Source organism: Lipophrys pholis, assembly GCF_963383615.2.
Source record: "Lipophrys pholis genome assembly, chromosome: 6".
NCBI classification, from domain to species: domain Eukaryota; kingdom Metazoa; phylum Chordata; class Actinopteri; order Blenniiformes; family Blenniidae; genus Lipophrys; species Lipophrys pholis.
This window is the reverse complement of record NC_137629.1, coordinates 10,858,476-10,930,564: the sequence shown is the minus strand read 5'-3', so window position 1 is coordinate 10,930,564 and position 72,089 is coordinate 10,858,476. Positions and strand designations below refer to the sequence as shown.

Genomic DNA, 72,089 nt, shown 5'->3' with positions numbered 1-72,089 from the left:
CTGCTCCGTCTCTTCTAGTCCTGATACTGATGATAACTGCACCGTGTTTATGAGCTAGATTCTGTCCTGAAGTATCTTTTCATCACTTCATTAAATCACCTGATATGCATTTTGAGGAAGCAGTCACACGCGCTGGCATGTGGATGGATGGACTTTTTTTTCCACCGTGAAAAAAAAAAATCTCGACTTTGATTTTCGACTTTTTCTGAGGCCACAAAGGTTTTTTTTTTTTTTTTTTAGCCTCCGAATTTTTTTTTTTCTTCAGTGTACCTAAAACTCTTCCGCACTTGATGACCTATTGACTTTGAGGAGAAAATGTTGACGTGCTGATCACTGTGGTTATAATGTTCTGGCTGTAGGATTAGAGACTTTGGTCAGTTTAAGCCATCAGAACCAACTGGCTTAGGGAACGACGATGGTTTGTCTTATCGCCCCTTGGAAATGAATTTAAATGGATTTCACTTCTATTTCCAGCACTCACATGGTGCTTTACATTATTAGTCACATTCACACATGCTTCTGCCCTTTGAGGTACTCAACATCCATTGGGAGTGATTAGGCTTCTTGCTCAGTTTAGAATATGGACAGAATGAGGGACTGAACCTGCTTTTTCCAGGTCGGGAGGCTGCATGATGTCAGATGTAGACGCAGTAATGTGTTCAGTTTTGTAATGACGAGTCTTCACTTTTCACCTGCAGCATTTCAGAGGTGGAACACTTTGTTGACGTTGTTTTTTATCACTTTTCATGAACGTTTGTGCTTCTGATTACAGCTATGAAATAATTGCAGCTGCCATTCCATTATTTTATTTTTATTTAGTTAATCGCACTTTTTTGTGAATTACTTGTGCAGAGGACCTGCTCCACCAAACGAACCACAACCACCAATAAAATAGAGATGAAAATACTCAAACCTCTGCTCTCTCTATGATCCATCCACTAATTCTAAATAACTCGTAACAGACATGCTTCTTGCAGATTGTTTCTTTCACGCTTCTTTGTTTCAACAATTAGAATTTCATTATGTGTGGACAGTTTTTAAGAATGATGTGGTAGAAGAGGAGCGTGATGAGGCTGTTTTTGGCTCCGGCTTTTGCAGAATCCTGCTATAAAATGCAAACATGACCTCCTGTTCAGCCGCTGATTGCCTGACTCTGTGAAATGTTGCATCCAGCCATCTGAAACTGACATGGCATTTAAGTGAGAATCAATGGGATTATGTATTTATTTTTGATGCCGAGTGCTCGCTCTTTACAGCCGTCCGCCGCTTTATTTTCCAGCAAAGCGCTGCGGTCAGCAGCAGTGTTTATTTCTGGGATGTTGAGTCTGACTTGAGGTTTTTATGGATGGCTGTCTTCTTTCTGTCTGTTCATTCAACTGTGGTCGCCATCACTTCTTATTCTAACCAACCACTTACTCCTCTCTTTGTTCCAAACAAACCCGAAATGTGAAACGCATCACTTCCACTTCTCATCATAGTGGTGGGAATACTTTCACCCACAGAAACACTTTTTTTTTATTCTTTTCCCTCCGTCCCCCTCCTCTCTGTTTCTCTGTGGTGAACATGAGGCGGATCTGTATAAAGTGAGGAGGATGAAGCTGAGCTGAGCCCACCATGCCAGCCGGTGTACAATATAACGGTCCAGGTAAGTCACGGTGGCTGTGCAGTTATAATAATAGAAGTGGAATCACATTGTGGATTAGCTGCACTTGTGCTTTGTGCTTTAAAGTAATCTTGCAGCTTTCAAGTTGAATCTGAGCCTGCGGCTCCTGATGTAAAGTCGAGAGTAAAGGCCACAAGCAGCTGTTGCTGTTTGCTCATGGTAAATATATTACCACTAATGCACTAATGATTTATTGATGTTGACGTGCATCATTATTAAAAGGCAGGTCGAACTGCTACCTGTGATAGGTGAAGTGGCCCCCGCTGATTTATCACATTTCAGGGCTCATCGATCCTTCCGTGTGTGTGTGTGTGTGTGTGTGTGTGTGTGTGTGTGTGTGTGTGTGTGTGTGTGTGTGTGTGTGTGTGTGTGTGTGTGTGTGTGTGTGTGTGTGTGTGTGTGTGTGTGTGTGTGTGTGTGGATCAGAGCATTCAGACTGAGCAGCTCTTCTTTCTACATCATCAGAATAAAAGTAAGCTGAGGCCCTGTTAACACCACAACGCTTTCAAGTGATAACACTTATCTTTTGGAGCGTTTTGGGTTTGTGTTTACGCGGCGCTCTGGGCCACTGAAAACATTGCAGTCTCGGTGGAAATGGGATAAACATTCTGGAAAATATTCAGGCTCCATCTTCGTGTAGAAGGCAGAAACGCTGCTTCTGTGCATAAATAGTTGTTCTGCACATGCTCAGTAGATGGACAATAAGACAATGTTTCCTACAGAGTGTTATGACTCCCAGTCCCGATTCTCCTGGGACTTGGTAGTTTTATAGTCGACAGTCACTGTAAAAACAATCAAACATGGTCGTCTGTCCATACGATGTCTGTGCACTCCCATTGTTAATGTTTATAGCGTATTGTTATCTGTATGCATGTTCGTGTTTTCAGTAACAAAAACAATCAACATCAACAACCAGTGGCCCAACATGCTGACTATATAATTTTCAGAGTTTCATGTAAATGGACATAGTTTTCAAAACGTTTCTGAAACCCTGATGAAAGCATTCTACTAGAATTACTTAAAAATAATAAAGCAACTTTTTGCATCATTTATTTATGTTTGATCAAGCAAGATTTTTTTTTAATTTAAACTTATCTTTTACCATGAAAAATTAAATCCAAGTGAAGTAAACTTCATTTTGTCTTTTGTCTTCCTTTTGTCTGTCTCTGATGCTTGAAAACACTGATGACTTATGTGTATTGTAGTATTTGGTGTTTTGAAATACCATCTGAAACAGTAAAGATTGTTTTTGTTGAATTTTGTTGAAAAGATTGGCTCACATTACTTATGTCTTATGACTTCATGTCCAGAAAAAAAATCAGTGTCTTGTAATTTGAAGAAGTATTTTTCACTTCAATGCTAGATATATTTGTGTAATGATACAAACTTGAAATTTGTTGTCGTTGATTTCACAGATTCAATCAAGTTGATTTGACTTCTTCGCGTTTCCATTTGAAACACTGTGTAAACCTGATCTAAACTCAAGCTTACAGATCTCTTGTGATGGTTCATAACAGTCAACATAACACAAATACAAACATATTTAGCATATTTACGGGTTCAGATGCAGCTGTTTGTTTTCCAATCCAGAGGTTGGTAATTTGATTCCCATCTCCACCTGTTCATGTGTCAAAAGTGTCAAGAATCCTCCTAATGACCGGACGCCGTTACAGTTACGTTCATGTTGTTTTTATTAGAAGGAGCTCAGAAACCTATATGGGGTTGATACAGAATGCTGTTCTTCAAAAAAAAAAAAAAAAAAGTTGTTAATCTTTGATATTCTGGTTATTTTGTATGTTCTTCTACATAAGACACGAACAATGGCCTGTACTATGAACTGGGATCAACAAATCCAGGGTCTCTCTCTGTTTCCTGGGTTGACTTATCGAGATGTGTCCTGATCACTGTTACTATTCGTGTTGTTGCGATACCAATTTTGTGTCCCGATACCGATACCGATACCGACACCGATACCGATACTGATACCCGGTTGCATAGTATCGGCCGATACCGATACTTGCTGATACCAATAGTTGCCTATACCGCAGTGTTTAAAAAAGATATGGCCTGTTTTTCTTCCAAATCTTAAGAACTGCATACTTGGTTGTATAAATTATTGCTATTATGGCTTCATCTGGCACTGCTTAAACATCTGTGAAACAGGAAAAAAACATCAACACAGTAAATGTAGGACAACTTTTTTATTATCCTACCTGGTATGGGTGAAACTGAAAAACGAATAAACTTTTCTTATACGTGAGTTTGAGCTCACAAATGCCAAAAAATAGTGCAATATCCATGTACCGGTAAATACATGTAAAACAGTAGTGTAACGCAGTTCAATTTAAATTAAAATAACAAATAATATAGATATGGGGCTTTCCTTGGCATGCACTGAATACGTCACCATACTTGGATCAGGAGTCAGGGCAGCAGTGAGTGAGAGTTGGGAGAGAGAAAAACACGTGGCGCTGCGTATCGGCGAGTTAATAGTTCGTACCTGCCGATACCAGCTTTTAATGTGGTATTGCCCCCCCCCTCCCGATACTGGTATCGGGATCGGCACAACACTAGTTACATTGAAGCAGGTCATCAACTCGCTGGTTCAACCCAGACCTACGTGTGCGCGTTCACGTGAAAGGGGCGGAGTTTGTAGCATCTGACCAATCACACACGGAGAAATCCTGCAGCGCTGAAGTAGCGATTATTATCAAAGAATATGAAGAATTAAAACACATCCAGCAGCTAAAAGCAGCACTGCTGCTGCAGCAAAAGCAAGAACATTCTTGACTTGTTAATGCTGACTTAGTGAGATTATACGATATTAATTTATCTTTATTTATTATAAACGGACAGCACGTCTGCTGATCAATCAATTTCACTTAATTACAGCAGAAATGTGTTGGGATGAACTTCCTCACTGCTCTTCTTTTAGTTTAGATTTTCCATCCAGTTGTTTAGAGGCTGAGTTTCTGTCGTGAGAGTGTTTTGTGTTGGAATATTATTTCATCACTGCGACGACATGAGTAGTTAATGTTTCCATAAATTCATGTTTCTGCAGTTCTGTCAGGTGTGATCATTAACCTCATTATTACAGATAAACCCTCGTGGAGATAAACAAACTTGGAACATGTCAAGAATAAAAACATCCTTCAAAGCCTCAGTGACGAGGATTGATCTTTTTATGTCAACAGATCGCTCTCAATTACTTTCTCATCTCCGATTTCCTGCAGTTCAGTCCTGAACCTGCCCACCAATCACCATCATTTAAGAATAGGCAGGGCATTTTCAAAGAGATCTGATTGGTCAGGAGGCGGAGCTCTGACCTCTTATTGAGAACATAACCTGCTCCGGAGCAGGTTAGACTTTCAGCGTCAGTTACCACGGTGAATTATCCCGGTGAGAAGTGAGCGAGCGTCGTAGTACAGAAAACCCAGGGTTAATCCTTGAAGTTATCTCGATAAGAGAAAATCCAGCCTCGTAGTACTGGCCTCTGATGTTTTCAATCTATATTAGCATGTTGTGGCAGAGAGGTGATTAAGCCCCTAATAGGAATCAGGTGTGCTGCCTCACCTCTCTGCCCATAAAGGAGGAGCCACCCAGAGACACAGGGTACGTCTGAATTGTCCCTCCTATCTCCTTAACTATCGACTTTTCCTTAACTCCGGAAGTGTTTTGTGTGGCGGCCATGATAAGGACTGTCCGAATTCTCAATAAGCAAAGGAAAGGAGGCTCGTTGCTTCCTTTAGCACCTCCTTTAGCTTAGGAACCACTGATGCATCCTTTATCAAAGGAGGCGAGCTCATGCTGTCCCACAATTCCTTGCGGTGACAACATTTAAAGGGACCTGCTCATCTGAGTGTTCAGGTAAACTCATGATGTCAGAAAAAGGGAGAAGACCATGTAAGTTACCAAAGCAATAATCTGCCTTGAACAACTTTAAATCATCTAAAACCCAAATGAACTTTTTGTAGTACATTTTTAGAAACTTGTAGTTCTTTCCCCACCATGGTGGACGGCACTAACTTGCGTTGCCGTTGCATTATTATGACGTCACTCAGTGAAAGTGCTGTCTGACTGCCACACTAACGTGATCGCCTTTCACTAACTACTTTAGGAAGCCTCCTAACACCTTTCCTTAACCCCGTGACGTCATCCACCGGGTTATGGTAAAGTCGATAGTTAAGGAGTTAGGAGGGACTTTTCGGACATACCCTCAGAGTGACAGGCGGGAGCACAGAGACACATGGAGGAGCCTGAGAGAGGCTGTGGCTCTGTGTGTGTTTTCAGTTTAGTTTTGTGGTTTTTCATTTAATAAATTAAGGCAAACTCTTGACTCCATGTCCCTGTGGGGGAACCCGATGGTGGCATGCTCTACTGCCATACTGGCTCCTCATCGGACCCACAGAGCGCGGAGGAGCGCGGAGGAGCGCCCCGGGAGCAGCGGCCCCAGTGAGGATGGCGGAGGAGGCGTGCACTCAGCTGCAGGACTTCACCCGGCTGCAGCAGGAGCAGGCTGCTCATGATCAGCAGCTAATCGAGGCTATCCTGCTGCAGAAGGACAAGCAAGCAGACCTCCTCGGTGCGCTGCTGTCACTGTGGGGGAATGCGCCGGAGGATGTTGGTTGGGCCGTGGGCCTAAATTTGGCGATGGGGGTATGTGGCAGAGAGGTGACTAAGCCCTGATAGGAATCAGGTGTGCTGCCTCACCTCTCGGCCCATAAAGGTTGAGCCGCCCAGAGACAGAGTGACAAGCGGGAGCACAGAGACACATGGAAGAGCCTGAGAGAGGCTGTGGCTCTGTGTATGTTTTGGTTTGTGGTTTTTTATTTAAGGAATTATGGCAAACCGGAACTCTGACTCCGTGCCTCTGTGGGGGAACCTGACGGTGGCATGCTCAACTGCAGCAGGGTAGAACCCTTCTGTTTGGACTTTAATAGAATGAACTTCTGGCTGAGAAGACAGTTGTTTGGTCATTTTGTCAGGTTAGGAAAAGGACACACAGTAAGGTTTGATTGGATTAGTTCTTCTGCTTTTAAAGCAGTTAGCAATTCGCGCTACGTTATTGTCTACTCAGACTAAATTAGTCACCCAACAAAATTCAAATAGATTCCACTGATGTCTTCAAACAGAAAAACATGTAGGAAGGACACCTTGCTTCAGCATTGAGGATGTTGCTTTGGGATTTATTCACAACAGGTTTAACTGTTCTCACACTGAACGATGCTGAAACACGTCAGAGAAGCTCAATGAGACGAACCAAACCACACACACGTTCTCTGCCAGACACATCCTGCGCACATAAACTACTGTAATTTCCGGACTATAAGCTGTTACTTTTTTCACATGCTTTGAACCCTGTGGCGTATAAAAATTACGTGGCTAATTTATGGATTTTTACAGATTAACGGGCCACCATATTCTACTTCTGCATGTAGATACAAGCAGTTTTGAGCCTCTGCTTCTCCAAAACTTGCGCTTAAAGTGATATTTCTGCTCTTTGTGACCTCATCTTTTGCTGCTTTCCGTGGTCAGGAAGTCCGGCAGCTGACAGCCATGAGTGATGCGTTCAGGTGCATCACGTAAAGCCGCCCTGCTGGACTCCGTTGCTGAGAAATCTTCCTCCTGAGAATCACAATTAGCAAATAACCGATAAAATAATTTATCAACAGAGAGAAAACCCTGTGATTATGTATTTTTCTCTCTTTCTCTCTCTCTGTGGGCTTCTCCGCAGCAGGTGGATGATGCGCACACACACACACACACACACACACACACACACACACCCACACACACACACACACACACACACACACACACACACACACACACACACACACACACACACACACACACACACACGCAGCACTGTGTGCAGGAATTTCCAGCACTATGAAAGACAGATTTGCGGAAATTGATGAAAACATGAGAAATCCCCTATTCCCACAGTGAAATCTCTGCCTTGGACACCCGCAGCTTATAGTCAAGTACAGCCTATATATATATATATATATATATATATATATATATATATATATATATATATATATATATATACTTTTTTTATTCTGTTAAAATGCGGGTGCGGCTTATATCCAGGTGCACTCAATAGTCATAGTAATATGGTACACACTGCATTTTTCACTTTACGACAGAGAATTTTTACACTTCCTCTACTACTTCCTGTTGGCTCACATTTGAATCTCACCTCAAACTTTCACGTTACTGAGTAAAACCCTTAACGCCTCTGTACACTTCTGATGCACTAGCAAGGTTCACCTGGACGGTTTATTAACAGACACGTGTCCCTCCAGAGGTTTCTGAAGCATCTGCAGTATTTAAAGAGACAGCCTGAGCGGAGCGTGTTGGCAGTGATCATCAGAGTTCGGTTTGGAGGAGGAACCTCCTCCTTAGTATCACCGCCAGCAGAACAAGGGAACTCTGATCTCGACAAGACGTTCGACAAAATGAGAGCAAATTGTGTATGCAGACATGATGTATTCAGTTAGGATGAGTGAAAACAGGCTGGATCTACAACACTCTACAGAAACAACCTGCATCAACACCAGCAGCCAGTTTCAAAGACAGGAATGTTTCTCTCTCTGTTAGATCGGATGTGCTTCTCTATTGATTGCATCTACTATATTCTGTTTTCATTAGCGAAGCCACTTCTTTAAAGGACGAGTACATGAGTAATAACCTTCAGCAACTTGCTGATGCCGAGTACCAAAAGGGTACTTTGTAAAGACCATGAAACCTATTTCATACTCCTCAAAGGCTGTTCCTGCGAACCACGTCTGCACAACCTCTGAATAGTAGGTAGGCACCACCAACAGCCTTACAGTCTACAGTACACTTAGTGAAACGTGTAGTATTTATCTACATACTGAGTCATGTGTACTGTTGAAACCAAGGGACCAAGCTAGCTGTGTGCGGCCACAAGCTCCACCTCGCTGTGGATAAGTGTATCATGTGTCATTTTTAATCATGTTTAGCATGTAGCATCACGAGTGTGTGAGCCCCAAACTCTAGCATGTAGCATGTAGCATGTAGCACCAGCTACTGGTGTTGTACAAACTATCTTTCTCCTTCTCTTGATATTTTGCTGAACATAATTTACTGTCTGTCTTACATTTGTCATTTCGTTTGGCGGACATTGGTCATGCTCTTTTGCGTACATGTGGGCAATGTTGCAGATGCACAATATCATGTAATACTTGCTTGGTTGGAGCAAGGATCTTTCACAAGTAATGGAGTACTCCGTGCAGTATCGATACTTCATACCTGATACCTGGTACTGGTATCCATATCAATGCATCCGTAGTTCTCATTCATTACAAGAAACACACAACTAACTTCATGACGTGGAGCATTGATGTGTGTTAAATAATCATCAACATTTCCAAAAGTGCAGCTCTTACATACTTTTTCCATTTATTTCAGCTTTTGTTTTTTTAATTTTTTATTTGCCTCCACATTCACAAAGGTACCAGAGCTCTTTCTAGTCATCTGAGACGTTGCTTTATGAAAGGAAATCGGACTCGGCAGATACCATGACAGTATGCCAACCAAATAAAATACTTTAAAATCCAAAAAGAGTACCAGTATCACACAATTTTCACAAGATTTGTATGACTTGTAGGATTCTAAAGCCCCATTTACAAGACAATGTTTAAGGGGAAAATTTTTGCATTTTCATTTCAGAAAATGTTCATGGTCACAGAACAACATTTTGAAAACAATGTGTTTAGCATGTTGGGCCACAAGTTGGTGCGGTTGGTTGTCTTTATAATGAAACCACACACATGCCATAGAACACAATATCAACTTTAACACTGGGAGTACACTTTTTTTTATCTACCTTTTATTGGTATTGTTATGATAAAATTACATTTTGATACTTATTGATGTGCTTATATTCTGTCATAATGGATTTGATGTTCTCTTATGCCACGTAACGCAGTAGAAAATTACTGAGACAAACAGCCTTTTTGAAACTTCTTTATATCCTGAAGTATGCACAAATGTTTTCTCACCCTGGCTTCAATAAACTAGCGGATACTCTTCCCAGAGAGGTCTTATCTAGTTGGAACGGAATGCCGGTTTGTGCGAATGTGAAGGTCAACCAGCTGTTGTTGTTCATTAGAAAACTCAGAAGTCCAACTGTGAGTGTATCCAGCCCCTCCCTTCTCTGCTCTCTTGCTTCGCAAAGTAGATAAGAGTCGCGGGTGCAACTTTGTGGACGCACTCTCCTGCAGACAGCTTACTGTTCTCTGTATGATTTGTGCCTTGAAGCTTCAATAATAATAAAACACTCCAAAGACCAAAGATATGATAAGCTCTTTATTCTAAGACAGCAGAAGAAAATATTCCATAACAGTATTCATATTGATGGATAAATATAACTTTGCAATAATAATAACTTTCCTTTTCTTTCGTATGACTTTTGATGCAGAACTGTAGCTGTATTGAAGAACTTCTACTGTGTTTGATTGGGCACAAAGAGGATCAGTGGACGAGGAGCTCAGCTTCCTGTCCTGTGGGTTTGTGGTTCGACCCCTCTTCTGACCCCGTGCAATCAGACTACTTGAATAAAACGATTTCCAAGTGAAGGATTGTGATTGGGTGAATGTGACAGATCATGTAACAAGTGTTAACTGTTTATCTGGCATGTGATCGCTTCTTCCTGTTTCCTCCAGACTGACTATGATGAGTAAACGTTGATCACTGTGATATATCACATTCTCATTGGACCTCCTTGTTGAGAATTTTTATAATTTACATTAAAAAAGTAGGTATTTCTGCTTTACATTTTCATATACCCACATAAAGTTCACTGTGAAACTATATTTAATCACAGGGATATCAGATGCCTTATGGATCTGTTCAGTGACCTTTTTGTAAATAACTAATCTCATTGCAAAACTGAATGAGAGTTAAAAACCCTTTACAGAGAAATATTTCCCTTTTAGACACAAATTTAAGCTGTAAACCAAGAAGTATGTGGGACTTTATTCAGTTTTACACTTTAACCCCATCATTTATTCAAATTAAATGTCACATAGACTATGTGACATAGTGTCAGTCAGAATTGTGACCCTTAACAGAATATTCAGGTTTATTCCTCGTACATGGTTACAAATGGGAGGAAGTGTTTGAATCAGTCTGAAGGTCAGAAGTTCACCCTGATGTGATGTGGGACAGGCTGTGGCTTCTAAGGGTGAGCTGGCAGGCAGCGAGCCAACAGCGCCTCTGTGATGATGATGATGAAGATATGACAGGCTCACTGAGAAAAAATGAAGCAAAATGAGTTGATGAGGGTTTGTTGTTGGCAGCATCCCCGGGTCAGGCTCAATGGGGAGAGGAGGAGGACGAGAGGAGGAGAAGGAGGAGGAAGAGGAGAGGATTTGGATGAGAAGAGTTGAAGGAGGAGTAGGAGGAGGTGGAATAGGAGGAGGAGGAGGCGAGGAGGAGAAGGAGGAGGAGGAGGAAGAGGAAGAGGAAGTGGAAGGTGAGAAGTGGAGAAAGGAACAGGAGGAGGGGAAGGAAGAGGAGAAAGAGGAAGGGGAGGAGAAGGGTTAGAAGAGGAGAATGAGGATGAGGGGGAGGAGGATCAGGAGGAGGAAGAGGAGGAGGCTGAGGAAGACGAGAGTGAGAAAATGAGACAGGAAGAGAAGGGGGAGAAAGGGAGGAGGATGAGACAGAGGAGGAAGAAGATGTGAGGAGGGCAGACAGCTGCCACCGAGTGGAGATAAAGTTGCCACTATATTCAACCTTAATGTTGCTCCTAACATGACGTCAGCTGACTGTTGAAGAGTTTCTCCCTCGGGGATGATAGAGATGATGATCTATCTCCACGCAGCTTCACTTAAAGAATGGATGCGACTTATATCGGCCCTAAAATATATTCTGTGGCCATCAATCCACTGCTCACTGACCTCCGCTCTCAGGCCAGTAAATCTGTGTTGATGGGGGCTCGTGCTAAAACATGCACTCCTCCGGTGTGGCTCATAAAAAAATGAAGAGTGACTTTGTGAGTGTGGAGCGAGCGTCTGACTGAAGCAGACTCTCCAGACTCTGTGCTGGTGTGCAGCAGATGGCGTGCAGGGTGTTCGTTGTTTTCAATGGGAAAACAATCACCAAGTCCAAGCAGCCCTGATGGAGAGCGCTGCCTGCAGACAAAGTGTGGCTTCGAAAGTTTAATCCTCTCCTTCTGCCGTCTGCCCATGACAAAACTACGACCACAATGGAGACACGTCTGTTTATTTATCAAATTGTGCTTTCTGTTCTCTTCCTCTGATAAAGTCTGCTGCCTGAGAGCGGACACTCGTTCAGGGTGAGAGCAGTTAGCTCACAGTTTGTCTGTCAGCCTGGCGTCTCTCCACTGGCACCGTATGAAGGTCTGGACTTTCTGTGGGAACAGGAAACTCCTGCATTTCAATGGGCTTTACTTTGGCCCATTGAGGGCCGGGACAGTTAGCACTGCATGCAAAGCAGGCAGGATCCAAGTCTTTCTTCTGAAAGTGAACGTGAAACATGAACAGTCTCCCCCAAGAAGAGGAAATACACAAGAGCATTAGTAAAAAACTATGTAAAAAACCAAAAAGAGCTATTTGAGCGTGCTCAGGGGGACCCTGTGTGGTCTTTTCTGTACGTCTGGGAAAAAATAGAGATGTCTTGATAGAATGACAGCGATGGGACTGAAGGCTGTTTCTACTTATTTTCACCTGGAAAATGTCCCCAAAGTCCTCAGCAACAGATCCACAGTAACCAAAATGAACCTGCTTGGGCTTTGTGGAGTAGAGCTTGTAACACATCAACAGATCATCAAAAGATCTGGAAAAAACAAACATTGTCTTCAATCTGTCACTGGTTACGACACGTTTCATGTCATATTGGACCCTTTTGTTTCCATTTGAATTGAATGATACCTTTTTCCTTGGATCCATCTATATTCATATAAAAGTCAGAGCATCTGTAATAATTCTGGCCCGGCTATCACTGGACGCTGTGGAGGGTTTTTGTCCACTTTAAAAACTGGTGTTCCCCATTTACAGTATGTTTTCTGTGCCAAACACTCCACCGGCTCCAAATTCAAATCCTCCATGGAGGATAAAGCACTTTTTTCTGAAATGCTACTCCTGGTCCTGCACACCACAGCCATACACTGTAAGAAAGAAATCTGTTGAATAACGGACAATGTATTGGCAATTTCCTGCCAGTACATTGTCCATTATTCTACAGACAATAACGGATATTTCCGTAGATTTACAGAATATTCTCTGTAGAATTTACAGTTACTTCCATCAACCCTAAAACAGATTATTATTCATTTCACAGCATATCCTTTGTACAATTCACAGGCAAGTCCGTCGATTATTCTGAGCACACTTTAATATAAACACGTTGAAAAATGTTTTTTTTTCCTTCAAGAACCAACTTTTTTTTTAAATGACACACAAAACATGTCATTGTTCCTTAAATAATTTAACAAAGACCAATTTCTACTGAACAACAATTTCAAAGCAGAATTAAAGATAGAGCAATCACATGCTTTTTTCAGACGAACATCTGTAACATGAGCTGGACTAGACCAACCTGTCATCAAGCTTTTTATTGAGTTTTTCAATCCCAACCAAAGCAGCAAGGAGTTTTCTTACCAGCAGGTATCTTGTTAAATGTCTACACTTTAGTCTCATTTGGAAATTAACTAAAATATTTTTTACGACTGCTAATTTACACTGCTATCAAATTGATGACTTCTCGTCTCTGGAGGTGATCACAGACGTATTGTACAAAACATAGTTTATAAAATGACATACAACAAAGAGTGGATATTGGCCAGTGCTTGACTGCCAATTGTTCCTCTATGGATTTTCAAAATTGTTCAGGTCAGTCAGGAATTTGAGCCGTCAAGGAGGAATGCGTTCCTGTTTTGCTCCCTTCTTCTTTGTCTGACAGGTGGCCCACTTTGTAAAGCACTGCTTTATGCACAACACTTCAAAACAATCAGTAGTTTACCTTGTATAAATTCCAGGGTAAGTGACATCCCCTTTGGGTATCTTATGTTGCAGACATAAAACAAGGAGAAGGCGTAGCTGAGGACCACAATGATGTGGTGATGTGATCGTTGACGATCTCCTGATCAACAGCTATCTTGAATTGCCGATCACCTTAAACATATATATCACAAAAAGAAAACATATTTTTTCTAAACTTACATGCACACTCCAAAAATGACGTTTTGCTAACGAGACGTAAAACAATTTAAGATGTCGTTTACAATCTACATAGTTATGAGCCCCATTAAAAAAACTCCTATACCTTTTTAAAATGCACCACATATTGTCTTTCCAAGTGAAAACAAGCAAAGAACAAGCCTGCTGGTATGCACAACTGATGTGACGGATTACAAACCTGTGATTAGGATGCATGGGGTACTTGGGAGGGCCATGGTGCCATCAACTGAGTCCTACTTTGGGAAAATAAAGCAACACGGATACACAATGAATAGGATGTCTTTACATCAAACCTCTTACAACATCCATCAACAGCACAAGTTCCAGTCAGCCCCTCTCCTATGTGGCCACTCAAGTGAGACACAAGTCCTTTACCATCAGCAAATTCACAACTGCAACAATTAAAAGAACACTTCAACAGCACAGACTCTCTGCAGTTCTGTTTGTCTGGATCTTGAATATGACTCTCAAAGCTACTAAAAGAAGAAAAAGTCCTTCCACACTCTTTAAAACCACATGAAAATGACAATATTAACATGTCTGTGTGATCTGCAGTGGTGCAGGTTCTCACTCTTGGGAGGCACAGTGAAATCCACAAATACTGCAAGTCAGCATAATGTAGTTAAAACAGCCTTTCCTTCCCCCCTTTAATTTAAACTGATCAATGTCAGTCAGTTAGCAGTTTGTGCCTGTGTGGCTAATCGAGGCAAGCTAGCCCTGCTTTCTCTATCACACACACACACACACACACACACACACACACACACACACACACACACACACACACACACACACACACACACACACACACACACACACACACACACACACACACACACACACACACACACACACAAACTCGCGCTCAAAACTGCTTTGTTTTTAACGTCCCACTGCATCTGCGCATGAACACACACACAGTGAATCTGAACATGCACTCGCGTGAATTATGCTTATATATCACTTTAGCATCGTTTGCACTTTTTTTGGGGGGGGGGGGGACTTTTAGCAGTTTTTAGACTTTTAGACTGTCATTTACCACTCAGTGAGACATTTTTTACATAAATGCCCTTTAAACATATAAATGCACCTATTTTAGTGATAGTGGAGCTAGCATCAGCCTATAAGCCTAACGCTAACGTCACCTTGCTCGCCTTACCTTGCAGCTACTATCGCAAATCTATTTTAGATTTTTATAGATTTAGTTTTTACCACAGAGGGTTGAGGCTGTTTTTCCAGGGCCAAGAGAGACAGAAAATCCACACACCATGCAGTGTTGCTGACTGTTGGCGCTTTCTAAATTTGCGCAATTTCTGCACATGCGCAGTAGATGGACAATGACAACAATGTGTCCATCCAAAGTGTCATAACTCCCAGTTCATATTCTCCTGGAACTTGGTAGTTTTATAGTTGATGGTCACCGTAATAACAATTCAACTTGGTCGTCTGTCCGTACACATGTCAGTGTTCCCCCATTGTAAGTGTTTATAATGCATTGTACCCTGTACACATGTGGCCTCGCATGCAAACTACATTGTTTTTAACATTTCTGTCTTTGAATGTGAAACTTTTCTGAAACAAAAATGCTAAAATGATGGGTTTTCCCCTGAAACATTGTGATGTACATGCCTACATATCTGTATTATTTTAGAAATACAAATATGTATATATTTCTTTCACCCTTTCAAAAACTGGTGTTTTTCAAATGGATAGAATTTCCTATTATCAAAATAACCTTTCTGATGTAGCTTCAGTTACAAAATGGCTTTTTACAAAATCATCATCCCAATAAAAGCTGTGCATGATAAAAAAAAACTAACAACAGCACCGTAGATCCTCTTCTGAACTGAAATGATCACAAAATGAACATTATTGCTGATCTGAAAGGCTGATTAGGCTTGAAAATGAAGCTTTAATGAGGCCAAAGCGCTCAATGTGGGACTGAATGTAATCTGCCTAATATGGCCTGGTTGAGTGCTTGTCTTGGCATCAGAATTAAAAAGAGTTGTTTGAAGCCCTCCAAAAAAAACCTCTCAACTTCAACACGAGCAGCTTTGATGAAGCAGAAATGAATCACAAGCAGCGGCAGTGATACCACAGAGGTTGAGTTCTGGTAATTTACTTCCCGACTGAAGGTCATTCAGCTCTGAGTACGATACTGTTGGACTACAAGCATAACAACTTTGACAAAAACTTTTGCACATGCCCTTAAGAATTAATTTTTTTTGACTGAGGAGGGAAGTTTGTACACAGTTGGACACAAATGGCTCCAAAAACCGACTGACTGATGACTTCCATGTTGACCGAAGTAACACACATCACATGTGTCAAAACAAGAAGAAAAACCAGATGTTCCACCAGTTTTCCACATTATGTTTCACTGTTTGAGCCCCGGTTGATTGAGCGGGTTTTGTTATCTCAGCAGGATGCAGAAGGTTGTGGACAGTTTCAGTCTCACCTGCAGTATGTTGATCTTCACTGCATCTCTCATGTCTTCTCGCATGCTCCAGAGATGCGTATGAATGAACTCATGTGAAAGCTGGGTGGAGGACGAGGCCAGACGTCACTCTGTAAAGTTCTGGCACACGTGAGCTCCCTGGTTAAAGTGTTTCCAGGTTTCTGAGGATCCTGCAGCTCAGCCAGCCACTCTCACGTGTCTTCGGTCTTTGGCTGTTGAACCTTTGCTCTTTCTTCAGTACATTTGAAATGGAGGCTGAGCAAAGGGCAGCAGACAGTGTCTCTGATGTGGAGAGCTCTGCTTCCTTAAAGCTCTTTCCACTTCAGTCACGATAAAGAACAAAAATACACATTTCATAATCTCTTTTTTTTTGGTGGCCTGGTTTCTTATCTTCCTATCTGAAATGAACAGTTTTATATTTCTGTTTTGTTTTTCTGGGACTGGCTGTGTGTTAAGTCCACATTAGTGATCGTGATGGAAGTTTGTCATTATGGTTGTAGCATCACTACAATAACTGGTAGCTCATCACCCCTTTTACTTGAATGCATTCAATGTCACAAATCGATGCAAATAAATCAGTTTTGCATTCAAATAACTTCAAGACAATTATCATTAAATTAAAGGTCAGAAAATCCTGTCTTCACACAGTTGATCATTTGGTATTACTTGAGTAATAATAATTGAATATGCAATGAATGCTGTTGATTGTCACATTTGTAATGGAAACAGACTCTCCTGTGCTTAATGTTCAGAGGTTACATGACCTTAATGAACTGATGAAAGGTGGTCGGATGAACGAAAAAGTTTCACCAACCTCAAACTGTTCAGTTTCCTTGATGCACTGCAGGCAACCCTCTTTGTGGGAAATATTAAAGCTAAAAAATTAAATAACAGTTTCTCAGTTTGTTTATAGTCCACCAAATCAAGCGCAGAAAGAAAAGGCCAGCATAAAACACGACGGCGAGCAGACTGAAGCCTGGTGGGTAGGAGCAGACTGAAGCCTGGTTAATAGGAGCAGACTGAAGCCTGGTGGGTAGGAGCAGACTGAAGCCTGGTTAATAGGAGCAGACTGAAGCCTGGTGGGTAGGAGCAGACTGAAGCCTGGTTAATAGGAGCAGACTGAAGCCTGGTGGGTAGGAGCAGACTGAAGCCTGGTGGGTAGGAGCAGACTGAAGCCTGGTTAATAGGAGCAGACTGAAGCCTGGTGGGTAGGAGCAGACTGAAGCCTGGTTAATAGGAGCAGACTGAAGCCTGGTGGGTAGGAGCAGACTGAAGCCTGGTGGGTAGGAGCAGACTGAAGCCTGGTTAATAGGAGCAGACTGAAGCCTGGTGGGTAGTAGGAGCAGACTGAAGCCTGGTGGGTAGGAGCAGACTGAAGTCTGGTTAATAGGAGCAGACTGAAGCCTGGTGGGTAAGAGCAGACTGAAGCCTGGTGGGTAGTAGGAGCAGACTGAAGCCTGGTGGGTAGGAGCAGACTTAAGCCTGGTGGGTAGGAGCAGACTGAAGCCTGGTGGGTAGGAGCAGACTGAAGCCTGGTGGGTAGTAGAAGCAGACTGAAGCCTGGTGGGTAGTAGGAGCAGACTGAAGCCTGGTGGGTAGGAGCAGACTGAAGCCTGGTGGGTAGGAGCAGACTGAAGCCTGGTGGGTAACACAGGAGCACAGTAAAGCCGGGTGTGCAGCGGGCATCAGTACTTTTAAATATACAGTGATGTAGTTTTGGATTGAAGTATGAATACAGACAGATCAATCAGAGGACGTGACAGGTTTCTAGAGCACCATGGGCTCCTGGCTGCATGTCTTTGTAGGTATGCCACAGGGAAAAGGAACTCCTGAGCTCCTACTCATCTCGCTTCACACTAATCCCAGGAGTGCATCGAGTCCAGCACACTGCAGAGTGGTGGAAGCTATGAAAGTGTCTTTTTGCATATGGAAGTGGCCAATATGCCATCTGTTTGCTTATTTCACTCCCAAAACATAGCAGTGAGATTTGGGACTAAGCTGTGAAAAAGTGTTTTATTCCACTTCAGTCTGGACCATGAGAAAAGAGTAAAAACTGATGACTATATTGTGTTTCTAAGCGTGGCCACGAGGCTCGAACAGGAGACTGAAACTCTGTCCTGTACTGACTGTCTGCTCTCTCTGGTCCAGCTCGCACTTCCTCGTTATGCAGAACTCGATAGAAAATTCAAAGATGGTTCTAGACCAGGGCTGTGCAACCTTTACGGCCAAAAGAGGCACATTTTTTGATTTTTGTGAAATGAGGCTGATGGAGCTTCTAAAGTTGCATATTTACAATAGTTTTGAAACATGTACAACAACTGAAGCATGTTGCATTTATGAAGTTTCAATTACAATTTAGCATCGTAAACATTTCATTACTTCTTCAGCCATTTTGTACCTGATTTTAGTGGAGTGTTTTCATCCTTCTTTTCCAGCATTTTTCACGCAATTTTGACATTTTACAACAGAATAGAGTAGAATAGAATAGAGTAGAATAGAATAGAATAGAATAGAATAGAATAGAATAGAAATACTTACATAATTTCAGAGGGAAATAACTTTAAGCATTGCTAAACACAGAAGAAATTTAAAGAAAGGTTAAAGTCACATAAAACAAGGTGAAAATTAAACAAGTCATTTTGAATATTAATATACACAAGCCCCGGCTAGCTCAGTTGGTAGAGCATGAGACTCACAATCTCAAGGTAGTGGGTTCATGTCCCACACCGTTTGCCACCTTCCTGTGGGCTCACCACCCGCAGGAAGGTTCTTAATCGGTGCAATGTGATCTGGGTGACAGTGCTCAGACTGACACCCCTGGAAACAGATAAACAGGAGAAAATGGATGGATGTATACACAAGGCTTAACGGGGACCAATATAGTACACAGCAAGCACTATTTACAGGGAGGAGTTATAGAGTCTCATGGCCACAGGAAATCTTTTTATGAGCAGCTTTGCTTGTATTTTTTTTATTTGTTTTTTTTATAAATTTTTGTAATTTTAGCATTTTTATCTTGTATTAATTATTGTGCCTCTTAAAATATAAGAACTAAAATATGATCAGCTTAAAGCCTTTTTTATCCAAAAGATAAAAGTCACTTTGAAAATGACTTTGCTGTGTAAATAAATTTGAAAAGAGATCAAATGTTTATTCAGGTATAATTTAGTGAAGCTTCAGGGAGCCGCTACCGAGGAGCTGAAGAGCCACACGTGGCTGCAGAATCTTGTTCACGATCATGTTTGTCGACTGGTGGCTGAGAACTTTTCTTTTCCCTCTATGATCTGTGCTTTACCAAGACGTTACAGTGAGGACAAATCATTAACAACTTACAGAAAACAGGGGAGAATGAAATAAAAGATGCGTTCAGTTTCATGGAGTTATCTGATATTTTAAAATAACGTGATATTGTAATTCACCTCACCATTTATTTTCAGAGTGTGATGGTGATGTTGGTGTGAGTTATGCAAATGTAATTTACATTAAATAAAACAGCCGAAGTCACACTCTTTACATGATATATTATTCTATTGAAGTGAAACACCATGATGTTGTCATCTTTGGTGTTCAGCATCATTAAGAGCCAAATGAAGAGTTTTCATTGTACAGTGGAGTGAATGAGTGAATGACAGTAGAGGTATACGAGGTGGTAAAACCTTCCGAGTCGACCAATCAAGGCAGATGTTTAGACAAAGTGAGTTGCAGGCGGGTGTCATGGGACGTGAGGCTCCACAAAGGCTGTTTGTTCAACCTACAATGTTTTATGTATGTGGTTAGTCTTTCATCAGCACACTCAGTATTCAATTTACATACTATCTACTGATCCGGCACTGAATGCTAAGCTGTTTATGCTCTCTCAGCCACTTTATTCTGACACTCGGGTGTGTGCGTGGAAGCGTGCGAGTGTGTGTGAGTCTTCGACAGATTGCTTTGCCCCCTCCGCCCCCCCTCCCCTGTGGTTGTGCAGTATTGTGTTCTGGTAATAATGATGGGTTCTGTGCCTCCCAGTCTCCCTCCCAGCAGGACACACACATAAAAGGGTCCTTCTGAGGGCGGCCATGCGCGCACGCGTCTCCATGTTGTTTTTCCCTGTGACAGCATTCTGTGTGTGTGTGTGTGTGTGTGTGTGTGTGTGTGTGTGTGTGTGTGTGTGTGTGTGTGTGTGCGTGTGCTTGCATGCGTGTGTGTGTGTGTGTCGTTGTGTGATTCTAAGAACATCATTTTCAGCGGTGCATGCTGATTGTGCTTCATACTGTGCGCGTGTCTAACCCATCAAGGTTCACATTGGCCCGCTCGCTCTCCGCCTCTGCGTCTATCTCTCTCGCCCTCTCCTGCGCTCCCACCTCTCCCTTTTTCCATCTATCTATCCGTTCCCCTATTTCTCCTCCCCGTATGACATTTCTGCTGTCCTCAGACAACTTCTCTGCTCTTCCCCTGTGCGCGTCGGCTATTGGATTTTACCAGGAGAGCCTCTTCTTTGCAAATTGAAGCGGCCTCACCACAGAAAAACAGCACCTCCTCTTGGAGGAAGTTTTGGGTTTCATGCAATCCCAACTCTGCCTCGAAATAAGGCATAAATGAAAACTAGTTCAGAACATCATCAGTGCCTGCCAGCTGTGAATATCCACACTGAAGAGCATCTTCTGTAGCCAGCTCCACAGAGAAGAGAAGAGAGAGAGGATGAGCCGAACGGCTGGAAAGACAGCGGAGAGCGCAGAGTCGGCAATTGAAAGTTGGATGAGTGGAAGCCTGTGTGTCTGGTCTCTGACAGCTGGCGGGCCGCCTGGCCGACTGATGTGGACCACACAGTCACACAGAGAATCCTTGAACAGGAGGGCCTCGGCCCACTTTCACTCTGCTGTGGTTTGGTGGCGCCGTCAAAGACCAGCGGAGTCACAAGCCAAGCTGCTGTTGAATTATGTGGCATGTTTGTCGGACGCAGGGACTCTGAAGGAGGCCAAACTTCGTAAACAGCATCCACATTAACTCTTTACACACAGAATTCACTGTTTCCTGTGGGCTTGACTCGCACTCTGCTGACAGCTGACCAAACTACCTGTAGGCATGAGTGTGTGTGTGCGTGCGTGCGTGCGTGCGTGCGTGCGTGCGTGCGTGCGTGTGTGTGTGTGCGTGTGTGCGTGTGTGTGTGTGTGTGTGTGTGTGTGTGTGTGTACGTGTGGCCCGGGGGACACATGTGGCCCCTTGCCTGCCCAGAGTGTCTACGAGGAATAATGAATCATATAAACTAAAATGAGTGTACATGATGTGATACAGTTTCAGTAAATCACAAACTGTGGAGTTCAAAATAAAAGGCCCAGCGTCTGTGTCAGCACAGCTGCACGTCATAGTCTCTCCATCTTTTTCGGAACTGTTGCATGCCAGATAACTCACTTCCCAGCCTTCTGCTCATACTGGGCAGCTTCTTGTGAAAAAACATTTAGGTTTGAATACCAACATAAAAACAGAAACCCAACACTGCACAGATTTGTCATTGCTCCATTGTTTTTGTCGTGAACTAGCCAGCTGAAGTGGCGGGATTTTCCACATTCACTCCGGACCAATCAATGAGCAGGGCTTCTACTTCATCATGCTTGTTCTCCTGTCTGGTCAGTGTTCGTTTCAAAGCTCCCGCAAACAAGCAGCTGTTGTTATTGACCTTTGGAGATACCCCACCCCCTTATTAGTTACTGTTGCTAACATGGAGAAGCCAACTTCAGCTGACTTCATGTCACGATTGTTTTTTATCAACGTCAACACTGTTCACCATTGTGGCCTGCCACAGGTGAACTAGATGGCTGGTCATCTACTTTATCATCTACATCCTTGTGCTATACACGACAATAAAGTGAAGATCTTGTAATTTCTGGTGATGTGTCCATTTACAAATCACCAGAACAACAAGGTATAATATGCATATAGTGAAAAACATGAAATCCTCTGGAATACTGGGTTAGCAAAATTATACCGTCCATGAGGAGGACGGTCCTCAAAGGGTTAAAGAGCCTAGAAAACATCAGGAGTGCCTCCAGCTCTAATGGTTCAATAGAGAGAGAATGGCCGAGTGGGTGCTTCCAGGAAGTCGGTAGTTGAACGCTATTGGCTGTATAGTGTTCGGGGGCGGCGCTTATCCAAAGGTCCATTGCGTGACTAGTCCATATGGTTTGGTTCGCTCTCAAAAATGTGGAGTGAAAACAAATCAAATCAAAAACGCAGAGCAACAGTAGCTCATCAAATGCTTGTGACAAACTGCTTTCTGTTGGATTTATTCTGTGATTGCAGTTTTTGGTGAGGTCTGTTGAGAGCAATGACAGGTTTGTCTTACCTCTCACTCACGTTAGTGGAGTTGGGCATCCCATGACTCTATTATCGTTGGTATTGAAGATATTCATGGGTGTAAGATGTTAGCTAGGTACAGCTCAGAGCACAAAAAGCACAAAAATCCAGAAAAAAAAACAGAAGACAAGGAAAAGAAAATCTACATTTGAATTCTGAAAGTTTAAGTGTGATCTAAAAGCTTAAGTAATGTTACGGAGCTGCGTTTTCTCCCGTTTCCTCGGAGATGGAGTTGGAGTGTTTTCAAAAGTTGTGCTTTCAGTGGCTCTGAGCACCACTGTCAAGTAAACCATCGCCCAAATCGTAACAAAGATGTTGGATGTTCACTTTAAAAATGTTGTGTAATGTCATGATCAATTAGTGTTTGATGAACCTCCATTAGGAAGAATTTAGAATTTGGTGCTTGGACGTACAAAGATTGAACTGTGACTAAAAAATAGAAGAAGCGATGTTATGGGGCTGATTCTTCCTGTGAGGAAAGCTGCTGTCATCTTATCGTTCATAAAGACTGTAGTGGTCTATTGGGAGTGGCATTGTCCTCCGTCCAGCTGCAGTGAAACCCAACAGGATGAATCTGGATCAGCCTCAGAACTTCAGATCCTCCGGTAATAACCTCCTGGTGCTGTGATGTTGTTCTGCACTTCACCAGAGTTTAGGTAAAGTGCTTCAGGCCATTGTCTTTTGGACAACTCTGACAATGAAGGGTGATTTAGAAAAAAAAACTGTAATTGCTGCCGTCTGATAGACGGAACGCCACTTCTCACAGCAAACAAAGACAGAAGGTGGACTGGTGATTGTTTCCATCGACCGACCTGCAATCACATCTAAGTCAGCAAACATATACTGTATTCAAGGCTGGTTTAGTCTCCAACCTGTGGAAAGTTCCAGGTGGAATTTTTTGTTCTGTTTGAGGAGACCAAAAGTCTGTACTCTATGTTTATGCCATTAATCCTATTACTTAAAAGGTTCTGTTTCTTTTGAAAGCTTAAACACAGTACCCAGCTTTAAGTGATCACTGCTAAAGCAGCTGCTAATGTACACATCCAAATCACTGTTAATGTTCAACCAAGGACGTCATTTGGAGGAAATGTAACAGAGGAAACTTGATTAACTTTCAGAAGTTACTGAAGCTGATGGTTCTCAACCTGAGGTCCCAGGACCAATGGGCAAGGCACCACACATCGCAGCCTGCCTGCTTCAGGGCATTTATTGTTGCCAATGATGCATGAAATGATTTTGATTTGCAGAAAACTATTGGAACTATATATTGTTTTTTTTTTTTACTATATCAATCATAAAATGATTTCATTTAAAAAGGAAGTTCCATATCCTCTCATCAGAAGTCTGAACGAAGTTATGAACACAATTAAGGTAACTTTTTCTCACATGTAAAGTATATTTAGAAATATAAAATGTAATTAGCTTCAGAAGGACTGCAAACAGAGCATCAACTGTGTACACAGTGAAAATGAAATATGGTGGGGCTCTGCGGTCAGGTTTGCTTAAAAGAAAAAAGGCAGAAAGAGGTTGAGTAAAGTCCAACTCGCAGTTTGGTATAATTGTATTTAGTCTCTTAGTCAATATGTGGTATGTGAATATAACATCAAATAAAAGCAGCCGCTCCATCTGCTTCTTTTTTTAAATATTGGCAACTAAAGGAGAAAAGACACAATTGTGGACTGATAAAACTCCCAAAAATATACTAATCTTCTTTTTTGTACAGCTTTTTCATTTCAGTGCTTTTAGATGCAGCCAATGTGGGATTCGTGTTTTAGATGTTCCACAAAAATGCTCCAGATTTTTAAATAATCCAGAAGAACTACACGTCAGAGTGACTGCTGTTACTCAGTGATCGCACTCTCCTCTGCTCTGAATATCTGTGGAACAGCTAGAACACTGAGAAATCTGTATTATATCAATTAAATCCAAGAGCAGCTTTCCATACAAACTCACCTTAAACCTTTGTAGGGGTCCTCAACTGGTACCCTCATATATCCAGTCGCCCTTAAATTGTCTATAAAACAATTCTCAAGATTTGTTAGGAAAAAAAATCAAAACACAGAGCTTGTTCTGACTCTTTTTTAAACCACAACTTCCTCTTGCAAGAGTACATGTGTGATGTTGACCGGTGTGAATGTTTGGTGCGTGTTGATTAGCTGCAGGGACTGTCAGTCATTGATACCATTGCGCTGTGTGTGATCGTGGTCCTTTGCTCAGACACGAAACATAAAAAGAAAAAAAAAATCATGGAGCCATCTACAAACATCCACGCCATAGAGCAACGCACCCTGTAGCTTTAAAATAAAGTACAGGGGTCATTTGTAAATCACATGGGGTTCAAAGTTTATACTAGTACTAGCAGGTCGTCTGATTCGCAGTGAGTTGCTGTCTGTCAACTTGACTTGAGCCAACTTGTCTGGCCCTGGAATTTGTGGGGAAAGAAATGCGCTGCTCTACCTTGTTTGGACCTCATCCCACACCCTCGTGGGAGCCGGAGTCTGAGCGCATCTGACGTAATTACATCAACGCACGCTCCGCTCAGGGGTCCACGGATTACAATTTCATGACCCAGGAAACCACCCGTCATCGAGCAGTAAGTCAAAATTAAACAAAGAAACATGAGCTGCAGCGTGAAAAAGCACAAAGTGGAGCAGGAAAAGCTTCAGTTGAACTCTGACTGGACTGAACAGTTTAGTTTAATATTACCGGCCCATGCTTGATCTGCACGCAGACCAGAGCGGTCAGCAATGTGGATCATCTAAAGCGGCACTTCAACTCTCTGCACGCCGCTAGCTTTAATGCCAACTACCCTCCAAAATCCCACAGCCGCAAAACAGAAATTGAAAACATAACGTGATACAAGCACTTCCTGTCTATATGTCAGCATTTTCACAAGAGAGCACAACAGCGCATCATCGCTTCTTTCATGGAACCTCTCCGAAGCTAAGAAGCCATTTGTTGATGCTGAGTTAATAAAAAAAAGTGCAATTAATATGGTTGATGAAGTTTTAAGTCACGAGAAAAGCAAGAAAAGGGTTGTGGATTTGTTAAAGATGTGTTTACACATAATGACAACAAGTTTGGCACGGATCTCAATTCCTGACCACGGATCACAATTTTGACCTGAACTACATGATTCCGGGCCGAGGCGTCACAACGTCACTAACAGTCACAACCTTTTATCATGCGTTACAAGTAAGATCATGAAACGGTGGATGATCATCAGGAGTCATTACGCACCGTCAGCATTATTGTTCTGCGGTGTTGCAGTTAATGTGCAAAGCTGCAGGCTGCTGCAGGCTGCGGCGGGATGCTGCGGTGGGCTGCGGAGGGCTGCGGCGGGATGCTGCAGGCTGCAGTGGGCTGCGGTGGGATGCTGCAGGCTGCGGCGGGATGCTGCAGGCTGCGGCGGGATGCTGCAGGCTGCGGTGGGCTGCGGTGGGCTGCGGCGGGCTGCGGCAGGATGCTGCGTGCCGTTGTGCATCGTCACTTTCATTAATCTGTCAGGAAGGTCTGTAAGCGCTTGAGTTCAAATCTCTCCCTGTCACCCGACTAATCGTCATGAAGCAACATGAAGCTCCACCCTGTTACTGTTGGTTCAGCATGGAAACCACCAAACTACTTAATTACATTTTAGTTTGCACTAATCTGTGTGAAAACATCTTCTGGATTAAATCCAGATTACCCTCACATGGACACTTCAAACTGGACTCAGCTTCTTTACAATACACTACAGATCTTTAAACCCTTTAAAATCAGGAATATCACAGAAGTTTCAGCAACATGGCAACAAACTCTCAACCTGCTTGTTTAAGGGTATTAAAGATGTTTGTTATACATGCAATCTTTTTGCATCTAAGTCTTTTTAAATAGGATTTCTTCAAAATTCATGTCTCAGAAAATGTTTTCAAGCAAATCCAAGATGGAGATTTAAGAGGCCTTTGCTGATTTTGTCAGGAATGACCTAACGCGTTTCATTTTCAAAACTTCTTTAAATGAAACCTGTAGTGGCTATCTTTAGATTCCTTTCTTTCTGACTGAACTTTGTGAACTGATTTACTCCGAAACCACTTGTGAATGACGACATGGCAATGCTTTACTCGTTGAGTTCCATACTGACATGCACGGAAACTCACACAAGGTAAAAACGGTTGCTCCGCCGCCATCACTCATTTATTGTTTTCAGCATTTCAAAATAAAACATTTCACATCCTTTTTAAATCACATGACAACGTAAGTCTCAACAAAACTCAAAAATAAGAGACACAATTAAATCCTAATAACTCTTCAATTATTATTCAGTGGAAAATGGCGCTTACAAAACCCTTCATTAAGTGTTGACATTCATGTTTGAACTGAAGTGACCTTGTTGTAGATTTTGTCTTTGTATTGGAACTAATTGTGACAGTATTTTGACATGAAGTCATTCTGATGGTGGAGATGTTAAAGTGCTCAGCACAGTTAGACCGAACAGAAAAACCACACAGCAAATGTTTCACTGTGAAGAAGCTGTAAAGGTTCAAACGAGGGAAGTCGCCGGCAGCACAGTCATTCCGATAAAACAGGATGATGTTCACAGTCAATCTGCCGAGGCAGGCGCTCCCATCCAGGCCCTCTCAAACACACCGCAGGAATGTGGACTTTTTATGGACTTTTTTATGTTAGCACATTTACAGAGTATTAGTGTAAGGATGTTACAACATTGGGCTACGCAGCCACTTCCATAAACTCTGCAGCATTCTGGAGCTGCTACCTTCTGTTCTCCCGAGGAAAGTTCACCATAGTTTCAAATACCAATGACTGGTCCCATCCCGTAATAACAAGATGTGCAAAAGTTCAATAAATGAGTAAATGTTGTTATTCCATCAAATGAAATAACTGATCAATCTTCAAGTTTCTGTATACAGAAAACACAGATTGATTGATTTGGCCGTGTACAAACAGGAAAGGGGCGTGGCTTAAGACATGCACTACAACCTGCCGCCAATAGATGATCGAAATATTTTACTGTTAAATACTGAAAGATATCATTTGTTAGATGTGTTATGGTGTCTTCCTCCTGTGATTCCTTGGGGAACATAACAAAATAAAAAATATATATTTTTCACTTTTTCTGTTGGTTTTTTTTCTTCACATCCAAATGAGGCCTACAGGCATAGTATCGTTAAAGAAAAATAACGAGGTACCCAACGTTTTGGGGGTTGTTTTTAATTAGATTCACAGACTCACAAACATACAGAAGCTGGAGACATTAATAAAAAAATCACTGGGAAGTTCCCCAGGTTAGCTCCAGTTCACCAAACAATTCTAAAATGGTCTTTATTTGACATATTCACAGAGTGTGGACAGGCATTTGGCCACACTCTGTGTTCATTTTTTCTGTATTTTTGTCAGTCTCCTGGAGGCTTATGAATGCAAACTAAATGTTGCAGTACCACCTGTATCCATGGGGTGGCAGAAGAGAGTAGCAGCAAACAAGGTTAGTTCTTGATTAGTGACTGTGTGACACCTCAAGGTGTTTAAGGGCCTCACAGACCACCGTTGTCTCCACTGCTGCCTCCAACACTGCCTCCAACACTGCCCAAATTAGTGATGGGGCAGATTTGATCCAGTATCGGTATCGGGTTCCGATACCAACTTGATTCACAGATCGGAAATTTCCGCTTTACTGTCTGCTGAAATGACTCCACAAGTGTTTCCCTGCTGCTGCTCTGCTCGCTGGCTGCAAAATGTAGAATGGATTTCCTGAATGGAGGCGGGTCTCAATGAGACACGGAGTAATGAGTCAGGAAATCCATTCCACAGTTTGCAGCCAGAAGGTAGGTGAGCATAGCAGCACTGTGCTATCCAACTTCATGACAACATGTCGCTGTTTGGACATATTTTACGCTCAAAACACCGCAAAGCAGCAGAAATGTGTAATGTTTGCAAAGCCGTGGTACAGCAAGGAATCTTCTCCCCACCACTTTTAAACGCCAGCTGACCGAGGAGAACAGCACTGACCGCGGCATCAAAACTGTGAAACGCACACTTCTCCATGCTGTCAGCAGGGGGGTATTCCAGAAAGGAGGTTCAACAAGCTCTGAGTCTCTCCCTGAACACTGAGTTAACTGATTGAGATGGGAAACTTTCCGGTTGCAGAACAGCTGATCTGAATTAGTTCCATCAACTCTCAGTATGTGAACCTTGAGTTAAGCGCATGCACAGCCACAATATAAAAACATCATCATTGGAGCCCCGATACCATGAGTCACGATGGCAACAGACCAAAAACCCAGTTATTTTGCCATAAAAGTCCCAGCGTTGCAGCAGCAGAGGAGAGAGAGACGACTGGGAGAAAACTGCTGCCAGAGTCAACGCGGAAGTTTGAGTGCTCTACTCCAGGGTTCCCCAATTCCAGGTCTCAAGGGCCGGCGTCCTGCATGTTTTAGGTTTCTCCCTGTTGCAACACACCTGAATGCAATAAGGGCCTTGTTACTTGGATGTTTTACAAGCTTGACAATGACATCAACATCAGATTGAGGCCACATTTACACGTACCTGGGTTTTTGCACAAACGGACATTTCGCCATCTGCCTTTATATGAAAAATCTTCATTTACACAGGCCCGCATATACACCTGCTTCAGAGCTACTATGAGCAGCCAAACCTGTAGGGGGCAGTGTAGTGAGAAGCATGAAGCCATGATTGCCAATGAGAATCCTGGAAAAAAACACCACGTTACAAATTGTGACGCAAAAATCGATATTTTTTCAGCACAAACCAGCACTAATGCATCACTAACGATTGAGACATTTTTGTTCAGTTTACAGAATGTGGGGGGCTGAGTGATGTTATCACCTTACAATAAAATTGTTATCTTAAAAAAAAAGCAGCACAAACAATAATTCTTTCAACACTAACCAGCGCTAACGATTGAGACCCTTTCTGTTTGGTTCAGACAAAGTGGAGGAGATGTATGAACTTAGAAGTTGCTCCGTTGCTACTGCACAGCCTTTTGACTCGCGCCTGGGCGTGCGCATGCATGCATGCTTTTTCTAATATTATTTATTTAATATCTTAGAAACAAATTCAGCACAGACAATAATTCTTTCAGCACAAACCAGCACAATCGCAGCTCAAATGATTCAGACCATTTTTGTTCAATTTAGAGGTTGATGGGGGGCTGCGTGAACTTAGATTGACCTTTAAAATATTGTTTAATATCTTCAAAACGAAAGCAGCACAAATGAGAATTTTTTCGGCACAAACCAGCACTAATGCAGCACAAAGATTGGGACTATTTTCATTGAGTTTTGCGAGGGGTGGGGGGCCAGCCTCACTTTGGTCTTGTTCAGACATTTTTATTTAAGTGGAGTCATTTAAAATATAACGATGTGTACATCAACACGCAATAAATTAATAAAATACTACACAGGAAGGAATTAATACAGTCCCAAAATTTTTTTTTAATTCTAATCCGGGTCGGAAGACTCTTTCGTGACATAAGACATAAGCGAGCAGGTTCTGTTAACAGAGTCTGTTACCGTGGTGACTGACCCCGAGCTTTGTTCAGCTCTCTTTCTGGAATGGAAAACTCAGAGTTTCCCTCATTTCAGGGTTAACATGCTCTGAGTTTTCACAAAATCTGCTTTCTGGAATACCCCCAGGCGATTCAGACCTCCGTGAAGCTGCGTCCTCCTCCACGCAAAACTGGGTGAAAATAGTCCCTATGGTTGGAGCTGCGTCAGAGCTGGAAAAACCGCTGTTGGTGCTGCGTTGCTAAAGAATTTCCCCAGGGATTAATGAAGCGATTCTGAGGTTCTAAAGATATAACTAGTTTATCATGAGATGATGACGTCATGCAGACCCCCACTTTGTCCAAATTGAACAAAAAAGGTTTGTACTGCTTCCTTTTCTGACTTTATACTAACCTCAAGTTGTCTTTTGAGAGAATCCATGAATACATTTGTACATTTCATACTTGCCTGTAGAGAGGAGTTTATTACAGCCTCATATAAAATCAACATTAATGATAATAATAATATTAAAGCAAACAGAGGTCTGGTATCAGAATAGTATCGGTACCGGCAGATATCCAAATTCAGGTTTCGGAATCGGAAGTGAAAAAATGTGGATTGGTGCGACCTCCGGCTGTTGACGTAGTTCATTTAGACCAGCTCCCTCTGGTGAACTGGATGCAAAATGATCATTCCAGTGTTTTAAGTGTAAGGGGAAGAAGGCCGGAGACATGAAATTAGTGATCTTTGCACATTTCTGTGAGTATATGGGGCATTAGTTAGCTTTTTTTTCCAATCCAATTCCATCAGATGCTGTGAAAAAGGCAATCTGATGGAGCCGGTTATTCACAGAGCTAACAATGAGATATTGTGCTTTTATAAGGATGCATGAAGAGACAGCCACACATTTCAGGGTAATTAAAAAAATATTGGATTATATTGTTAAAGTACACTTAGAAAATACTCACACACACACATGGAGAACATGCAGACTGATGCCAGAGGGACCTGGACTTGCTTTCTGACTGAGGTGACAATATAATCCAAAGCTCCTCTGTTCCACATTAACTCAGCACAAGCATTGAAGAATATCTTTATCAATAGTTAAAAAGTTTGACTGTTGGAATTTATTTTGAAGCAGCACTCCTTTTTGATTTAACTTTGACTCACTTTAAAGCCTCAATATCCCTGGAAATAGAGAAGTTAGAGCAAAATGTTCTTCACAGCATTTCTTTCTACAATAACAAAACACAGAAACCAAGATCAGTTTCTATCCCCACACCGAAAGGTCCAATGTGAAACCTCCAGTCAGTGATGCTGCACATCCTTTATTAAAGGCCTGATCTCACCAGAGTGAAAGCAGGTGAAATTTGATGTCTCATTCAATTCACTCCGGTGGCATCTGGAGCAGAGCAAAGTCAATTTGTGCAGTTTCTTAATGGCAACCTGACGTGACAGGGCCGACCTTTGAGGAGGGAGAAGAACACAGCCTCTGTTCCTCTTCACACGGTCTATTGTCACGTCACATGATGTTCAGATGTTCCAGAGGGACGTTCACACATGAAGAGCTGATGACGTGAGTCACTGGGTTCATAGACCGTAGCAGAGCCTCTGTTGGTAGTTCAATATGGAGGTTGGTGGTTTGATTCCTGCCTTCTGTTGAAAGTGTCTTTGGGGAAAAACACTGAACCTACCATTGACCAGCGTGTCCTTGAGCCAGACACTGTACCCCACAATGCTCCCAATGGATGGACTTAACGTCTTGCATGGCTGCTGTGAGTGTGTGTGAATGGATGGCTCTAACTGACAACATAAAGTGCTTTGGGGGCTGCCAGGTCAATGGATACAAGGATATAAAGAGATAAATAAGTCAAATCCATTTGCCATTTTCTTCAAGTTAAAAACCTGTTTTATTTCCGTCTCTGATGTTTTACAAACATAGTTAACGCTGGAATTATTTAATAATTTCACATCTGAGTAAATGTGTCACATCTAGAGTTGCACAACATTGGATATGTGCTGCTATTTAAAAAATAAATACAAAAATCTAGATTGCCAATGCCGATACTGATATAATCAGATGCGTTGGTGCGTAAAAACGACTTGTCTATAGAGATCCGTTAATTCCACGCCTCCCATTCATTGTTTATGTGAAATGTACCATTGTGCATGCTGTTTCAAGCTGCGTTGTGGTGCGTCGTCCCGGTACTGCCCTCAACTCATATGCCCGTCTGCGTATTATGACGATGTCAAGCTTTTCTATTGTTTATTGGCAGATACCGATATCACTGTGCATCTCGAGTCACAATACATGTGTTTTTATTCATTTTATTAGTACATCTTATAACACACCTCAAAAAGAAGCTAAGAAAGGAAAGATATTTATCTTCAGTTCGTTCTCATATTGTAGTTTACTGAGAAAAACATGAAATCACAGATGATAAAACATTCACATACACACAGATTTTCAGTGATTTTACTCTGGTCAACATTTCCCTTTCAGATTAATTCATTTCATAGCAGGGAAAGATCAAACCTCTCAACTTCACTCAACACAGTCATCAGAGCTGCTTGACCAACAACTCACAGACGTATAACATATTTAACAGTTGTGATGATCAAGTCTGACAATCATCACGCACTGAAATATTAATCAAGATTAAAGAAGGCTTCAACAATGGTCTTCATGTACAGGCCAGTATTTCCTTCAGTTGTTTTTACCACATTCACATTACAGTTGGTTCTCAAAATATGATAATAATAGAAATAGATTTCTCCTATTGATTTTATTGGAATGAATGAAGCCTGATTCTACACACAGTGTGTATTTGTCTCTAACCTGCATGTACTCATGGATCCCCTCAGGCAATACAAACCCCAGTCAGAACAGTACTGTTCATCAGGGTTAATGTATTCACTACAACCACAGGGTCACAGGCCACCTTCATTTCTTATAGAGAAAGAAACCTGGCTCAGGTAACTGCTTTCACAGTGTTACAACATTACTGGGAGGAAATCAAGATAAAACGGAATACATGAGGGTAAAACTCTGAATGAGTTGGTTATTACAAACATTTTAGTGAATTGGAGATAAAATGATGAACGAACACATGAATGATTTTTCATTTTATGGTCTAGGAAAAAAAAGCCACTTATAGTTACATAATGTGTCAAAGATTAGAAATTGTGCCTGAGGGGTTTACATAGGTCTGATCATAAATCTCTATTATGTTTTATGCTGTTTTGTGTGAATCAAACTTTTACGCCAGTCAAAACTAAAAATTGCTTCTTAAATTGATTTATTAAGCTTATGCCAAAAAAAGACAACATTAGAGAACATAAAGTGTGACATAAAATAAAATGTGACCTTAGGCAATGACTTTGGACATGTACTCTTTTTAATGGGCACCTATTCATAAAAAATACTTAAAATCTGAAATATATCAGAGTGTGATTTTAGATTATATTTGGATTTTTAAAGGACAGTAAAACTAATAATTTAAGAAAAAATATTGAATTGGCTCTGTATTTATAATAGGATATGTTGGAGTTAAGTAAACTGATCAGAATCAGCCACATTTCACCAGCTCCAACTTCAGAAAACTAAACTTTAAGCTAATTACGCATTCTTAATTCTTATACACTTAGACTGGTTCATCTGATCACAACCATTTATTTCCTTTGGTTTCAGTGAAAGTGTGTCTTGTGCTGTAAACCCCAGCTCCGTGAAGTTTGACCTTTATGAACCAGATGTGATTTAAAACAATCATTGTCTGCACACTACTGGGAACCACCGTTAAACATAGAATGTATTATATGGACAGGACTTTTTGGAAGAATTACGAATGACATGTTTATTAGTTTGGATGAAACAGGAGGAAATTCAAACCTTACCTGATATGGTCACTTATATAATTAGTGATTCCACTCCCTTACCTTTAGATCATTTAAACAGATTAAATCACAAATGGAGTTTGGAAATCACAAGGTTTTCTTCTATTGATTGAAGTGTGTGTGTATGAGACTAATCTGATGTGTGACCTGGAACTCCGCCTCATTCTCCTGGTATGTCCTCCGTCTCTTCCCAGCAGGTGTTTCTCCGTCAGCCTCCATCTTCCCCTTCCCTCCGGCCCCCGCCGATTGTGTGGAAGCCCACCGCGAGTGCTCCACAGACTCTCAGTGCGAGGCGCTGTACCGGGGCCTGGAGCTGTGCGCGGCCGAGGCAGCGGCGGCCCTGCTGGCGGAGCAGGCGGCGTCCGAGTGCCTGGAGAGGAGGGACGCCCTGCTGGGCAAACACCCCTCGCTGCTGGCCTGCAAGTGTCAGAGGGGCTTCCGCAAGGAGGAGCAGTGCCTGCGCATCTACTGGAGGGTCCGCCTGTTGCCAGGTCAGTACCACGATGCAGTTTTGTTTCAGAAGTTTGGCGTTAACACGATTTCTGTTTCCACAGAAACACTGAAATCCATGTAGTTAGCCAGCCAGGCCACGAGATGGCGATGTTGGTTGTTTTTGTAATGAAACCACACACATACACACGTAGAACAATACACTATAAACATTAACAGTGTTCGTACAGACGACCAAGTTGGGTTGTTATTACGGTGACTGTCAACTATAAAACTACCAAGTCCCAGGAGAATGTGGACTGGGAGTTATGACGCTCTGGAGGAAACGTTGTTATTGTCCATCTACTGAGCATGTGCAGAACAACTATAGACTAAGGCCCATGTGCCCATGCTCAGTAGCAGCGTTTCCGAAAGGAAAAGGTGCACTTTCCTCCATTTCCACAGAGAAAGAGTCAGAGCATTTTAAAAAGTTGCATTTTCAATAAACGGATTTCAAAATGCTTAAAAAGTTTTCTGTTTTCACTTGAAAATGTCGTCACGTAAACGGGGCCTTACTGTCACTTCTTTTCCGTTGCGGTTTACCTGATATAGAGCCACGCCCCCAATCGATGTGATTTGTTGAGCCCTGCTCGCCAGCCCCCCTCCTGTGGCCAATGGTCCATCAATAATACGTATAAAAAAAACTACAAGACAAGAACACTGCTTTAACATGATGGTCATCAAAAAATAAAAAATTATAATTGTAGAAATAGTCTAGTAGTCTAGAATTAGTAGTGAATTTTAGAAAGAAAAGGCAGTTTTCATTCCTGGGCAGTACAGTTTGAGTGGTTTTTCTTGTGGATTTTAAATGGACTGAATTGTTGACATGCTGAGAAAACAAAAATAATAGTTTGTGTTTGTTAAAACTGTAGCATCACTTTCACTCTCACCTAATCAAAACTGTGGATCTGCCAGTAAATAACAGTCTTTGAACAAGACTCAGTGACAGTGAAGCCCAGCACCCATGTTAACTGGAGAACAAGCGGACGGTCTCATCAGGGAACGAGCCAATCAACAGCCCCCCAACAACAACCTGCTTAAAACCATTTAACAGAACCCAAACCCTCCTGGTGCTCAATCACCGCAGAAACGGGTTTATCAACAAGATTCAACATACAGATATGAACCTCAACAATCCAAACTTTTAAAATGCATCTATGAGTCTAGATGCTTAAATTAAAACATAAAGGTAAACCTGCTCAAAATGGCTGTGAAAAACAGCTACTTTAGCTAAAATAGCTGGAATAGAAAAATGGGCTGAAAGAGCTATAAATAGAAACAACAAAGATTTAAAATAGAAGGTGAAATAGAAGGTCACGAAAAAGACTGTGACACAGGTATTTTAGATAAAATGCATAAAACATTGTATTCAAGTGAAAATAAAAACCTTTCGTTGCGTTTAGTGTTTCAAAAACTGTGCTTGTCATTGAAAACACAACTTTTTGAAAACGTTCTGACTCCCTCTTTGTGTTAACAGGGTTAGGGTTAGGGTTTTAGACTTTTCTGAAATGCTGCTAGTACACATGCTCACCATGTTCACAGTAACTAGTTGTTCTGCACATGCTCACCATGTTCGAAGTAACTAGTTGTTCTGCACATGCTCAGTAGAAGGACAATAAGAACAATGTTTTCGTCCAGAGTGTCATGACTCCTAGTCCATATTCTTCTGTGACTTGGTTTTATATTTAACGGTCACAGTAATAACAATCCAACATGGCCGTCTGTCAATACAAATGTCTGTGTACTCCCATTGCTAATGTTTATAGGGTATTGTTCCATGTGTGTATGTGTGTGTGGTTTCTTCTAGGGCTGTAACAGCCAATCAATTAAATAGATAAAAACTGATTATTAAAAGGGTTAGCAATGAATTTCATTATCGACGTGTTGTGTTGTGCGACTTGTGCACTGTTCTGTCTTCCCTGAAGGTGTGCTAGCGTAATGCTAACATAATGGAAAATCTAATTGACAGGCTAATCATGTTAGCATCGCCACCGCAACTATGTTTATCTTTTAAACAGTAATATTACAATTAAAATAGTATACACACAATGGCATATGCAACCAATACTTATAGGCAGTGAAAGCAGTTAAATCAGTGAACGTAGTGAAAGTAGTGAAATCAGTGAGAGTAGTGAAAGTAGTGAAATCAGTAAAAGCAGTGAAAGCACTCATCACATCCGTATTGGTGAATGCTAATTCTGTAACAGACTCTGAATGTTGTAGTCATGGTGTTCTGAACGCCATGCGGGGAGCAAATGGGATTTTTTTTCCTAATAGCAGTTATAACAATGTTTTACCAACTAATCATATGTTGAGTAGTTAACATTTTGATCTGCAAAGCAACTAGTAGTTGTAACTGTCAGACGAATGTAACAATCAACCGGGATTGAACTATTTTAACCGCACACATCACCACAGTGTGTCATAATCCTAAATCAGTCACATGCAGCAGTCCTGACACACATGCACACACACACACACACACACACACACACACACACACACACACACACACACACACACACACACACACACACACACACACACACACACACACACACACACACACACACACACACACAGTGGCCAGCGGACTGCTCCTCCTCCCCTGTGGCCTATTAGTCAGTGGAGCATTAGTGTAATTACACACTCTTCAGTTCCTAATGCTGCTAGGCTGCTCTAGCGTGTCATTACCATAAATATATAGCCCGGAATAGGATTTACATACATAAACACTTTACATGCCATTACATTCTTGATTGAGTTTGTACTTTAGAGTGTGCTTAAATAATTTGCAGGAACAAACGTGCAGTGCACGAGTCAATCAGAGCGCCACTAATGGCTTCCACAATTGGACAAAAGCTGCGTCTCCTCTTATCTTATCCTGCGTTTTGTCCACAGTAATGAGAGTTAAATAACAGTGGGATGTGTTATTGGCTGATAACGGCTCATCCTATTATCTTATGTATAAGTTTACAGTCATTTGCGGCGTTGTTGTGCGTTTTCCTTCAGCTCAGACTTGTTCTACTACGTGTGCCCCGTGTGAGGTGGACTGGATGCACATTACAGGAATCATTAAGATTATGACTTTGTCGCAATGGAGACTAAACACCGGGAAGTGTGTTATCACCACCAATAAACTGCGTCTCAGCTGTTTGTTCCTTTTAAGCAACATCACAACAGGATGAAAGACGACACATGGGTTTGAAGTTAAAATTAAACATCATGACGTTTCAACCATTTCACTTCAAAACTTTAGATTCCTTTTCAAAAGAACAGCAGTTTATTCTTACTTTCCAAAAATGTTATCTGATTTAATTGATCTGATCTCATGTTCATTGTTCATCTATTATTCAGTTTCACTCACTGGATTTCTATGTTTTTATTTTAATTTTCTGAACATTTTGACTTTTCACAGTTTATCAGTGTTTTGATGTTTATTTCAGCTTTATTCTTCACATTTTACTATTTGGTTTTTCAGAAATCTCATGCTTTATATATGTTTGACATCACATTCTGACTATTTTTAAAGTTACACTTTATTACCTTTTTGTCTTTAGTTCTGATTTTGACATTAAATCTTTTCTTAGCGTTCCTAATTTTTTAAGTTATTATCAAAACCAGATATTGATTATTAAACCATTGTATAATCTGAAGATGTTAACTGTATTAGAAATGTGCATGGAAGTGATTGGAACAATTTGATTTATTCACATTTGCACAAAATGTGTTATTCTAAAGCTGTTTTCTCCTTTTTTTGCTGTCGTGTTACATTGTGGACTGATCTACTGCTATGATAACAAGTCCAAGTATTGTTTGTATGTGTCAATTTTCTGTTTGTATATTAGTTTCTCAACTTGAAATCATATCAGATTTGATCCTGTGGAATTTCTTTCGTGTATTACCTGTATTTCATGAATTTATCATCATTTCCATATCAACTCAGTGAACTGCATTGTTTTATATGTTTTCCTGCTCTGTGCATTAACGCATCTGGTGGTGCGTCTGTTGCACTCTGGTGAGCAGGAACAATATTAGTGTTAAGGGGCTGATTCACACAAATTGTTGGTTTTAATTTGATGTGTAAAATGTTCTGAACTTTTCACTTCAAACTCAAATTCAAGAAGAATATTTTATCTTGCAACCAAATATTTGACTTTTAGTGACCCGATCAAAAATGTATCGGTGATAAACAGATTCACAAATGCTATAATTTAGCTGCGTTAACAACAGGAACTCCACTATATATTATCAGTGTGTGAAAGACAACTAACTAGATTGAACAAAATGATTTTTTCCATTCTGTGTTCATTCAGACTCTACATGTCAACATATTTGAATGAATGAATGAATGAATGAATTTATTTCAAACATGTATAAGAAATATGTGATTAATTGTACATACAAAAATGTAATCAGATGAATCCTAATACCTTGTATTGATAACAGATCATGTAGCGGCACAAAAATATATCAATTTACTATTTCAACGTCACATCAAACCTGGAGACAACAGGACAGAAGTCAGAAGAGCAAAACTCTGTAAAAATGACTAAAAACAAAACCAACAAGCTTGAAACCCTTCAGAGGAAACTGAAGAATCGTTAAAACATGTTACAGTTGTATTCGTCTAAAAGAGAAAGAGCACTGATACCTGGAAGTAGAGATCTAAAAGCACAAACACAATAGCATGAGGAGATGGTGGAGTCATAGAAACACTTCATTGAGCCATAAAGTGACATGAAAAACACACGAAGCTGCTGGAAAATACAATAACCGGCACAAACAAGATGTGTGTCAACATGAGTGGAGGTAATGATTAACGGGATCATCAGCTGCTCTGGAAGACGCTCACATTGATTTCTGATGAGCTGAAGCTGCTTCCTCATGTAGCATCTCCTTCGAAGAAGAACGTACGACCTGGAAGAACTATTTCTGTATCTTTTCATTAATTCTTTAAATTGCTTCTAATACTCTGAATTTCTCTTCGAACCTTTTCCAGCTTTGATAACGTGAAAATGGCTGAAGGTCAAATCTGCTGGTGGCAAACTACAAAAAAGTATATTGTTAGTATTTAATACTAGCAGGTATTTTATGCTTTTTGCAGAACATAGAATTTAATACAAGTCAAACCAGCAACACCCGTTTAAAATTGGCATTTTGCTTGTATTTATTCCAAACTTTCTAACATGAGCCCAGTGACCAAATACAAGCTGACCTTGGGTATTGGTCCCGGGGCCGGACTTTGGAAACACCATTTTCAAACTACTGTAACTACTGCTAGTTTTGTCATCGGCGCTGTTTAATGGCAGCGGTTAAGTTATCTGTTAGTTTCAGTCTTTATACTAAAAATACCAGAAGGCTGAATCAGTTTCCCCCAGCTGGATGAATCAGGTTCATATGTTAAACTACAGATCATACGATTGTTGAATATCGCCAAAAACAGACACTCTTTCTCTCCTTTGACAAAACTGTTCATTCTTTTTTTCTTTTTTTACAATCTGTGTCTGAAATTTTCAGCAGTGTTTTTGTCATAGTAACATGAAGTAGTTTAGTAGTTTATTCGGTCAACCAGAAACACAATGCAACAACAAGAAAAAAAGAAAGAGCAACTCATTCTGTCAACTCATTTTGTCAATGAGACAACATCTCAACTCAACTCTATGACTCAAACATTGATATTGTGATAATAATGTATTTGTAGTAAATAGATTTTAACTTGGTTAAAAACCTGCATTCTTCCCCTACATACTCATATTGTAGTCACTTCAGCAGATTACCAGCATGACATAGATACACTGCTTTAAGCAGCATTCACCTTTTTACTCGTGCAGCATAAAATAATGGGTAAACTAATTAGAATTATTTAATGGTATCTTCCTTCAGGCAGGACTGGGAAGATTAAAGCTGTGAAAAAAGTATTTACCAAGTATTCGCTTTACACTGTAGTTCACTTGTCTCAAACAGGAAGAATATATTATGAGTAACTGATTACTTTTATGAACTCAATGATGCAGTGAAAAGTTGTGAGAACGATGAAAGAGCTGCTGCCTTCCCTCTTGTCCAATGAACTACCTGTTAGATTTAGCATTAGCCAAAGAATAGAAGGAGAAACTCCCCAGTAATCCTGAATCAACTCCTTCATCCTGAGAACATTAACTTCAGCTCCAGCTGTTTGCTGCTAGTTCATCTCAGCGAGAACTAATTATTACCTTTGCCAATTAAAAGTAGGGCAAACGTTATGTTTTTGTCTTATCCAAAGACAATTCCATAAAATTGTGAGAGTGACTGGGTCAAGGGTCAAAGGTCAAAGTCTAGGTCACGAAAAGGTCAAACAAGTATTTTCATTGTAACACGGTTTAAATCAGATTGATGTCAAACCAAGGCCAAAATGTTCAGTTCTCAACTCCCTATCCTCTGATATGCCACACGATGCAGTGATGTCATTACCCTGGTTAGCTGTTGGCGGTCAAATGTCAAGGGGATCATGCAGATGTGTGTACATCTGTGTCAAACAGTGATAACATGAAGCAAACATGATATAAATGATGGAAGGGTGTGGTGGATGAAATAGCCTTGTAAACCGTTGGTTTCCATAGTGACAAATGTGGAGTTGGCGAAGGTATGTACTCTCCTGAGTGCCTGTTCTAGTTATTCACTGTCAAGATCTCTACTTTTACCTCACTACTCTTTAAAGACATAATTATAATTGTAATCAAGTGATTTTATTGAGTAACTGACCAGAAGGTCTTTAATTAGAAGTTGTGTTTTTTTTAACAGACATTTTTTTTTACTTGTTTTCTTTCTTAGCTATAATGTTTCAGTAGAAGTCGCTGTTGTGGCGTTCTTCAGGGTTCAATGTCAGGGCACATTTTGTTTCTGATTGTATAGCTCCTTATTATTCATCTTGAAAAAGGGATTTTTTATTTAATAGGTGGTGTATTAGTCGCAGATTAAGAGTTTTGGCATTTATACAAATTTATATGTTAACATTAGTCAATGGGTCTATTATGAAACGTGTTGATGTTTTAGCTTTATTTTGTATTATTTGTGATCATTTCAAGGTGAATTTATGACGGATCATATTATGTTTCGGGGTTGCACGGAGGTGCAGTGGTTAGCGCTCTTGGCTCACAGCAAGAAGGTCGTGGGTTCAAGGGGGGCCTTTCTGTGTGGAGTTTGCATGTTCTCCCTGTGTGTGCGTGGGCTTCCTCCCACAGTCTAAAAATATGCATGTGAGGTAATTGGTGACACTAAAATTGCCCCTAGGTGTGAATGTGTGTTGTTGTTTGTCTATATGTGTTTGCCCTGTGGCAGACTAGTGAGCCCTCTCCCTCAGTAGGCTGGGATTGGCTCCAGCACCCTGCAACCCTAAACTGGATAAGTGGGGCAGAAGATGGATATTACGTTTCATGTTTTCTTTTTACCTCAGTGTTTGATGTGTTCCTTTAAACCTCTTTGTCTTTTTGTAAATGATCACGTTTGTTTGCAGAGGACGACGAGCTGGAAATATCTCCGTATGACGACACATTAGTGGACACTCGCATGGCTTCCTTAGTGGCAGGTAACACACACACACACACACACACACACACACACACACACACACACACACACACACACACATTGCCCAGTATCATAAAGAGAGCTGTATATGTGCGTCACAGCTGTCATGAAAGACGTCAGCGGGGCAGATCAGTGAGGTTTTCTATATCAGAGCTGTGTTACTGGTCGATCTGATCTCGGTGTTTTACAGCCTCCAGGGTTTTCCTGCTGTCGGTAACTGAGGAACATTATTGTAAGTGTTTCAGGGTCGACTGGATGAACTGAAGTTTTGATATTTACAGAGAAAGTTCAGTCCACATGGCCTCCAGCATATTAAGCATGAAGACATTTCTTAATATGAGATATCAAGATTTTATGTTTAGTGACAACTTCATACTGAGATATTAGCAGCACATCAGATTTAAAGACCTGGACGTTTAAAGTTCTACAGATTATTATTATTATTATGATTATTATTATTATTATTATTATTATTAGTAGTAGTAGTAGTAGTAGTAGTGGTAGTAGTAGTATTATACTTACCACTGCAGAGCAGGAACCCCCAGAAAACCTTCAGTTTTATAATCAGTTGTCATCACAGTTTGTTCCTGTCTGATCCTGACACTTTCCCATGTCTCAGCGCTCAGGACAGTGTTTACTTGCTGCCCAGTACACCGCACCCACAGACAGTTGTGATGATGATAAGACAATGGCTGGTCTTCACGTCACCATCATGGTCCACATCAGTGTGGCGTGTGTTCACTGAAAGCTTTCCTCTGCCCTCTGACCTTCCAGCCTCGTCCTTCACGCAGCTGGATAGTGAGAACCAGTGCCTGAAGGCGGCTCAGGACTGTGGTCTGTATGAGAAATGCGGCTCACTGCGATCGGAGTACGTCCTGGCCTGCACCAAGCGTGTTCCCGGGACCGTCCGGTGCAACCAGCACAAATGCCACCGCGCCCTGCGGCGCTTCCTGGAGCGAGTGCCTGAGGAGTACAGCCTGGGTGTCCTGTTCTGCCCCTGCACCAACACCCTGTGTGGGGAGAGGAGGAGGAAAACCATTGTGCCCTCCTGCTCCTTCCAGGACATGGAGGGTCTGCAGCCCAACTGCCTCCACCAGCAGAGCTTCTGCCGCCGGGACGACCTCTGCAGGTAAGAGACATGAGGAATGGGTGGAGCGCACACTGTGGACACTCCACCGCACCTTCATACAACATTGTGTGACTTTCTTTAAATTCTGTAGAATCTTCATTTAGCTGCACAGCAAACAATCGTTCAAATGTAATTTTACCTTAATATGTGTCACATTAACCTGATGACTTTCAGTGTTGTTTCCAATCACATCTCTCACTAAGACCATCTTCACATTCGCCTGTTTGGTCCGGACCACACTTCTCTTCGGGGAAAAACTGTTTCCTTTGGGCGACGTGAACACGCCCACAAACTCTGAACTGGAGCGAACAAGCGATCTCTGGTGCCCTTGATAGTGTGGCTCTCTTTGCTTGCAAACGATCGAGCAGGCGGGGTGAGAGGACGTGACGTAGTGTGCAATGCACTCTGGGTAGTAAACAAGCAAAGCTAACCATCCAAATCAGAAGAAGCAGACGCAGAAAGAAGAAGTTAGAAAATATCTTTCGTTCAGATGTGGAGTAGTGAGGAAGAAGTAGTGAGGAAGAAGTAGCGAGGAAGAAGTAGTGAGGAAGACTATACATTGCGGTTGTTTGCGGCTACCCATTAGCCACGAGCTAACTAGCCGAGCCACCACGGGCTAAAATGCTGAGACTTTGTTTCTTCTTTACTTTGTCTTTCGCCAATGTTTATTTCGGGCGACAGCGCCCCCAAATGAACAGCTGTTGCAATTGCGTTACTTTTTCCAGGAGGTTTGATCTGTTCTCAAAAGTGAAAATGAACGCCACCCAAACCAAATGAAGGTGTGGGAATTCTCGGATCCTCATCCCTCCCAAGTGAACCGAGTCCCGGACCATCAGAATGTGAAAGGCCCCTAAGCTGATCAATGAATCCACATGAAGACAGTTTTGGATGAAAATAAATTCAATGATGTTGCTTCAGCTTAATGTTTGATATCTGGGGAGGAATTAGGAAACAATAAGAAAGTCAAGAGGCTACAATATCTTAAAGCTTTCACTACACTGACGTTTAAAATCTTACGTGCACGCGTCAAAGACTTTTTTTTATAATGTGGAAAAGATTTAGGCCCTGTTTATGAGACAATGATTGAAATGAAAATACATCTCTTTTGTGTTTTCATTTCAGAAAAATTTCACATTGACACTGCAATGTTTTGAAGATGATGTCTTCTTCCATGGAAGTGACAGAAGTACTGAAAACAATGGAGTTAACATGTTGCTCCATGAGATAGTGGCAGGGCCAGAGTGGGACTCATCCTCAGCCCTGGAGTTTCATACCCCAGACCGGCCCACTTTAGATCACCACCTATTAAAATCATGTAATTATAATTTTACATGTGAAGTTTATAGCACTGTTCTGTAAAGCCTTGTAATTCAGTGTCTTTTTCTAAAAGATTCCCATTTCATTACAAATAAGAGTTGCTTCATAATGAACATTTATTTCAACACAATTGAACCAAAAGTATACTTCTTTTTTTCTTTTGTATAATTTCAGAATCTATATTTCAAATAAGTGTTAACAGATATCCAAACCTTCAAAATGAGACAAAAACATCAAATATTAGATTCATAACATAGAATTAAAAAATGAACTTTCTTATAACACCACCAAAGAAACATGACCGACCCTAAAACATTAATAAACCCTCAGCAGTGCGCTGGTCTCTGCCACTTTGTTCATGACAATATCCTTTTCCAAAGACATGAGGATTTCTTCCTCAGTGCTCATGAGCATAAATGCCTCACCATTCTTCTGGTCAAAGTGCTCTTGAGTCTGTTTTTAATCAAATGTACTGTTGAGAAACTTCTCATATATTGGAAGTACTGCTTGGTTGTTCACACACTGTTACAACAGCTCAGCTGTTCCTTCCATACTGACAGGATGAATCCCCTCATCACCACTGGCTCTGCTTCTCACACTAAATCACTTTTTAAAAATGATCGAACTTCTCAGCACCTCTTTTTACAAAGTTCAGCTCAGTTTCATTAATGTAGAGCTGAATCACTTAGAATCACAGGACATTTCTGAAATGGAGCAGGTCTACATCCTACTCTTCATCATATTCAATATATTAATATGATCTATCCTGTGATCAGTCCTACCTACTTGGTGCTGCTGGATCTGGTTTCTGAGGAGCCAAAAGACAAAATTTCCTAGTTATGTGGCGTTGCATCATACTATTATTTAAATTAGGTAATTTTATGTTATATGCCACAAAGCCACAGAATTCATCGTCTTGATAATAAAATTGAACGGTGGTTTGGAGGCAAAGTTAAACTTCTTACCCTCCATCATCATTTGTTGTTTCTAACCTTGAGGCTGGTTTTAATGAAAAAGTTGCCAATCTCAGCACATTCTGTTGCTTCTGTTTCCAGAACTTTCCTCTTTAATTCTAGCCTTCTCTGCTCCACCTTGCTCTTTCTATCCATCTTTCAAACACCACTGACCCAGTGCACGGACGTGTTACGTCATCATTGCCATTGGTAAACTAAAAGGCGTAGGCAGCCCAAGAACAGCGGAAACAGTGTGTGATCAACCCAGTGCTGTGAAAAATAAAAACACCAGAAAAAAAAAAAGTGAACATCAGCGCTAGAGGCCCAAACATCAGACCGGCCCACCGGGAATTTTCCCGGTCCTCCCGATTAGCCACTCTGGGCCTGGTTAGCGCTGTTGGTTGTTTTTGTAATGGAACCACACGCACGCAGAAAACAGTTGGATTACTAAGTTGGATTGTCATTACGGTGACTGTCAACTATAAAACTACCAGCATTTCAGAAAAGTTGTGTTTTCAGTGGCTCCGAGCACCATTGTCAAGTAAACGGAAACAGCCAAAACGTGCGTGCGTGTGTGAGTGATGTAAGCTTAAGTGTCACAGAAGACACTTTTCTCTCCATCTAATAATTATGAAATCAGTAAGTGCAGATAGATTTTGGCACAAACTCAAACCTGACCTCAAAAAAGCTAATTGAAAATATCAAGAAGACAAACTTAAAAATATACAGAACAAACAGAAATGTGTCAAAGCTGCAATAAAAAAAAAAGAAAAGAAAAAAAAGGTACGGCAGCTAAAACCAACACACACACACACACTCACACACACACACACACACACACACACACACACACACACACACACACACACACACACACACACACACACACACACACACTGGCGTGATGTTCGATGTTGAGCTTTTTGTTTTTGTGTTCGCCAGGTCCAGACTGGCTGATTTCCTCAACAACTGCCAGCCATCTCATCTGAGCGCCAGCGGCTGCCTGAAGGACTCCGCAGGTCTCTGCCTCCGAGCCTACGCCGGACTCATAGGTACCAGGGAAAATCTATAACATCTAATTAACTCTTCCCTCCACTTCATCCTGATGAGAGTTAAATCATTCATTCCAAACCTGCATTTCAGCTCTGTCCAGAAAGAACTTGTTCAAGTGGGTGTAGTTCGGGGGGCACGCACGCCGGACTGATAATGACTCTTTCAATGATTTGCAGAGTTTGCAGGTGATTTCCTCAGAGTAACACCATGGGTGACATCCTAAACAGGAGTATTTGAATGGGGGTTTGTGTGTTTCACAGCCTGTTAAAAGAAGAAACTGAATCATGTCTGTACTTACTGCATGTGCCTGAGTTCACATGCAGGGATTGGACGGAGTGATGAGCAACAACAAGCACAAACAGGTGGAGTTGGAACTTGTTTTAAGGAATTTCCAAACAGATTGTAGCAGTCAAGCAAACAGATCTAGATTTATTTTTTTTGCACATTTTTCCTTTAAATTAAACTGAAATATAAACAAACACACTGAAAGAAGAATGTTTTGGGAAACATTATGTCCCAAAGTCACATGTATGTTTGGAAATATGACCGAGCAGAAATGTACGGGGCGAGCAGAAGGTCAGAGCAGAGAATTCTGATGTCATTTTGAAAAGGTTGAAGAGCAGACTTTAACACCGGAGGCAGAACAGCAGCAGTTTGAATGCAGATGATGCTCAGGTTTGAAAAAGTAAAAATTAAAATTAAAATTAAAATTATATATATATGTCCCCCGGCTAGCTCAGTTGGGTTCATGTCCCTCGCTGGGCGCCACCTTCCCGTGGGCTCACCACCTGCAGGAAGGTTCTTAATCGGTGCAATGTGATCTGGGTGACGGTGCTCAGACTGACACCCCCGCCAACCGGAAGAAACGGGCGAGATCGCGAGAGAGAATTCTATATGATTATTAAATAAGTGGAAGCTCATTTTTTTGATTCTATTATTTATGCAGAAGGGGTGGAATTTATTAAGTTGTACTTCTTCCCACTCTTTTTTGGACATGCAACTTTTTCTGATGCTACTTTTTCACTGTTTGTTTGGTGAAATACATTTGGTTAATTTGTGTGAACAGTTGATTTTGATATTTGATTTTGAGTTTGTTGGGAATAAAAAAAAAGAAATGAAATGGCTAAGCCCCACCCACAAATGCAAACTAACTAATAGCATTCACTTACCAACTGCCTGGACTCTGATCAACTGAAGGCAGGAAACAAAGAAGCAGTTTGTCAATAATTAGCTCACACTTTAAGAAACTCTCATCATCTGTCCAAGGATGAAACTAATAATGCAGAAAGCGTGAGTGGAGGGTATGAGAGAGTGTAGAGGAGCAGAAGTCTGAGGATGTGAAGTGAGGAGGGATGACAGGTGACAACAGAGAAGTGTTGAGTGTCTTTCCGCTCTGTGACAGTGATGGATGACTTGTGTGTAAGACTTAAAGCCTGTTTAGAGGAACGAGCCCTTTACACCAGACCAGATAACACATTGTGTGTCTGCAGCCTTTTGTTTCCTGAGAAACACACAAAAGCATATTGGCAGAGGGAAGTTTTTTCACAAACGCTCTGAAAGTGTCCCAGAGGAGCCCGATGAAATATGAGGAACATGTTTTTGTATTAGTATGGAGAAGAATAATCTGCTTCCTGCTGCATCCACTGCTGTCGAGTTTCTCTCAAGGTTTCTCTCTGATGTGGCGTTACACTCACCTGTTCACACTCATGCTCATACTATCCATCACACCTTTGATCTGAAACCACACACAATTTCAAAAGTGATTTGTACTTTATTTCACTGTATTGTATGCATGTACAATTTGCAAAACTACTAAAATGGTAGTAGACCAACTCAAATAGCTAAAATGGCAAAACCACCTTAAACCACAAGGAAAGTTAAAATAAGAAACAAACTGAAATCACTTAAACAGCCGAATCGTATTAAAAGGTTAAAAAACTACATTTAATAAAAGAAGAGATGACTTCGAAATCTAAGGCCCCGTTTACACGACAACGTTTCAGGTGAAAAGGCATCATTTTTGCATTTCCGTATCAGAAAAGTTCCACAATGACACAACAATGTTTGAAAATGGTGTTCGTTTATACAGAAACAGCAGGAATGCATAGTTTTTATATTCATGAGCTGCTTTTGAGGCCCCGTTTACACGACAACGAATTCGAGTGTATCAGCAAAACTTTCTTCACTTTTGGGGGGGTCCGTTTACACGGCACCAGTTAGCGGATCCACTGTATCTGCAAAGTTTTTAATCCGGCTCCCAAAGTGGAAAGATTCTTCCACGGTTGCTATTCCCTCCTGCAGAGACTGATGGAGGCTACAGAACCTGTTACTGCGCATGAGCATCTCTCCCCCTCCCTCCTGCTCATCCAGTTGTAAACAAACATGGCCGACCCGTAGTGGTACGACTCGCGGTCTATATTCTAGTTTTATGGTCCAGATCAGTAGTTTAATAGTTGAGACTCTCCCTGATAGCAGCCGATGTGTCATCAGTCATACGGATGTCGGGTTCTCTCCATTTTCTTCATGTTTATAGTGTTTTGTTCTCTGCACACGTCTGTGTAGTTTCAAGATGAAGAGTTGCAGCTACCCATTTTAGGAAATCTGAAAAGATAAAAATGAGGTGAAAGAGTAAAGATTTCATCTGCTTCTCCTGAAGATTTCTGTGAATGTGAAACCGACTGCTTAGTTTTCACCGGCGGTTTCAAAGCGCTTCACAGCTTTAAACACATTCACACATTCTTACAGCAGTGCTACAAAGAGACTGCTCTTCGTTATAGATCTGTGGCGATTCACACCAAACCCCCCATCAGTTATTCCACTTGTGAACCAACAGCCTGAAGACAACGTTCACCTGAATCCTGTCGAAGTCTGTTTGTCTGCTGCCTTTCCTTTCACATCAATACCAGCTGGTCATCATGTTAGATCAACGTTAACCTTTGTGGTGGGAACTGATTGAAAACATTTATAAATAAAAACAATACACTAAACATTTACACATTTTAAAACTAATGCAAATGTGATACTGTATAATGCGTTTTGATTTTTGCTTTTATTGTAGTGACGCAGATTTTCTCGGCTGGCTCATCACGACTTTTATTTGTGGACTTTATAAGTTGTTTTCTCTATTGTACCTCAAACTTAGTGAACGATCTCCCACATAGCACACCAGTTTATTATCTGTAATGCTGATATATTTGATAACTTTCTCCAGTTTATCACATATCACCTGAGGACTCAGCGCTCCATCTAATCTCTGATTGGAGAGCAGGACAATTACTGTTTACAGCAGATCTTTACCATGTAAACGAGGCTCGATACAGTTAAAGTCCAGATTTAAATGCTCGTTGGTGGGATGCAAACTGAAGGGCAATCTGTTTGCATGAGTGTTTCGTCAAGATCTGAGGACACTACACTGTGAATGAAAACCTTAACGTCAAAACAAATCGACACTCCCATCTCGGTTAAATTGGTGGTAAAACATACTAGAGGTGCTGTACTTTATTTGCCTTATAGTGAGTAGATCCCGTAAAAGAGCACTGACCTGCTTCTGGGACATTTCTAATCACTCGTTTGGATTTGAACTGGTGGTTTGTTTCATGCTAAGCTAACTGATTGCCTCCCAGCTGCTCTCCTGAGGGCAGACATGCAATTTGCAAGGAAAAATGTTTATAAAGTGTTGGGATTAGTGTTGAACCACTTCCTCCTCCAACTTTATAGGTCCCATATTATTCAAAATGTACTTTCTATTGGTTTTCCAACAGTAATATGTGCCTCTACATCCTGTGCATTAGGCCCCAGAAGTGAAGAAAGTCTGTCATCTAACTCATTTGCTCCACTCTTTTGCTATTATGTGCTCATACAGAAGAATCTGAGATTTTCCCTTCATGATGTCATGCAGGGAAACAACCTTCCAGTTGGCAGGAGCTAGTGTTAGCTACTTGGTAGTAGCTGTAACAAAAGATTTGACCAAACTGTACTTTCGTTTCCACTGCGTAGTATGTGCCAGTACACAATATGGGTTTTCAAGCATTCCACTGACAAAAGTTGTGGATAGTACCGAAAGTACTGTACCCAACCGTCACAGTTTTTTGTAATGTCTCTGTTGAGGTACCGAGCACATTGGTACGGGTTCCATAAGGAGGAGCTACAATGCAGCTGTCTGCTGACTGGCAGTGACAATCACCACTCTCAACAAGCCGCAATATTCAAATAGCTCATCGGCTTTGTTATACGGCATTTGTCGGGACAACTATGGATTTCTGTCAGGTTTTTAACATCTATTATTAACAGCAACAAGGGCTAAAGGGTCACCAGTTAACAGGGAAACCACTTAATCTGAACCAGAATGCTCTTTAACCTGAGACAGGCCTGGAGTAGGCCTGAACACACAGACACAGACACAGACACAGACACAGACACAGACACAGACACAGACACAGACACAGACACAGACACAGACACAGACACAGACACAGACACAGACACAGCCTGTTCTCAGTGGAGCACACTAGAGGGACTTTTAGACTGAGATTCAGCACCAAGGCTGATTTGGGGAAATACACTTTGAATATATTGTTGTTGAACTTCTGACACTGATGACACTTCTGATACTTGAAAAACTGTGTTATGTTGGACCTTTAAGTATTCTGGTTGTAATCAGTCTTCTAAATTCTAAAACATCTCATCTGGCATTTGCTTTAAGAAACCTCTCAGATTATCAATCACGTTCTTCTTCAGTCCGCGGTGCAGAAACACATTTTAGGAACCCAGTAGCAGCTTTTAGAGAAGTACTGTGTTGAGTTTCTAACAGGAACATGTCTCCCCTGGTCTGCAGGAACCATCATGACACCGAACTACGTCAGCAACAGTTCTGCAGACGTGTCACTGTGGTGCAACTGTGAGGGCAGTGGGAACCAGTGGCAGGACTGCCAGAGGCTGCAGCGCCTCTTCACCCACAACGCCTGCCTGCGTGAGTCTCCGGCCCAGATTCATGGAGCCCAACACTGGTTCAAAGGGTTTTGGTTCAGATTCTCAAAAACCTCGGTTCAAGAACTCCCACACCTTTTAGAAATACAACCAAAGCAGGGAGGTTGAATATCAGGTTCGAAAGTGAACATTTATTAACTTCAAGGCAGGAGTGTAAACAACCGTCCATCCACAGGTCCATTCTGTTCTCTGGAAATACAAAGAAGACTAAACCAGACGGCTGTTTTTGATGTATAAACTGTCTCTTTAGCCCAGGGGTCTTCAAATCCGGGCCTCAAGAGCCGGTGTCCTGTAAGTTTTAGGTCTCTCACAATTGCAACACATCTGAATACAGTAAGGGGCTCATTATTGAGCTTTTTTACAAGCTTGATTATCGCCTCAACATAACATTAGTCTGAGGTGTTGTGAAACTGGGAGAGAGCCAAAACGTGCAGATAACCGGCTCCTGAGGCCCGGATTTGAAGACCCCTGCTTTAGCCATTAGGGCTTAAACCATGGAAAGTAACATCTCTCAGATTTCAATGAATCTTTGCATTTGTGTCTCTTGATGAATTAAAACCAAAATAAATCTTTTTACATCAAAATTAATTTTGGTTGCCATGGAAACAAGCCACCGTGATTTATGCTATATTTTCGCTCTCGTGCGAATGGCAGCAGTCTGACTTTTTACACTCAGGAACATATACAGAAGGGTTTTCAAAGTAACAACAAACTATACACATCATTGTACTTTCCAGACATAGGTTACTTTATATCAGGATCTAATTTTTCACCCTGAAAATGTTAGTTTTGTTTCATGAAATTTCCCTCTCTTCTGTAAGAATGAGACAAGGCCATTTTCATTGAGCTGCTGGTACTATAGCACTCACTACTGGGCTATACCCATATATTGTGCTTGGAGAAGCACCTGTACTACATAAACAGTTAATAAAATTCTAATTCATCCTGTGTTAAGAGGGAATGCCAACATCATTAAATTTGTAATATTTTAAATATTACGAAATATGTAAAAAAAACAGCCAATTCCATTGAACTGCTGTTGCCAGGGAAAGCACTCCTCCATACCCATATATTGTGTTTAAAGAAACACATCTGTACTACATATGCAGTTCCTAAAATTTGACTTTGTCCTGTAATAACAGGGAATGCCAGCGTCATTAAATTTCCAATATTTTCCATTTTGCAAAAAATTTTGCAAAAATATTATAATTTTTTTCATAAATCTGCTTGCACGGAAAATAAGATGCAAATGACATGTATTTAAGATTTTTGATTATTTTCTATTTTATTTTTTTTATCAGATTTATGATTTTTTTTGCAATAAGTACAATATTCAGACAAAATCATTTCATTATAATACTGCCAACATCATGGGGTTTTCACACAGGCACACAGAGGACAACTATGTGTGGAAAAATATGTTTAACTATTTATTTGTGTAATGTTTTATAAAATTCTACATGTATTTCTATTCACAAGTCACTGCAACTCGTCTCTCGCAAGCAGTGACGTACAGTCAAGGTAGGCAGGGTAAGCAGTGCCTACACAAAGCTGAATTGAAATGAATGAAATAGTAATTTTGCTTATTTGTTTTAATTATAATCTAATCATAATTTATTTTTCAATTTCCGGTTGCTTACAGTACCTATGACTGAAAGTGTCAGCATTTTGTGCTTTTCATAGCCCAAATGACTCAACACCGCTATTTCATGGTGTGGCAGAGAGGCAGCAGAGGTAGCGATATTTTTGGGATCATTATGTTACGTTATGCACGGAAGTGGAGCATGGATGCAATCGTGTGGGCCCCCGCTACTTGCGCTCGGTCTGCAGACGAGCCTTGCGGAGAGGATGGGAAGGCCTTTACTGTGAATTCCACATCCTCTCCCGAAGGCCACACCCTCTTCCGAAGGCCACACTCTCTTCCGAAGGCCACACCCTCTCTCGAAGGCCACATCCTCTCCCGAAGGCCACATCCTCTCTCGAAGGTCACACCCTCTTCCGAAGGCGACATCCGCTCTCGAAGGCCACACCCTCTCATGAATGACACACCCTCTTCCGAAGGCCACACCCTCTTCCGAAGGCCACATCTTCTCCGGAATGCCACACCCTCTCCCGAAGGCCACACCCTCTCCCGAAGGACACACCCTCTTCCGAAGGCCACATCCTCTTCCGAAGGCCACACCCTCTCCCGAAGGTCACACCCTCTTCCGAAGGCCACATCCTCTCTCGAAGGCCACACCCTCTTCCGAAGGCCAAATCCTCTCCCGAAGGTCACACCCTCTTCCGAAGGCCACATCCTCTCTCGAAGGCCACACCCTCTCTCGAAGGTCACACCCTCTTCCGAAGGCCACACTCTCTTCCGAAGGACACACCCTCTCTCGAAGGCCACATCCTCTTCCGAAGGCCACACCCTCTCTCGAAGGTCACACCCTCTTCCGAAGGCCACACTCTCTTCCGAAGGACACACCCTCTCTCGAAGGCCACACTCTCTTCCGAAGGACACACCCTCTCTCGAAGGCCACATCCTCTTCCGAAGGCCACACCCTCTTCCGAAGGCCACATCCTCTCTCAAAGGCCACACCCTCTCTCGAAGGCCACACTCTCTTCCGAAGGACACACCCTCTCTCGAAGGCCACATCCTCTTCCGAAGGCCACACCCTCTTCCGAAGGCCACATCCTCTCTCGAAGGCCACACCCTCTTCCGAAGGCCACGAATGATTGTAGTCTGAGCTCAAGGATCTTGTATTAATATTGAATTTTAGCTGAAAACATCTAAATCTACAACACATTATACTGCACTGTACTGGAGGAAAATGGCTTTCTGGCAGGTAAAATTGCAAGTTAAAATGGTTAATTAGATCTTACACATTCAAATAGTAAATCAGATGAGCACACACACAAGGGCAAGGGTTACAGCTTCTCTCATTAAAAAGAAAAAAACATCTGTTACAAAGTCAATTAAAAACTGCTGCGTGAGCTCGCTCCTCTCACTTTCATTCATTTTGCTATGCTAGGCTAACACATTGAGTATTACTTCAATGTGTTCTAGAATCTAGACTATTTTCAAGCCTTTTCGATGCTGCAACAATTTTTCATTCCTAAACTATCATTTCTTGAGCTTTAGCGGAGCTGTCCCCTGACTATCAGCGTGCTATGTCACTTGCTCTTTGCCCCGCAGCACTCAAGTGTTTAGATGAGTGAGATTGAATAGAAGCCGTCACATTTAAAAGACCTATTGTTATTTTTTTCTAAAGCCTGTTTTAAATGATGTATCTGAAGACCAGATTTAAGAAAACAGATTTACTGTGCCATCATCAGAGATGGCAGGGAGCAGCTCAAAGGGAATATTTGGAAGAAAAAGTGCCACAGTGTGTGCTGTCTGGGTGGCTACCTCCCGCCGTGAAACGCTCAGCGTGAGGCGAACTCTGCCTCTTCACATGCAAGCGACCCACCGCAGCCCGCCATGCAGGGGAAGAAAAAGAAGAAGAAGAACAGGAGGAGCGGGAGGAGCCCTCAAGCTGTCTCTCAATCACGGGAGCTGTCAATATGGCCGTCCGGGCCTGTATGTCCAAACACTAAAGCCCAGATCGATGCGTCAATGCACTTCCCATAAAGCTGCGTAATTTATCAAGCTACCGACAGCTGCAACAATAAAGCTGCCAGGGAGATGTGTTGGTTTATGTCCAACACACACACACACACACACACACACACACACACACACACACACACACACACACACACACACACACACACACACACACACACACACACACACACACACACACACACACACACTGATGAGGCCGTGTCTCCATTTCTCCATGCAGGTAACTCCATCAGCTGGATGGGGAGCCCCGGCCCCCTGCCTGCAGACATCACCCAGCCCCCAGCTCCCCGGCCCTCCCCGCTGGTTCAGGAGGACGACCTGCTGAGCGACAACCACCTGCCCGAGCACAACAACATCGTGAGTACGCCCCAACTCATCATCATTATCATCATCATCACACACACACACACACACACACACACACACACACACACACACACACACACACAAATACACGCACGCACGCACACACACACGCACGCACACACACGCCTCCACGTTTTAAATTACCGCTCAACACTTCTATCCCAAGGCTCTTTCCATTATCTTTGAGCCGTCTTGTTTATTTATCGCAGTGCGTTTTATCTTTTATGGCTCGTTTTCTGTGTCAGCAGTGGGATTCTCAGTTTGGGGGATTATAGCCTGCAAACATCAGGTCGATGTCCTTTAGATCTTCGCAGACCTTTCATGCTGTCGTATATTAGGAACAATAGAATAAAGTAGAGTGATGATCATGGTTGATGATGATGACTGCAATAACATCTGAATAACACTGCTCTTTGTCTCGGCCTTAATCCACATCCACATGAGCCAAAATGATCTTTTTCCTCCTTGGGGTTCTCAAGAAAAAATCCATCCACACGTCACTATGAACACGTGTCAACACGAGGCTTCAAGGCATGTAGTACACATGCCTGGCCTTTAGGGGCGATGTGACTCACCAAACACGCCAAAAACGCAGAGGAAGACGACGACGCAAATAGAAATGGTGGGGGGGGGGGGGGGGGGGGGGGGTTACGTCATCTTTTTTCCACAGATGATCACCACAGATGATCACCTTTGACGCACACGTTGACGTTTAGAATTTCCCCACTCTGAGACCCGTGTTTAAAATAAATACATTTTTGCGATTCTAAAATGCCACCTCATATGGATGATCAGCCAAAAACAGCTCGTTTGCATGAACCGGCGTTCTCGTGTGGACGACCCATTCATTTCTTCATAGTTTTTTCCACAGCATGTTCGTCTGCAGTTTTCATTGGTTTGTTCACTTTATGCTTTTTTTTGTCATTATTCTTTGATTTTGAGTTTTGCCACCTGATATGAAATAATCTGGGCTGTTGAATAATTCAAAGCTAAATGAAAAAACTTTTCAGAATCAATGACAATAAAAAAATGAAAACTTTTCTTGAATATTTAAAGTTTTTGAATTTGTAGAGCATGAACGCATGGAAACACAGTCAGTCTGATTGTGTCTTCTCTGATTCACCCTTTGAAATGATTTAATCCAACAAATCTTTTATTTATCCATTTAAATGTCAACTGCATTTGAGCTCTTTATGAATTATTAAGGGATCACCAACTGATTCTAGTTACATGAATGTGTTTTTCACCTTCAGTGATCCACCCAATGATTAAAACATAAACATGAGCCTGGATCAGCAATTGTCATCCTTCAGGAAATACACCAAAATATTTCCAGCTGGACCAACAGTGACTGATGATGTGGAGCTTCATCGTTGTGCAGTAAAGACCAGATGAAGAGTCAAATCAATAATGATGAACTAAACAACTACAAGCCTCCTTTCAATTGAGTCAATAATCTGGTTTGAACAGAGCAGCTTAGAGCCGCAAAACACCCACAATCCTCCTCTCCTTTAATTTTCCTCCCGTCTATTGACAATTTTTCTATTGTACTTTGGGTGATATGTTTGGTCTATATTCCCTGTTTATTTTTAGTTGTGGGTGATATACACAATGTCTGCATGAGACTGGATATGTGTCAATATCCCATATCCTCATATTGTAAAACACTAAAATACTGCTGATGCCAGTATAGTGCGGAAATGACAGATGCATCAGTGGATCAAAATCACATGTCCACAGGAGCCGTCAATTGCCCGCTTCCCATCCATTGTCTTTGTGAAACGCACCACAGTGCATGCTGAGTGTAGTGTGATGCGTTTCGAGCTGCGTTGTGTCCCCCGGAGCTCATTTGCATGACATTGAATGTAGTCTGTTTTATGCAAATGAGGAACGGGGGAGGGGCAGTCCGAAGCATTGTTAAACTTTGGTAACGCGTCTAAACTGGCTGTAGTGGAACCAAAACAAGGACAGATTCAGCAACTGCACTGCTTCTTTCTCTCCCCAAATGTTTTCAGAAATATTTGTCACCGAACTCTTTTAGTAATAAAAGACAATGCTTGTGATTTGATGTCGCCATAAGGACGCGTTCAGGGTCAGCACTCTGAGGCCCTGTTTACACGACAACGTTTCACATGACAACACCTAATCCGCTGACAAAAAGGAGCGTGTTTACACAGCAGCAGCACACAGAGACAACGATGTAGGTAGTATGCCGGGCCACAGGAGGGCGCTGTTGCTTGATTTTGTAATGAAACTACACAGACGTGTGTGCAGAGAACAAAACACTATAAACGTGAAGAAAATGGAGAGAACCCGACATCCGTATGGACTGATGATGCATCGGATGCTATCAGGGAGAGTCTCAACTATTAAACTACTGATCTGGACCAGAAAACTAGAATATAGACCGCGGGTCTTATCACTACGCGGCCGAAATGTTTGTTTACAACTGGATGAGCAGGAGGGAGGGGGAGAGATGGTCATGCGCAGTAACAGGCTCTGTAGCCTCCATCAGTCTCTGCCGGAGGGAATAACGACCATGAAAGAATCTTTCCACCTTGGGAGCCGGATTAAAAACTTTGCAGATACAGTGCATCCGCTAACTGGTGTCGTGTAAACGGACCCCCCAAAAGTGAAGAAAGCTTTGCGGATACACTCGAATTCGTTGTCGTGTAAACGGGGCCTGAGCCGCGCCACATGCTACATGCTACATGCTAACGAGTTTCAGGTCTCACACAGCAGTGATGCTCCATGCTCCTTATGAATAAAGTATAACTGATACACTCACTCACAACGAGCTGGACCGTGTAGCAGCATAATGCAGCCTGAGTTCCCCGGCAGTGTGTAGGTAAACACTGCTCTGTCCTGTACACAAGCGTTGGGGTTGAAAGAAATCCTCTTTTCAAATGCGATGTGTTTCCATGCAAGAAATTTTTTGATTCCACTGTGTGTTTTGTATGTACAGCAGGACTGAAAATAAATCTTAATTTAACTTTGATTTAATCTGAAAAGTAATCAAAGGATTTAGTTGTTCTTGCTAGGAATCATGTTATTGACATAGGATACAGCTGAGCATGGCATAATGTTTTATTAAATGAAATACACAAAACTGAAAACATTTGCGTTTGCATGAAGAAAATTCAACATTTATAGATGTGAAATCTTACATCATATGCTTGAAAATTACATTTATATATAGTTTTTGACTTTTCCATCTTAACTATGAGATGGAGTAATGACATCTAGTTTATTTGTCCTGTGGTGGATCCAAAAGGTTTTAACTTGTTTGTTGCTTTGGGGGCAGATATATTGGAAGGTACAGGTGATATCATATTATAGCAGCAGATAGGTACTGCAGAGCTGCAGCCTATTGGTCACTTTCTTTCCTAAATTACTTGAATTTTGTCAGACTCTTGACATTTTAATTTAAAAGAAGTTAAAAAAAGAAGCTAAAGTTGCTTTCCAAGAAATACAACCAGTCCATTCAAGTAATTATTGTCCCATCATTTCCAAACAGAAGGGCTTTGAAGAGCAGCTCATAACTTAGTAAACACAGAAACTTCATAAAATCTGATCTCACCATCACTTTTATTCTTTGTGGAAAAAGCTCCCTGAGAAATATTTCTGTCACATAAAACTCTCTCCTGCAGGTTTCTGGAGTTCCGTTTAATATTAAGTCCCAGTTTGAAGGAAATGTGAGAGACTTTTAGTCTCGCTAATCACACATTAATAAAGTCGATCACAGCTGTTCACACTGACTCGATACACACATCCAAGCAGCTTAAACAAGCCGGGTTTCCTCCTGCTATGGAAAGTAGATGGCAGCAAAAGTGACGTGTTGATTTATTTAGTAATGGAGGTGGCAGCAATGGTTGGATTGATCAGACAGTCCATCATGGACTGTTGTCGTCCTCAGGGGAAGGTCAGAGCCCCCCCCGGCTGCTCCGGGTCAACACAATAGTGAGTCAGCATGTGATTGGAAGATCAGAGGAGTAGCTCGGGGGCAAAAGTTATCAAAGCACTTTGGCAAGCCTTCAAAAGACTCCACAGAGTGTGTATGATTCAACAAGCGCAGTGTTTTTTTTTAAAGTCTGCTCAAGTCCAGATGATGAGACAGACTTCATCAGTGCAGGTTGACTTATTCCCAACTCCAAACAGATGTGAGGTTCTGATACCGCTGGATCTGCTCCGACACTGCAAATGTGGCCCAGGAATAGAAGCTATTATAAATACATTATCAGTGGTTAGGCATCATTATGCAAGCATCACTTTTCTCTTGCAGTTTTATTAAGTGATGCAAGATTTTTAGCACTTTAGTCCAGACAGAATGGAGCATTATTCTTCCTATTAGTGCAATTATCAGCCAATCAGGTTGCAGCAGGTTAACGAGAATCAGTGATTTTGGTAATATCACATTACACACCTGAGAGGCAGAAAACTAACTAAATAAGACAGGCTTACGACCTAGTAATAGAAATGGTATTTCGTCCGCCTCCAGCTGTTGCATTGTGGTAAAAACAAATTGTCCTTGCATGTTGTGGAAATAAAAACTATCACATTAGATTGATCAGGAATGTTTCCCCCTGATCCAACAGCTTCCCCTGGCCATGCAAATAAACCAGTGGAAAGGTTTCTACTGGCTCTGAGGGTGTTTTCACACCAGGAGCACCTTCCTCACCACGTCTTCCTCACTACTTCTTCCTTTCTACTTCTTCCTTTCTACTTCTTCCTCTCTACTTCTTCCTCACCACGTTTTCTTTCTACTTCTTCCTCATTACTTCTTCCTCTCTATGTCTTCCTCACCACTTCTTCCTCTCTACTTCTTCCTTTCTACTTCTTCCTCATTACTTCTTCCTCACTACTTCTTCCTCTCTACTTCTTCCTCTCTACTTCTTCCTCACCACTTCTTCCTCTCTACTTCTTCCTCATTACTTCTTTCCTTCTACTTCTTCCTCACTACTTCTTCCTCACCACTTCTTCCTTTCTATTTCTTCCTCACCACTTCTTTCTCAATACTTCTTGCTCATCCCTTCTTCCTTATTACTTTTTGCTCGTCACTTCTTCCTCACTACTTCTTCCTCACTATTTCTTCCTCATGACTCCACATCTGCCCACTTCTCAAATGTTTTCCTTTTGTGTCGGTTTCTGTGGATTTGTGCTGTTAGCTTTCTTTGTTAACTACACAAAATGCATTTCGCTCTAGGTCACGTCCTCTCTCTTATGGACTTTCTCTGAAACAAACTCTGGTCTGGACCAAGCAGTGCTCTTGTGAAAGCACCCTTAGATTTCATTTTAGCAGTTTTAGGCCCCATTTATACATTTTCAAATGAAAATGGAAAACTTTTGCGGCATTTTCTGTGTCTGTTTACATGACAACAATGCTTGGAGTCACTGAAAACACAATTTATTGTGAACGCTTCGACTCCATCTTTGCGGATACAGAGAAAATTACAACTTTTCCGAAAAGCTGCTACTGGTCATGAACTAAAATGTTTCCTTTGTTTTCACTTTAGTTGAGAACTCTGTCAACTTGTTTGGTTATTGGTATAACACCTACTAACTGAGCTTCTGGCCTTTTAACTATGAGAATGAAATTCATACAAAGGCAGCAGACAGCAGCAACAGGTACACATTTGTTTGCTCACAGATCTTAACAAACAAGTGAGATTCAAGAAGACAATAGCCGATATAAATCACAGTTAAGTCCTTTATTCTGTCCCAATGTTGTTACCATAAAATCACACACAAGTAAAAGCCAGACAACCATCAGATAAGGAAACCTGCAGAAGTAGAGCCGGTTCAAATATCCGAAGGGAAAACACAAAAAAGCTGGAAAGTTAGTAGACCAAATGATCTGGCAACAAGATGCTGGATATACACATGAGGGAAGAAAAGCAAATTAGACACAGGTGGTAACAATTAAGGGCAGAGCACAAGAAACAAAGACTTCACACCTGAAATTAGATGGACGTGACTGATGCAATCAAGACATGGAAATAGACAGAAATGTGAAAAAATAAATACAGCACGGGTCATTTTCTGGAGCAAGTGAGAAAATACTTCTGCATTTTGTTTATGATGCAATTTAATTCCATTTTAATTAAATTTTATTCCTATAGCAATACAGTCATCTGTGAAGTCACTTTTACAGACAAAAACCAACATTTCAGTTCTACATAAGAAAGTAAAGCAGGCGGTGGAAAGAAAAAATTATAATTTTAACATGAAGGAACTTGCAGAACCAGACTTGGAGATGGAGACTTTCTGCAGAACCAGACTTAATACCAATTCATCCTCCATAAGAACAAGAAGAAAGTTTGGTACTCCAAGGTCCACCGGAGGGTGGACTTATGTGATGCCCCTGAACGCATCACTCAAAGCTGTCAGCTCCTGCAGTTAAAACTTGCAGTTCAAACCAGAACAGCTCGGACGCAAACTTTCTGTTTTATTACTGAAACAGTTCAGCAAAATTATTTCTGAAAACATTTGAAACAAGAAATAAGCTGTGCATTTGAAAATCTAAAACGGCACTTCAGAAGTGTGCCTGCCGTGAGGGGGCGTGGCCTGCGAGTTCGACACCTTCTTCAGAGTATGAACAGTCCTGCTGAAAAAGCTTTTTTTTTTGAAAGCTGGCTGATGCCAATGGCCAAACCTTTCTTCTTGTTCTTATGGGTTCTTATGGGAGTATGCAGGGACCTTTATTAAAGGTGGAAACTTTCTGCAGAACTGGACTCAGTGGTGGAGACTTTCTGAAGAACCAGACTCAGAGGAGGAAACTTTCTGCTGTTCTGCTTGAGGGTTCTTTGATAGAAGGAGAGAAAATGAGAAGACAGACAGACAGATTGCGTCCATCAGAAGGGACCTGTGCTACAAACTGCACAATACCTAAATACATTTAACATTTTTCGTAAAGATTACAGTCAGTCTAGGTTAAAGGTTCGTGATGTGTGGAAGTCAGACTGGTAGGTCCACATTTTGCCAATGACATTGTCTTTGCCAACGTAGAACAATCTTAAATCGAGTGTCACTTGAAAGTACATGCCATGCCGCTTTCTGAAGAGGACGTTTATGTCCTCATGGGGCAGGTATCAGTGGTAAATCAACACTGTGAACGTAAACAGAACCTAAAAGGAGCTTGTGTTGATCAATTGAGATGAGCTAGTTGACTGACGTCTTTCACTGGAGGGGTCAACAAGTGTACCAACTAAAACCATGACATCTCACCACTCACTGAAAATGTTCTGGTTTAAGAAACTATTATATTTTTCACGTCATGGCTCGATTGGGAGACGGCCGGTCTACCAATCGGAAGGTTGCAGGTTCGATTGCCATCTCTGCTTGCCTTCATGCCGAAATGTCCTTGGGTAAGGCACTGAACCACAAACTGCCTGTGTGAATGCAGTGTGGGAGTGAGTGGTTGGTGGTGGTTGGAGGGGCTGATGGCGCAGTTTCACTTCCTTCAGTCTGCCCCAGGGCAGCTGTGGCTACATATGTAGTTTACCACCATCGAGTATGGAGGGAATGAATAATGCAATGTAAAATGCTTTGAGTGTCTAGAGAAATGCTATATAAAACCCATGCATTATTATTATTATTTAACTTGTATTCTGTCATCAAGGACAGGATTTTTCATTGTTTGCTTCTCCGAACAATAACTGGGAGTTGGGAGTTTGCAACCATCTATTAGTTTTTAATTTGACTTCCAAAATAAAACTGTCCAATAACAGATGAAACCCACCAGAATTTCACACATCTGTAAAATGACCCTCCAAGTCCCATCAAAAACACACAGTACTATTGAAAAACTAGAAATGGTGCAGAAGCCTTCACTGATTGCATATGTTTGGCAATTCTACAAGCATAAAATTAAAATAAATCAAGTTTTTCTTGTCTTTAGTGGGATGTGGAGCAAGTTGTACCCCTCTCTGTCTATGTTCTTGGATGAGGTTAGATCCATCTCATTGGTTCAGTAAAAGGTGTTACTAAAATATTGAGAGCTGAGGCTGTGTTGCCATACAGTATTATGTTGCTGGTATAAGTAGCTGTCTTCACAAACGAACCTGCTATCATTTATTCATAAATTACCCCCAACCTGAGGATAGGATGAGTAAAGATCTGACAGCAGATGACAAGTTATGAACTGTTTTTCACTGCAGACAGATGAGCAAGGCATTAAAATGTAAGTGCACCTGGATATTAAAGGGAATAATAGAGAGCACACTGATTGTTCTCTTTGATGTTACATCCAAAACCTGCCAGGTACTCCTGCTTCCTTCCACAGTGGAACGATGTGCTCGTCAGGTCAGCTGGCGACTCTCCGATGTTCCTCAGTATGAATGGAAGATCATTCAACAGTCTGTCTCTGTTACAGAACCCCGTGATTGGTATACTTTGCCCTGCCGTTTGCTCAAAGTCAGAACTGGTTTTAAAGCAATGGTTCCTAACCGAGGGCCTGGGATACCAATGGGGGAACCCCAGAGACTATTTTGACGTCTCCTTCATTTGTATGTGCTACAGCATTTGACTTCACTGTAATGGTTTGGCAAATCACTGATCCCAAGAGTTTCACCGCCTTCCTTAGATGGGAAACTAAATGAATTAATGGTTAGTTGGCTGCAAATGCTAGTAGACGCTACCACGTACTTACTTCAAGCTTTGCAAAACTGCATGCTAAGTTGGCCTCTCTTTCTGAGCCACGGCCACGTCCATATTCTCCTTCTGCATTTTGGGGGTATTTCTCTCCAAACACATACAGTAAACGCCACAACGGAGTCGAGTCATGTCGTTGTAGGCTGCGATTCAGCTTGTAATTTCATCATGTAATCTGCACACAGCAAACTTTATGCTGTGGCCCAAAGTTTATGACAGTGGCTATCTGTAAACTTAAAATAGCCTTTAGAGGTGTACCAGTCAAGATGGGACTCTGAGCTTGACCCAGAACTTGCTGGAAAGATTATTCTTCTTGCTTGGTTTAAGATCTGGATGTCCATCCAGATGAGAGAGAAGTCCTGTAGGTGAGGACACGAACTTTTGAGTTTATTTACTGTCAATATTGCTCAAATGACCTCAAGCAGATTAAACAAGAAAGACAGATGGATGGATGGATGGATGGATGGATGGATGGATGGATGGATGGATGGATGGATGGATGGAGGGGTGGTTTAAGATTAATCCTTAAATAACTTCTAAACTTCCCCAAGGACAATAGAAGACTGAATCCAACCAGGAATTTTGATTTTTGATTTTGATTTTAGGAGGCACATTTTGTGTTAAAAATGGATGGAACAAAATGTTTCACGGAACATCGTGGACAAAGTCAAGGTACTGACAGTCGAGTGATCTCTGAGTTCTCAATAAACACGTTTTGTTGCTCTTTGGAGCTCATCAGGTGGAAGGCGAACAGATCAGGTGCAGACCTCAACCGTACACAAACAAAAGCCCAAAAGTGTCCCGACTGTGTCCGTTTAATTTGTCTCCCCCAGCCAATCAAGCTTCACACGGTGTGTGGCACACTGACAAGTGCTGGCCCTGAAGTGTTTTGATTCTAGTCCTGTTGGACTATGTCTGAGTGTGCTAGCCCAGTAATGCGCACACACACACACACACACACACACACACACACACACACACACACACACACACACACACACACACACACACACACTCAGACATGCTGAAATGTGTTGAAAACACATATGTTTTGAGAGCCTGAGCTCCTGGCTGCCCTTGCCCAGTGCTGACCATTAAACGTGGTCCAATCCAATCGTGGTTCTGGCTAACTGTAACCTTGGCCAGACCACAATCTGCCATGGCTGCAGCTCCCTGGCTCCCAGCATGCCTCGCTGCCAGAGATAATCTGGGCCGGCAGACAAGAGGGGATTCCAACTCTCTCTCACTCTCTCGTCTTCAGTTGCCCTCCTCCGCTCGCTCTCTCTCTCGCGCCTTTTCTGTGTCCGTCTGCGTCTCTCTCCCAGTGAGCGGATTAGATGAGGTGTTGGTTGGAAGCAGTGCATCAGTCAGGATTCATTACTATGAATTTATTCATGCCCATATGTCTCCCCACCGTGTCTTTCTCTTTCCCCAAATCTCCCCCTCTTCTCTGCCTAGTCTTTATCCCTCTGTCCTTCCCTCAGTTGCTCCATCCTTCTTTGTTTTCTTTTACTTCTTCATCCTTGTCTTTCTGTTCTCGCCTCATTCCATCTCACATGCTCGAGCCTTCGCTGCGCCACCCCACCCAGCCCCAAATCCATACCTGCTCCACATCTCCTCATCCGTCTGTCACTCAGCTGCTCGTCTTGTCTCTCCGCGGAGCTTTCGCTTGTTTCTCTAAAGTGATTTTTCCAGAATTTGAAAGGTTTCACTTCAAAAAGCTGAGTATCCGCTCTGGCAGGAGGAGAAAAGAAAAATATCCCATTTAGAAGCACAGATGACTGCTCTTTGTTTTAAATGTTCCATTTCCACAGAGGGGGCAATCAAATCAGTGGTGAGGTGGGGTTTTAATGCCAATTTGAATACCAGCAGCCTCGTCAGCTCCTCATTGTTTTGATACAGTCAGAAGACTCACAGCATTACACAACTTCCTCTTTTTTTTAATCTTTTTTCATGCTTTACAGAGCAGAACATGAAGTTTTATATATTGGGAAGTGGAACCTTGTTTCAGTGTTAAACGTTGTCTGTTGGTTAATAGAAAGTTTGATACTTCAGTTATGTGCAAGAAGATTAAGTCAGACTTTCTGGATCACCTTGGGGGAAGTCATTCTCTGCATTCAACCTGTTCAAAGTTAACCCTAACTATTCAAATGATGCGCAGCGGGCGGTCACAGTGGGTGTTGCTTGGAGCCACAGTTGGATTCTCCAACCCTTTGGCTACCAATTGCTCACAAAACACATAAGCTATTGGGATTGGGATGAATCAGTTGACAGTTTCAATCAGATGGTTGCAGGTTCAATCTCCCATCTGTCCACTTGTCAAAATGTCCTAGTGCGAAGCATTTAACCCCTAATTGCTCCAAGTGGATGGATTCAGAAGCTTGCATGGCAGCGATTGGTGTGTGGATGTTTCAAACGTTGTAAAGTGCTTTGAGAGGTTTGTTAATTCATAGGAAAAAATTAACTCCATATTGAATTCTGGGAAACAAATGGCTGAATACAGATTTCACTACTGTTAGATAACCCACATCCTATTCCTTTATAAATGCGAGTAAAAACTATTCTTGTCTATGCTGCACATTGCAATGACATGTAAAAAGATTAGACCCTCTCAGATAACTCCAACCCCAATTTTAACCCTAACCCATAATCCTAACCACCCCAACCCCAACCCTAATTCTAATCCCTAACCCTAACCTTAAACCTTAATCATTACCCTAATCCTAACATGTAGCCCTAATCCCTAATCCTATCCTAATCCCTCACAGCGCTCTTATTAGAGCACTGCACCTTTATCTAAACCCAACAATCTAACTCTATTCCTAACAACTAAACCTAATCAGAACCATAATCCATCGTACCTGCCACACTTGTTTCTTTTATTGTGAAGTATTGAGTTAGCAACAGACAAAACATTCAGTTTAATATGTGTTTTATTAAAATACGTATTATTTTTACCCACATTTATTTTTTATTTTTTTTTACATTTTTGCAATAAGTTGTTATAATAAAAAATTTATCAAATAAAAATGATAAAAGCCTTTTCTGAAGGCTGTTGAGGCTAGAAAATTGAAAGTCTTTGTACATTAACCCAAAGATGGAACTACAAGTCTTTAAGTAAAAGCACTGTCTAAAGGTAAGAGCTGGATTTGTGCCTAACACGTGGTAATGTGCTGTTTCATTGTGTAACAGAGAAATTGAATTGAAATTGTTCATTGCGATTACATATGGCAAGGTTGGAATACCACAAGTAGATGTTAAAGAGCATATTTAAACATTTTAAATAACAGCTGATATGTATTTAGTGAAACCTCCACAGGTACTCCACCAAGTGTCCACATTGAGTGAAACTATTTCCTGGAGCGGCCTTTTCAAAAACACTTCTTAAATGCATCTTTTTCAGGCTGAAACCTTCTATCATGCTGTGCAGATCTTCTTTCCATTGTCAGACATTGTCAGTACACTTGAGAGCAACTGTATGGAGCTGGAAGGAAAGAAAACCTGGACATAGAGTGGCTCCAATAAGAGAAGTCAACGCAGCATACTCCACTTCAATTATTTTCAGAGAAATATTAAGCATGTTCTTCAGGCTCTCTCTGTCCCTCACCAAGAAGTTGCAAAGCAGCAGATCAAAAGACAGGTCAGCAAAGTCTCAAAGGGAGTAGAGTGTGTGATGTGGAGGAGAGATGAAGCTGAGAATGACGCTTCTCTCTCGGCCGGACACATTTAATGTTTCCACATCTCACTTCAGCTCAATCAGACGCAGACGCTCATTCGGATCCATGTCACCGCTAATAAAAACTTCTCTCGTCGTGTTACTTTCTAAAAGGGGGACGAGCCTCGCTGTGATGCATTCCTGCAGCCCCGAGCTAACGGCCCTGTTTACACCCGCTGCAACTGTCACACTCCATGATGAAAAGTTAAGAATGAGTGGAGCGACACACGTTAAAAAATGTAAACTGCACGGAACAAGAGGCGGTATTTCAGAGAAACGATAGAGCGCCATCCTTATTATCAGCACAACAACAGTCTGCACACAATAAGCGGGCTCGGGCCCTGGGCGGCTCCAGATGTTGGCGCATATCATTGGAGATGAACAGCTGGGCGTGCTCAACACTAACAACACCCGTAACACTGCAGAGACCCATTCTCATCAATGCTGCTGATCAAAAGAAGTCTTTTCATTGCACATCAACACTTGACTCATTCACAGGCTTTCAACACGCCAACCTCAAAATAAAGCAAAAACACATCGAAGTATTAAAATAAAAATCCACCAGCATCTATTTAAGACCTTTCTCTAATGTAGATTTGTTTGCAGGCTTTTGAATTAATAATAATAATAATAATAATAATAATAATAATAATAATAATAATAATAATAATAATAATAATAATAATAATAATAATAATAATGACCTTATTTAATCAGACAGAGCACAGGCATTCAACAACTGGTGCAAATCCAACCGTTTCTTCCCACCGCAACTGTTTATTATGACTTTTCAGCTTTTCTTTCAATGTGTTTATTATATTTAGTGAAATAGTTTTTTTTCTTTAAAAAATCTCCAAAAAAGTGAAAAGATGTCTCAAACTGAAGTTGTAATGATTTATAATCACAGTATCTATAGGTTTTCTTCACGGCACATTGTACTAGTGCTCGTGAAAGCTCAGCAACGTTGCTTACTTCTACACAAGAGAGCACGAGCAATATGCTCTGTTTGGAGACTCCTCTATTAATGAGAATGACAAAAGTAAGATGGACTGTGAATTATGTGCTGACAAAATGATCAAGAGGAGGAGAAAAATATTTTGTACAACACCAGCAACTTAATCAGCGGACACATTTGGACCAGGAGAGTTAGTCTGATGTTGCTCATGAGTTTAACTGCTTAGCATGTAACTATGAGCCATGCTACAAGTTACATGCTCCATGCTAAAGAGTTCACATGCCAACGATGCTACATGCTAAACATATTTAAAGTATGACCGATACATTCATTAACAGTAAGCCATGTCCCTCGATCAACAGTACGCGTAGTGCACTGCGCTATGTGTACTGGAGACTTTCAGACTGTTGGAGATGAGCGTGGCGATGACAGAGAGGTGTGCGGATGTTGTTTACCTTAGTACTTGTAAGTATTTGTACTATGTGATTATGCATCCCTACTAAATTGCCCTTTTACCTCGTCTGACTACCAGTTAAAAACTGCTGCTCTGATCAATTTTTAGAAGTTAGACTGATATTCAAACTGATATTCAAACTGAATTTTTGAATATCTTATTTATATTTTAAAGTATGTCTTGGTTCTCTTGGCTGATCCATCCACCCCACCATCCTCCTCTGCTGCCTCTGTTATCCTGAGCCAAACTTTACGAACTGAAGGTGAACTGTATGTAAACCAGTTTGCAGCCCTGTGGAACGCCCCTGACTCTTCCATATGGACTGTGTCTCCTCCCTGACAGGTCGTGGAGAGCGAGGAGGAGGAAAGAGTGACGCAAACGGAGGTGGGAGTGGAGGACAATGAAAGTGACCAGTTTGATGTCATCTCACTGTACTCGGAGAGAGCCACCGTGTCCAACCTGGGCTCCACCGGAACCGGGGCGGCTTCTTCCCTCAACACCCACCCTGCTGCACCCATACTGCTGCTCCTCCTGCTCCTGTCGGCCTCCCTCAGCTGGGGCTAGAACAGACACACACACACACACACACACACACACACACACACACACACACACACACACACACACACACACACACACACACACACACACACACCCGCACACACACACACACACACACACACACACACACACACACACACACACACACCCGCACACACACACACACACACACACACACACACACACACACACACACACACACACACACACACACACACACACACACACACACACACACAAACACACACACACACACACACACAATGGACCTGCCAACAATCCTGGACTGGTTGCTATAAAACGATGAGAAGCAGAGTGAAGAAATGGACTTCACGTGTCGTCAGTGGCGTCCCTCTGACAGTCCTCTGTCCCGGCTGCTTCTTCCCTCCAGTCTCTCATTCAGATGCACTTTGTTGGGGCGATGGAGCTGCAGTGGGCTGTTGCTGTTCTGTGATTACAGGAAAAGCTCCTCATGGTAGAGTGTAACATGTTGTCATCTAGCAGTTACTGTTCCTCGCATCAGTTCACTCACCGACTGAAGCTGATGTTACATTTGGACAACATGTTCTCATTTGAGTTCAGCTAAAACGCATTATTAAGACAACGCTTAATTCAAACTTTTCAAACAAGTTGTTATGCTTACAAAAGTTACTATGTGGGTTTATGAGGTGCTACATCCTGTATGCACCACAGCCAACAGATGGACACATCAGGAAAATCATGTGCGAGTTGAATTACTTGAAACAGCTTTCTTTTTCCTTCATGTTACAGATCTTCACTATAGCATAAAATAAATCACACTTACAGGATAATAACTTTTTTCAGCGGAGTTGGAATTGTAATTATATTAATAATCAAAACCAAGCAGAAAACACTCTTGAATTTGTACCAAAAATGAATTGAAATATAATTAGTACCAATGAGGAATCATCTACTATAAAAATATAAAAGAAAACTTGAATGTGTGTTATTATGAAATGTCATAAATGTCAACTACCACAGCTAACTAGTGGCCGTTAATAACTAAACTGCATAAATAGTCCAATGGTAGCTATGCTAATACAAAAAAATTTGATGAAACTGCAAAATGGATGGCTTAAATTGACAAGCACATAGATATGAATTCGAATTTTTTTTCCAATTTTTATTCTGGAATGAGAACATTAATTAACCATCCACAAACTGCTAATGCTGAAGGTCTGCGATTAGCATGCAAAATTTAACTATTTTCATTTTTCAAACCACTATGTTTTAACATACTTTGCAAATCAGGCTAAAATGTATTTTATGATGCATATATTCATGGAAGAATTAACCAGTGGCCTTTTTTTAATGGCCAGGAACAGAATAGAAATGGGAATTACCTGAGTTCTGGTAACCCGCGACCTCAAGTATCCTCAGTGCTGATAACTACAAGGCTAATTACAAGAACACTGTACTGATTAATATAACTTCCACAAAGCTCAAAGTACTTCTCCACAATGACACAATAATAAATAGAAAGTATTAGAATCAGCTCATTTTGCTAACTAGCATTTCATGCTCGCCTATAAGCAAAGTGAACTGGTGACCCGGAAAATAATGACATTTTATAGATGGCCATTTCTTTTACAATGTGTTGAATTTTTTTGCAGTTAAAAGATAGCTGCTTAAAATTGTAAAAAATAAAAATAAAAAAGATAGCTTTGCCGTTAGTAGCAACGCAGCGTTCACTTCCGGGTTAATCTGGCTGAAGGTGAGCACACACGGTAGCTCAGTAAACCATGAGGAGAAAGGAGGGTCGTGCTTCTGTGTTACCGCACAGCTTCAGTTACAACACTTATTGATGGGTGACAGATTGTGTGAGGGTCAGCTAACAGAGGGAAGGGGGGAAAGGGCCATGATGGACGGCGCCTGGATCAGACTTTATCACAGTGATGAATGGAGCCGTCCTCGTCCTCACTCCAAAACCACGCTGAATGACAAACGACACACTCGTCTCTCGTTGCTTGATGAGGAAAAAAGTGCCAAGTGTGTGATGTGTGCGGATCGGGCAGAAACAATCGGGCTTTTTGTTATAATTCTTAATCTTGCACTCCATCGTTCCCACCCACGTCAGCATGGCCTCAAACCCGCTCACACACACACACACACACACACACACACACACACACACACACACACACACACACACACACACACACACACACACACACACACA

General features: G+C 41.6%; 1 protein-coding gene across 1 annotated transcript; it reads left to right on the top strand.

Annotated features, from left to right (window-relative positions):
• Positions 1 to 26,003: 26,003 nt before the first annotated feature.
• On the top strand, positions 26,004 to 70,773 carry LOC308111293 (GDNF family receptor alpha-4-like; the record flags this gene model as incomplete). The annotated part of the gene is made up of 8 exons (XM_080466155.1): positions 26,004 to 26,121; positions 34,284 to 34,577; positions 42,068 to 42,139; positions 42,916 to 43,270; positions 46,483 to 46,592; positions 51,428 to 51,562; positions 55,410 to 55,546; positions 69,671 to 70,773. The coding sequence occupies 8 exons, from the start codon at positions 26,004 to 26,006 to the stop codon at positions 69,890 to 69,892; spliced, it is 1,443 nt and encodes a 480-aa protein (XP_080322281.1). The 3' UTR covers positions 69,893 to 70,773.
• Between the last annotated feature and the right edge of the window lie 1,316 nt (positions 70,774 to 72,089).